The sequence below is a fragment of the Emys orbicularis genome, chromosome 4, assembly GCF_028017835.1.
Source record: "Emys orbicularis isolate rEmyOrb1 chromosome 4, rEmyOrb1.hap1, whole genome shotgun sequence".
Classification (NCBI taxonomy): domain Eukaryota; kingdom Metazoa; phylum Chordata; order Testudines; family Emydidae; genus Emys; species Emys orbicularis.
The window spans coordinates 125,632,868-125,703,065 of NC_088686.1; the positions used below are offsets into that span (position 1 = coordinate 125,632,868).

Genomic DNA, 70,198 nt, shown 5'->3' on the forward strand with positions numbered 1-70,198 from the left:
CCATCTGCAATGAGGATAATGATCCTGACCTTCTTTGTAAAGCGCTTTGTGATCTACGGACGAAAAGTACTATACAAGAGCTAGCTATTCGTTCAATCAGGGAAGAGCTTTCTCACTAGGAGGGTGGTGAAGCACTGGAATGGGTTACCTAGGGAGGTGGTGGAATCGCCTTCCTTAGAGATTTTTAAGGTCAGGCTTGACAAATCCCTGGCTGGGATGATTTAGTTGGGGACTGGTCCTGCTTTGAGCAGGGGGTTGGACTAGATGACCTCCTGAGGTCCCTTCCAACCCTGATATTCTATGATAAGAGACTTGGGGACTGGACTCCAGGTCTCCTTGCACCTTTGGGGTCCTGCCCAAGTGCGCCTGGGATCTTTCTGTCCAGGAGGAGTGTCCTCTGCAAATCTCCCTGGAGGCAGCAGTTGCCCAGGTCAGCACTGTGCCACCATCTCAACTGAGGGATCACTGGGATCTTTGCTCTTTTTTTTACTCAAGTGAGTGGGGCACTGGTGGAAGGTGCTGTCCTGAGGGCTTAGTAGCTCGAAGGTCACCTTCTGTGTCCATGGTGGGTACAGCACAGATGAGAACCAGGACAAGGGGTGCACTTCCCCGCCTGACCTACAGACACAACCTTTAAGGGAGAAAAGGCCTGGTGTGTCTCGGTGGCCCAGTGTTCAGTCACTCCTGCTCTGGTGCTTTCCAGGTGACCACGGCACGCCCAAGACGACATTCTACCAGCTCAGCCTGGACACCCTGGCTCTGTGCCTAGAAGGGGCCAATGTCAAAGAGGCAGCTCTAAGCCTGACCAAGGAGGCGCTGGCCAAGGACTTCTTTGTGGGTAAGAGCTGCAGCTAAGAGTGCCAGCCCCTCCCAGTACTGAGCCCGTGCCACTGGGGCTTGCTTCCCATCAGACACCCTGCTTTGCTCACCGACCTCACCCCTAACATACCTGCTGCTGAGCCTCCCCATCATTGCCCCCTGCTGCCTATCTGTACCCCCATTACCCTGCCGTCCTCCTCACTGCCCCTCCCTGCCAGCTGCATGGAGCCATGCTCTGGAGAATGTGCTGCTCTAACCACCCTTGCTGTCTCCTTCCACCCTCAATGGTCATGGTGACGATGGGGCGGGGGTGATCTGCAGACACCGGAGCCATGGCGACTCTGGCACTGACCTGCGTGCACAATGGGCTGGTGAAGGCTGAGCAGTACAGGATCCTGGAGCCCATCCACGAGGCGCTGGACAAGCTCAGAGAGCAGATTCTCAGGGCCGTGGAGACCAACACCGCCAATATATACAGCATCGGCTTGGCTCTTCAGGTACCCAATCCCCATCCCCTCTCTGCTGGGAGCACTGGCCTGGTGCAGAGCCCCCAACACACCTTGAGCCATGGTCTGGCTGTGTCATGACTGAGTCATGGTCCCAGCCTGGCCGGACACGACCAAACGGCCACGGGACCGCGAGCAGTAGGGCTGAGTGCACAGGGACACAGCCCCCTACTCTCCTCTCACCATGCCCTGCTCTGTTAGAGGCCTCTCCCTCCTCCTTTGACAGGCACTCAATGTCACTCCGGTGTCCTATCCCTCCGGGGACTGGAGCTGCTCACAGACGTTAGCCAAGGTGCTCACCGAGATCTCCCAGGGAGCCTTTGACAACCCCATGGCCGCTGCCCAGATCCTCCCTTCCCTCGTGGGCAAAACCTACCTTAATGTGATCAGACTCAGCTGCTTGACAGGTAAGGGTAAGGATCGCGCCGTAGTCCCTTCCCCCACCAGCCACTTCCCCAGCCCCTTGGAGCAATGCAACAATGGCCCCAGGGTCCAGAGATCTCTCACCTGTTGCTTTACCTTGGTAGAGGTCTGAGCTAACCAGCCCTGATCCTGGCCTCTGCTCCACTGGCCCCGAGAGAATAATCCCAGTGTTGGGGTTTTCCCTGGCTGGTATAAGGCTACTGGAATAGGTCTCCCTCATGCCCTGCGGCTGGCCCAGGACCACAACAAACGCTCTAACCACTAGGGTGACTAGGATGACCAGATGCTCCTATATCCTCTCTCTGCTCAGTCATGGTGGAATACACCATCATCAACCACCTCAGGGGGCCATACTTCAACCACACCATCCGCGTGAGTGTACCCAAAGGCTCTGTGCTGCTCTCCGTCCTGCAAGCGGCTCAGCAGAACAATCCACAGGACTTCAGGTGAGCGAGGCAGGCCACATGTGGCTACAGATTCGTCCTCCCTTTTGATCACTCTCTCCCTACTGGTGCATCAGTTTCCCTGTTTGCCTCTGTCTCTCTCCTGATCCATCCCCTCTACATCCCTATCCTTCCCTGAAGCCAACAGCTGTATCCTCCCCCATCGCCCCGGCTCCTCCTGACTCTTGCCTTCATTCCCCTTGCAGCTACGAAACAAAGCAGACATCCTGGGGCCTCATGGTGGTCTCCATCAACAGCCGTGCTGCCAACTCCAACGACAAGACCTACTGGCAGTTCTTCAACGGCACAAAGGCCCTGGAGCAAGGTGCGGAGTCTGGGGGGAAGGGAGCAGGCGGGACAGTTGTTGGCAACCACCTGGCAGGGGAACATGCTTGTCCTCGGAGTTGCATCAGTTCTGTCCAAGTGGAGCATTTCATAGGAGGGCGGCAACAGCAAGAGCGAGAGGGATTCAGTCTGAGCAGCACCGCTCCTGCCTTATCATCCTGTCCCATTTCCTCCAGGTGTCGACAGCTATGTACCAAGTAACAACGAGCATATCAAGGCCATCTTCAGCACATATTGAGCACGCAGGTGGCCCGAGGGAAGAAGGGGATGCAATCAAGAGCAGGAGAGACCTCTTCTGTCGCCCTTCAAGATCACAAGCCAGGCAAGACCCCTCTAGGCTGAAGAGATACATGCCCAGCCCATCACAGGGCTGTCAAGGGCAAATAAAAAGAGTTCTCTGGTTCTCATGGATCGCTGAATGTTTATTTCAATCTGGGGTGTAACACTGGGCTCTCAATAAAGCGCTCAGTTTCTGAAGGGCTCCCCAGTTTGGGATAGTCTCTATCAGCAATCTCTAGGGACAGATATGATTTCCTGCTTCTAAAGAGGGCCCAGATCAGCTCACAACACCTGGATTATAGCTGGCCGCCAAGTCTGCATTAGTTAAGATTGAGACCAACTTTCTGTTTAAAGCTTGATTCTTCCAAGTGCTTCTAAAATCCACATGGTTATTTGGATTTCCTTGAAAGTTGGTGTGCCTCACAAGGTGCTTGCAAGAGTTAGTGTTCCAAATGTAGGGGCATTTGACCAAGGGATCCCCAAGATACAGCTCCTGAAAAAACGTTTTCCCCCGTACAGTTTGCAAATTCGATCAGTGTATTTTGATAAAGCTCTTTCTGTCTAAAGAGGCTCCAGAATAGGCCATTCTCTCCCAGCTCTCACAGGGATACCATTAAATTTTCTCCCCATCTAAAGAGGTCCCTAGAACAGGACATTACTTCCTAACCAACACTAGGGGATTGATAAAGCTCTTCCCTTTTAACCGGCCCTCAGATTGGGTCATACTCTTCAGGATAACAACAGGGATCAATAAAGTGTCTGGCATTCCAGGGGAATGATAACATTCTAAAGTGGCCCCAAAATGGGACGATCCCTTTGGAAAAACAACAGGATACCATCAAGCAGTGGGTCTCAACCTTTTTCCATACTGTCATGGGGTTGATATACCGTGGAGCGGGGTGCTGGACGAAGAAAGCCAAAAAACAGGGGTTATAGCTCAAGTGGCAAGAGTTCCCCAGGCTGTCTCTTGTTCCTAGGGTAACAGGGCCCAGCCTCCGGGGTCAATACAACTGTCCCTGTCTTCAGGGCAGCACAGCCCAGCGACCAGAGTTTACGCAGCTGTCCTTGAGCAGTAGAGTGTGTTCCTTGGGGTGGTGACTGCCCCAGAGGTTGGTGCGGTGTGGGAGACCCAGGCCCACCTTACTCCACTGAGTCCCGACCCAGGGCCCTGAAAAACCAATTCTCCTGTGTTCAGACTTGGTCGCTCTCTGCATCCGTTCCAATCTCCTGGGTCGCTTCCTACTTTCACTTTCAGCATAATTTGTTTCCTGGTGTTAACAAACTCTTCTCCATATCCTTAGTGGTTGACTGGGTGTCCGCAGGGGCCTCAGCGTGCTTGGCCTCTGCAGCCTAGGGCTCCTGCAGCCTCTTAGCAGAAGCCTGCAACACAAATCCGCTCTTCTCCTCAGTCAGCCCAAACTGAGCTGAGCTGCTGCTTTTATATCTTGTCTCCGGTCCAAGAATGCCCAGCAAGGGGGAGGGGGCCTGGCTTCTTCAGCCCACAGAGTGTGGTTAACACTAGATGGGCCAGTGCGGGGTTGATAAAACCCGTCACATATACCATGCAGGGTATCGCCAACTCTTGTGATTAAATTGCAAGTCATGCAATAATTTGTATTTCTAACCCATTAGACCGCACTCCCCTCCCAGAGTTGGGGAGAGAACTCCCATCTCCCCCATCACCCCATTTCCAGTTCCCTGCATTGGAATGGCATCATCCAATGGAACTGTTGCCGGCACAGAGGGCCCGAGGCAAAGCAACAGCGGGGTTCGTTGCCCGGTGTGCTTTGCGCCAATAAACACACCACGGGGAGAAGCAAACAAAGTTTATTTGGGATCCCAAAGCGGTGCTAGGAGACAGGCACGTCTCAAATCAAGCACACTAACAGAAACAGTTTTTCTTCTTTTATACATTTTGCAGTTAAGCCTCACCCCCCCCCTTCCCCTCCCTTCCTCCCCCTCTTCCCCTACCTTCCCTGGTAACAGTTACTAAGCAAATAGCAAGTACATTTAAGCAGTTCAGTCATTCTTGGCAGCTATAAGTTTAGCTCGTTAGTAACTTCTTTAAACCGTTATCTTGTCCTTTTTCCCTTTGAACTGTTATTTTCCCTTTAGCCAGAAACATGCAGGCCTCATTATTACCGCTTGATACCAGTGTGAGCAGGGGGTTGCACACAGATAACTGGTTGCTTACATATTCCAATTGCACCTGGCTTTTGAGGTTGATTAGAGTTTAAACATGGAAGGATAGAGTTTGGTTCACTTAGGCCTAGTGCAGGAAGGCTTCATTGACACTTAGTGGCCTTCCACCCTCCCGAGTTACCTAGGGTGATGCCTAGTGACGTCAACAGAACAAATGTTGGTGTGACTGATGCCAAGGTTGGCAGCTGGATGTTGGGTGGCTGAGGACACTCGGCTGGAGGTGGTCTCCCACTGGGCAGGCAGCAGACAGTTTTTTCAATGAAAAACTGAGAAACATGACCTGAGAGCTCCCTAGAGGCTCAGAACCCAGAAGGCAAAGAAAATGAACTCTCTCTCTCTCTCTCTCTCTCTATATATATATATATAAATCTCATTATTTTCATGGAGATTTGGGGAGGGCCAACTCAGGGTATCAGAATGCTTGGGGTTGGTGATGTTTCATGTGACCCCACATTACAGCAGGAAGGAGTTGCAAGACCGCACACACATACAACCAGGCCATTCCTGCATGGTTCGCGCTGGGTACTAGTCCCCGCTGTGGGTTATAGGCTAGGGCAGGGGTCGGCAACCCTTCAGAAGTGGTGTGCCGAGTCTTCATTTATTCACGCTTAATTTAAGGTTTCGCGTGCCAGTAATACATGTTAACGTTTTTAGAAGGTTACTTTCTCTAAGTCTATAATATATAACTAAACTATTGTTGTATGTAAAGTAAATAAGGTATTTAAAATGTTTAAGAAGCTTCATTTAAAATTAAACTAAAATGCAGAGCCCCCCCGGGCCGGTGGCCAGGACCCGGGCAGTGTGAGTGCCACTGAAAATCAGCTCGCGTGCTGCCTTCGGCACACGTGCCATAGGTTGCCTACCCCTGGGCTAGGGGGATAATATGGGAGAGCCTCAGTGTCCAGCAGGGCTGGGGGTATAATGTGGGTGAAGGGCTCCCCCAGCATGAGGGGAAGAGCACATAGATCCCAGGAATCCTGGCTCCCAGCCTGCGTGCTGTAACCAGTAGGGTGACCATATTTTCCTAAAGTGAAAATGGGACACCCCATGGGGCCAGCCCTGTGTGAGGCCAGCCTGAGCCCTCCCTGTTTCCTGCCCCACGGGGCCACCCAAGACCCCCCCTCCCTCTACAGCGCACGAGGCCAGGCTGAGGCCACCCTCCTGTACATGGGGCCGGCCCAAGCTGCTCTCCGGAGTGGGTCTGGTGTGGCTGCTACCCACCTCCTCCACAGCCCGCACAGCATTGCACCCCATGTTTTTGGCAAAACTGTGTTTGTCCAGTTTGCTCTTGGGACAAATGCACCGTCTTGCAGAAAGTCGGGATGGTTGGGACAGGACTTAAAAGAGGGACTATCCCGGACAAAATGGGACATATGGTCACTCTAACTAGACCTCCTCCCTTCCCTGAGCTGGGATGGAACCCAGGAGTCCTGATTCCCAGGCCTGCAGCACCCCATCCCTCTTTGTGGCTGCAAAGACTCATGGGATGCCAGCCCGTGCTTTCTAGGGCGAGGCTGATGGGGGGAAGGGGAGGCAACAGCGCCCCCTGGGGACCTGGTCCGCTCCCGACTGCTTCGCTTCCGCCGGCCTTGCAGGCTGGAAACCCCTAGTCCCGGAACCAAATCTCCTGACTCTTGTTTCCCCCAGTGCCACACGCCTTCAAGATTACCGGAAGTAGTTCCTCCCGGGCGGATTAAAGAACACTACAAAGATGGCGGCGCCCTGTGGCCATTTCCCCCTCCCCTTCCGCTTTCTCCCTCAGTTAGGAGCTTCTCGGTACAGCTCCTGAGGCAGCCTCGTTTCCGGGGCGTCCCGGCGCGAGGACACCACCACCCTGCGGAGCGGCGCGCGACCATGTGGAGGCGACTCGCGCGTCCTCTCCGCGCGCTGCCAAAGGTCCCCGGAGGTCAGAAGGTCGCCAACCGGCCTTATGCGGGGGCGGATTTAAAGGGCGAGCGCCCTTTCCAGCCCCTATGAGCCGGGGATGGTCCCCCGTTGGGCGCTGCCGGGGTGTTGTCCGCCCAATGAGGGGCTCTCCTTGGCCTAGTGTCCCTCGCCGCCCACCGTCCAGCCTTGGCCTGAATCACGCCAACATCCGTTCCACTGGAAGGCACCGTTCGTGGGGGGGCTTGGAGCCGGGTCTCCTGGGTTCTATCCCAGCGGGGGGAATGGGGTCTAGTCGTTAGAGCGGGAGGGGGGTGGGCTGGGAGCCCGGACTCCTGGGTTCTATCCCAGTTCTGGGAGAGGGGACCAGTGGGTTAGAGTGGGGGTTCTATCCCAGTCTGCCATGCCTCCCTGTCCCCATTTGTAAATTGGGGGCATGCCACTTGGCCTCCTCTGAGAAGCGCTTTGAGTTCCTCTGTGAACGGCACACTGTTAATGCAGCATATTAGAGTTTCATTCTGTGCTGGGGCTCTAGGTCATGTTTCAGTGATGGCAGGTTATAGTCGGTGATAGTCTCGGCTCTGTGTCTCCTGCTAGTGTTTTATTAAGGGCCAAGGATCTGTGCAAGGTCTTTCTACATCTCCTCTCTTTTATTTTCCAGATCCTTTTTCTGCCAGAGTCCTCAGTGCTGGCCTGAAGAGCTATGTGCTTCCCCAGGATTATACCAGTGAGTGCTAGGCATGGAGAAATGCCAACACAGAAGGGCAACGGGTGTTTTGTAATGTTGGACACATTTGTCACCTTCCTTGGAAAAGTGTTGGGGGAAGGTGTTAAGTCCCTGTGGGGGGCTGGAGTGGTAGGTGAGGGGAGAGCATTATACAAAGCATATTACTAATTTTTTAAGTGCGATGGGGTATTGACTAAGTGCATCATCACCATCTCTTGGGGGAGCACGGGTTATCTAGGAGGCATGTTATTAATCTCGGTTTGGAGGGTGGAGGAAGCGTTTTGTAATCCTTGCTGTCAGGGAGCAGTGTATCAATTCTTATTTTTTTTAATAGCTTTGGAAAATATACCTAGTTGCATATCTCCCTTGTCAGGAGAACACACCATTTGCTCTAGGTTGTCCTATTTCTTTTGTAAACACCTGGGGAGAGGGGTCATGTACCATTTTCTAAAGGCTAATGCACTTGGGTTTTGGACCAGTGTGGGAAGTAGACAGAATCTAGGTGCTTTGAGCTAACAGGTCCCCTGCCTCTCCTCACCCTGTTGTCTAAATGCCTCCCACATATTTGTATTTCTCTCTTGACTCCAGGCAAGACTGAGTAGTAGTAATTTTTGCCAGCTGCTCTTCATCCAAGTGCTGATTTTGGCTTGATATTGAAATAAGAGGGAAGCTCTGCTGGTTATGTTTGATGTAAAGAAGCAGTAAAGCTGGTACTTAGGCCTGTCTACACCTAAAATTTAGGTTGACCTAGCTACATCACTTAGGGCTGTGAGAAATTTCCACACAGTTAGGTCAACCTAACCCACACTGTAGATGCAGAAAAGGAGAGAAGACAACAACCACCCATGGACCTTCAAGTGTGTCATCACCTCAACCTAGCTATCGTCTCTTGGAGGGGTAGACTATCTACATCCACAGAAGAACCCTTCTGTCGACGTAGGAAACGTCTACATTACTGTGCTATGGAAGCACAACTGCAGCACTATAACTGTGCTGCCGCTGTAATGTAGCCATACCCTTAGGTTGGTATTGGCTCACCAGCCTCTTCCACCACCATCATGTAGGTGTTAGATAAAATGGAGGAGAGGAATGGAGCTTTGTGGGACTGCTTAGATGAGGGCTTTGAGGTGGAGGAACAGTAATCCATAACCACCCTCAGGGTTTGGTATGAGAGGACAGACCTTTGCCATTTCAAGATGTCTCATTCATCCCTTCAGCTTCAAGGAGGTGGGATGGGAATAGTTGGGGATAAATAGCAGGAGGCCCTATCATTCTCAATCTGCCACCCTAAAAGGAAGCATTAGTGACTGAGAGAATTGGCAGTATTATTACTAGTGTCAAGAAGTAGTTTCTTAAGCAGGGGAGTAACCCAAGCTGCCTTCTTGCCTTTCCTTAGAGAAATCAGTGTTCTCGGCCCACAGGAGAGCCAATGTCTCCCCTTGCTTGATTTAACATAACTAGTTGTAAGATACATAGGCTTAGGTCCCTGGCCACAGAGTTTCAGAAGCTCAGTGAGGAAAACTGGCTGATGTTCCCCTACTGACAGTTCCATATTTGCACCCTGTAGCTACAGATCTGTGCCCACCAGACCAGCTACCCCAGTGAAAAAGTGGGGGTGTCTGTGAGGCATGCTGACACCTCTTTTTGTTCATCCTTCCAGACATCTCCATCCCTGACCGACCGAAACTGAAGTTCATGGACAAAGTTCCAAGTGTACCTAAAGTGAGGCGGGAATTCAAAAACCTACGTGACATCCGTGGCCCCTCCACTGAGGCTACTGAGTTCACCCAGGGACAGTATGGCATTTTGGTGAGTGGGAGAGGAGGGGAGATACAAATTGGGGTCACCTTTGGGTTGATTCAGCCAGAGCAAGGAAAACAGAACCCCAGGAGCTGATCTTTTCACCCAAGGCAGTTGAGACCATTAGGGCTTACTCCATCCAGGATGAAGACATAAGCCAAATGAGGCCAAGAGAGAGTATGGAAGTGGTATGAGTGAGAACAACTGTAAATGGGTGGCAGAAGAAGCCCCTTCACCTGTATTTGAGTCATAACTCCTCCTGTGCTTGCGCTCTCTCTCTCCCCTCTTGCAGGCATTGGGTGGTGGTTACCTTCATTGGGGTCACTTTGAAATGATGCGCCTAACCATCAATCGTCACCTGGATCCCAAGATCATGTTCGCCGTGTGGCGCATCCCAGCCCCTTACAAGCCCATCACCCGCAAGAGCCTAGGCCAGCGCATGGGCGGGGGCAAAGGTGCCATCGACCACTATGTGACAGCAGTGAAATGTGGCCGCCTCATTTTGGAAGTGGGTGGGCGCTGCGAGTTCGGGGAGGTGGAGCACTTCCTCACACAGGTGGCCAAGAAGCTGCCGTTCCCAGCCAAGGCAGTCAGCTGCCAGTCCCTGGAGGAGATGCGCCAGGCGGAAGAGGAAAGAAGATGCAAAAATCAGAACCCATGGACATTTGAGCGTATCATCACCTCCAACATGCTGGGGATCCGCAAGGTTCTGAGCCCCTACGATCTGACACAGAAGGGGCGCTACTGGGGCAAGTTCTTTCTGAAAGACAGAGTGTAATAACCAAGTGGGGGTAGGAGGGGAAAAAAATCTCAGGGACAGGTGCCTGGAAGGAACCTTGATCCTCCTTCCTCAGCAGCTGTGAGGTCCCTCCTGAGTGCAACCCATCTTGTAGTGGTAGGCTCTCCAGGGTGGGCATTGCTGTGGAGATCTGCCCCTCTGCTCCAAAGGTGGCTGAGTTGTGTGCAGTAAACATGGAGGTGCAAGGGGCAGGTTCGGGTAACCAATGATCATTTGGGATTAATAAAGCTTTCTTACAGTGGCATGGTCTTGTGCCTGTGCCTCCGTGTCCTGTGTACATTGGAGGCCAGAGGGGATGGGTAAGGGGCCATCCAAGGAGTCTCAGATCCTCTGTGGAGTATTAGATTAGAGCCTGTATTGCTGCACATCTGACCAAGTCAGGAAGATAGAACTTCAATAATGCAACATGAGAGGACTAAGGAAACTTGCCCCATCCAAGAACACTTCCTCCCAGCTGACCCACCCACCCCACTACATACTGAATACACTGTAGCAGTGGTCACTGAATTGAACTCTTTATTCAGAAAGAGGCTTCTGTATAGATGATTGTGCTTTTAGAACAGTAACTATACAGATAACAGCTGATATAAATTCAGGGTGGGGGCTGTCTTAAGCACTGAGTGAGGCAGAGAGTCCTCTGCTCCACTTACACCTGACCCTTGAGGGGAACATGTCATTTGCCCTCTGTGTAACTGGGAAGGGATCATTAGATTTCATGGAGGTCTCCCTCTTTCTGAAGAATCTCTCACTAGTGACTGGCTCATGTACAAGTAATGTAGGGGAAAGCAACCTTAGAGCTTTCCTCATGTGGATAGACAAGGACCCAAAGGAATAGAAGCATCAGGAGATGTATGGAGTGACAGCATCCTACTGCAGAAATGATTTATCCGAGGAGAGGGGGAAAACAAACAACAAATACGCTCAAGTTGACACGGTTTGGGGGTTCAAAATAAGTGAAACTTTCAGGTGAAAGATTTTTCTGTAGGATAAATGAGACTGTCCCACAGCTAAACAAGGGAATACAGTCTATTTTGTGACTTAAGGGCTGGTCTAGACTGGGGGGGGGGAATGACTGGAGAGGGGGAAATCGATCTAAGATACGCAACTTCAGCTACGACAATAGCGTAGCTGAAGGCGACATATCTTAGATAGACTTACCTCGCGTCCTCACGGCACGGGATCGATTGCCGCAGCTCCCCCATCGACTCTGCTTCCGCCTCTCGCCCTGGTGGAGTTCTGGAGTCGACGGGGAGCGCGTTGAGGGATCAATTTATCGTGTCTAGATGAGACGCGATAAATCAATCCCCGATAGATCGATTACTACCCACCGATCTGGCGGGTAGTGAAGATGTACCCTTAGATACCCTAGCTGAGTGAGTGAAGGGCCTAACTGCCTTCCAAGTATCAGTGATTCAGGTCAAGCATGTTCTGATTCCCACCCTCAGCAGCGGACTGGGAAAGAGCCAGAGAAATAGGGGTCACAAGAATCAGAGTGAAAACAGCTATGTTGCTCATCTGGGGAAAGATGTTCTGACAGTTCAGTGCCTGATCACGCTTTTGATGTACTGACAGTTACAATGTCAGATGTGGTCTTTAATCCCTGTCCACCAAGGAGGAGAACTGAGTCTCCCAGAGCAACAGAGGCAGGACTGTGCCATTCCCCACCCTTCAGTAAGTTTGTGCTGAGCATACACATTCCATTGAATAGATGTCCTCTGCTGGCTAGTCAGTCTCCACACACAAGTGGGCAGAAGGAGCCACTAGGACTAAGAACAGAGTTGAACTAAAAGATTGATATTTAGAAGCACTTTAAAACAGCCAATAAACGTGGAGTCTGAAAATGGTTACATTGGAAGATGAACTTCCCTTAGTGTCAGCTAGCATCATCCCCATGGTGTCTTGTTTGGTTTTGTCTTTGCGGCCCATCCTCCCTGTTCTATTCCGGCTTCCTCTGCCCCTCCAGCCAGGAACGCTCTGAGAATATCTGACAGATAGGGTCCACTGGCCAGACCTGTGACTTCTCCGTAAAGAGGAGGAGGTAGAGCTGGTGAGAAATCCAGATGGGAAAGAACATTTGACGGGTGGCACCAGGGTGCAGGGTGGAAGAACGGTGAAAGGCCATCTGCAAATCCATCTGAAAAATCAGAGCAAGAGAGACACCAAAGGAGAAAGGACAGATGGATCTTGCAATTCCATCTACCTCACAGTCCCCTTTTCTGTCAGTAACCTACCATCCCTTGTTCTTTTTGACATTGTCCCCTTGATCATCCCTTAGGCTTGGCAGTTATGTTCCTAAATGGCACTTCCTGCATGCTCCTCAACTTTCCTTTCCTTAGATGCTGAATACAGCAGCTAGACACCTAGCAGGCTGCCAGTCTAGACCCCTCTTTCCCCCCATCCAGAATAAGGGCATAAAGCAATCACAGTACAGGGAACACAACCCAGAAGTACAAATACTGACTGAACCAAACACCAGCTCCCACCCTGCTGACCCATCGCACCGCTACATCTGGCTCACCTGTGGTGGGGTAGGGCAGGAGATGGGCACTCAGGCGAAGATGCCCCCAATGGTGGAAGCCAGGATGATGGCCAGGATGATACAACAGATCATGATCATGATCTTCTTCTGCTCGGCGAGAGAGAGAAATGTAAATAACACACAGTACATGCAGCGGGCTTACAGTGAACTATAAATGGAAGTGAGAGGAGAGGGAAGGGTCACCCATCCTCCATGTGTCACAAAGAGCAGAGGAAGGGGGGCCATCACTTTGGGCTGGAAAAGAGGAAAGGGATCCATGGGTAGTAGGACGGAGATGTGGAGGGAGGGAGTAGGGCTTTTCTTTCACAGAGAACAGAAAAAGTTTTATCCTTGGTGCTGGTGGCTCTCGTGGGAAATGATCGCTTAGTGAGCTCATTTCCCTTCCCCTCAACTCACGTGCCATGCAGAAAAAGCAAACTCCAGCCATGTGCTCTGATGCCATCATTACAGGGGCCATATGAATAGCTAAATAGGAACTAGCCTGCCCTGCACATACAGCCATGCAGAATGTCATGCCCCCAAGGAAAAGACACAACACCCGTTATCTCATCTTACCAGAAGCACTGGATACTGCACAGCAGCGGAGGAGAAACCCCAGCCAAGTTTTCTGATCCACGTGGGTGAAGTGGAGAGGAGAGGCCCTTCTGGAGACTTGGAACAACAGGCCAGCCTGGGTGGGTGGGGGGGTTCTCTCACCCTTTCACCTCCCCAAGGTTCATCAGCGAAGCCAGGTGGCATGGAGATTATAAACAAAGCTCCTTCCTTTGCAGCCAAACCTGGTCACTGCTGCTATTCTGAAAGAGGAGCTGTCTCTTTAAATGTCAGTGAGTCAAGTGAAAGCAGTTCTCAGCCCAGCGCTGGAGGCTCAAAGTCCCAGTCTCATCCCCAAGGCAGTGCTGCTGTTGTGAGTCTATTTAATTCCAAACGGTGCTATCATTAACCCTTCGTTGGGCAGGTCACTGTATCTACTGCCTTTCCCCATCTGTTGCTTTACTCAGCCTTGACTCTTGCCGTGGGTTGGATAATTGGGGCAGGGCTGAGGCTGAGCAGAGCAACAGATTCCAGCCAGGAGCATTCTGAACTGGTGTATCCCAATGTTTGCATGGAGCAGTCTCTTCTAGGCCAGGACTTGGCCCCTGCGCGGTGCATTGGGCAGCACAGGCTGCATTACTCAGGCTGGGAGCTGGTGAGCCAGAGAGAACCACGGCATCTGTCCACGTCTGGCAGTCCTGCTAATAAAGTCTCCTTTACACTGGGAGGAGGGTGGCCTAGTGGCTAGAGCACTGGACTGGGACTCAGGAGCCCTAGGCTCTATTCCAGGCTCAGCCACTGGGCAAGTCACTTCCCCTATCTGTGCCTCAATTTCCCCATCTGTAAAATGTGGGTAGTGATACTGACCTCATTTTGAGACCTACTGTGGACCTGAGCTAGTTATGAATTATTACTGCCATTCATTCCAGCCAAGTCCTGTCTTTCTCTACCATGAGGGATGCAGGCCAAGGAGACAGCACCCCTGCCTCCCAGCCTCGAACCAGCCAAGAACAGCTAGGGTAGCTATAGCTGGATGTTGCATTTAGGCAGTGGCGGCTCATGCAGGGAACACAACGCAGGCGAGAGCTGTTCGTGATCAAATGTAAATTCATTTATTTACTTTTTTAAATTAAAAATAAATCAAAGTTAAAAAAGAAAAGAAAAAAGACACACATAAGCCAATACCCTCACTTGGTGAAACAATGACATTTCCCCTGTTTACAGAGCTCTGGGGAGTTTCAGGGGCATCTCAGGGCTGCAATGGCAACCCTGCCCAGGCAGCATGCTCCATACCCACTACCTAGAAAATCACAGACATCAAGACCTAGAGAAGGAGAAGACAAATGGGAACTTCCTCCCAGCTCTGTTCACCAAGGGGTAATGGCCAAGTGCAGTCCTACATCAGGAGAGTGGGTCATGGGGCATCAAGCTGGTGAGTGCTGAGTGGGTCTAAGAGATGTGCAGCCCCTAGCACATCAGGAAGGATGGTGGGGGTGGAAGTGTGCACCTGGACCAGCCAGATGCTGCTAGGGCAGGGAGTTTAGCTCCCTTCACGGACAAGAATCCCCCATCCTGACTAAGAAGGGCTGTCACCCCTTATCCTTCAACAAGGGGAGAGGACATTTGTCAAGTGAATTTAGTATAGCCCTTGGGCCCTGTTTATCCTCCAAGCAGGCACAACATGGGTAGGCTTCCCCCACCCCTCTGCCCTGGGAAGATCACCACTGATTCAGTTCTTAGCTTCTCTACTGAGGCTTCCAAGCAGGGAGCCCGATTGGTGTGATGGCATTTCTGCGATCCAGAGATCTGTCCACTGGGAATGGGGCCCAAGATCTTAATCCCCCTTTCCCACCAAGGCCACCAAACGGCTGTCATACAGCTGTTGGTCATGCCCAACTCGGGTGGATCACACCCAAACCCACATCACACCAGTAAAAACAGGCCACCCTGATTTCTGTGACAAATGCAGACATTCAGGGACTGGCTGGTAAGAATAATAAATACACACAAGGACTCCTGATCCAGGCACATTTAAAACAACATCCATGAAAACTCAACTAGCCCTGAGTAAACAGACCATTAAACATACATGCAGACACAGACACAGACACACACTAAAATTATATCCCCATCAGAGGTGGGCAGCTATACCCACTGGTCCCATAACCAAAGGAGAAGCCCCCAGCAAGGATCAGACAAGGTCAGTGCTAAGATTTGCGGCCCAGGAGTCACTGATCACTATTTAACAGAATATGTCACCCAACCTAAAGTTTCCAAGAGCCCCAGCCCTGCAAACCAACCACAGGGAGTATCAGAGCCTGGGCTTTGGGTTGGGTGCCAGAAGCCAATCGGATTATTTTTGTGCTTAGAACAAACAAGTAGGTGGAAACTCCAGTCGCAAAGGTTCACACTTCAAAGCAAACAGAGGTTTCGATTCCTCCCAGTTCTTAGCAAACAGGGATCACACGAGAAAGGGCTTGCAGGCAACTCCTTCCGTACACAGGCACCCGCCCCTCAGGAAGGGATTAACAAGAGAAGCGGCCCATGCTCCGCTGGGCTTTTACTCGGCACTGAGCTCAGAGTGCTCATGCGTCCCGGTGCTCTGCCACAGACCCACGTTTCAGTCCCAGCCCTGTTACCCGTCCCACCTAGTGCACTGAGGTCAGTGCCCGCATATCCTGCTCTGCTTTGCTTCCACATCCCGTCCCTAGTTCTGGGGTTGGCAAAGTTGAGGACGCTGCCAAGTCTGTTCCTGTTGGTTTGACCTACGTCCCTTGTTAATCCTGGTGTCAAAGCAGCTTGGGAGTGCTGCGGATTCCGGTGCCATAGGTTTAGTGCATTGCTACACAGGAGATTCAAGATCAGGCCCATCTGCTCACTCTCCTTGGGGTTGGCAGGTCCTGGGAGCACTGCAGAGTCCAGCCTCAGTTAGTGTCCAATATGCCACACGGCCGACCCAGGTGAGCTCCCGAGCCCTGATCTCTCACTCCCTGTCCTGGCTGGAGCAATTCAGAGGGGTAGTTCTTACATTCCCTGGCCTCCCTCAATAAAGATTTCAAACAATTAAAAAATTCCCCCTAAGAAAGATGAAAACAAGACAGGCCAGTGAGGTAGGAAACACAGTCCTGGACATTCCTTTAAGGCTCTGCTACCATTGGTGAGAATCCCGCCAGGAAACGAAATCTGACCGAAATGACATCAGGAGGAGGAACTGGGGTTGATGGTTGTGGATTCGGAGAGGAGGGGAGAAGAGGAAGGCTTGATGGCGGCTTCTCTCAAGTGCATCAGTGGTGCAGGAGACAGTTACCTCCTGGACATGGCGAAGCAAGCTCAGATCCTCCAGGAGGGATGCGTCAGCTAGCTGATGAATGGGCTGGCAGTTCTCCCAAGAAGTGCTATTGGGAAAAGCTCCACCCAAAAGGGAAATGATTCACAGCAGAGCCCAGAGGGCAGGCTGTGATTAGCAGGTCCAGGGAAGGCAGGGGGAGCGGGAGGTTGGCGTGTGGGACACGAGGAGGATCACGGGGGAAAAAGCTCACCACCAAGATCAGGAGTGTCTGGAGAAATTGAAGGAACAAGGGAGAAATCAATTCACATCTGAGGGCAGGCCAGCAGGGTAATATTAAACATAATCACTGACATCTAAACATTAACAGATCCTGGGCCCAGACAGCTAGAGAGGGGGAAACGATCTCTGCAGATGGGCCAATGACCCCGCTGTGGGGCTCAGAAACAGCCAGCATACGCACCCATATGCTGCATGATGGTGTCTCCAAAACCACTACCCTTGCTCCCCAGAGTCTCAGCTTTCATTTAAAATAAAAAGCAAGTCTCTGTTATGCTTGCAAAGGAAATTGCAAAACCGTGACTCAAGTGTAAGTGAGCAGAGGGAGCCTGGAACAACTCACAGAAGTGTGAACTGCCCCGCTCGTGAGGGTCAATTAAATGGCCGTTTTGTTAGCTGTGTGTGTCATGGCTCATCTGAGAACAGGGAGGGAGGGTCACAGATTGGCACAGTTCCCCAATGATTTTGGTGCCACAGGCGGGTGGTGTTTGGGAAATGCCACATTTCCCTCCCCTGCAATCAGCCCAAGCACTTTGGTCAAGCCCAGAGGGACAGTCAAACAACCCCAGCCCAGGAGGGGCCAAGCAACATCACACCCCTATTTTGATTATCTGCACAATCTGAGGGGGTCTGGTTTTGGTGACTCGGGGGCGGAGCTTGGAAGAGTTCCGCCTTCTTTTTCCCTCTTCCCCCTCCCTCCCCCCCAAGGTAAGGAATGGAGAGCAGACCACAATTAACCCTTCAGATCCCTTTGTGCACAACGGCCTACCCTGCACTCTTTGAGTCTGCAGAGATCCAGAGAGCTGTGAGTGAGCCCTGTAAAAACAGCACAGGTGCCTGCTTTGCAGCAGACTCCAGCAGCTGCCTTCACTGGGGCCACATCCACAGAACTATCCTCCCCACTCTAGAACCTTGAGAAATCATGCTCCCCTGCTTCCCAAGTCATGCTCCTTACACCGTCCCCTCTTCTGCAAACACCCTCTCGCCTGCCACATCCCCAGTGCCGAGGCAAGAGTTAAAAATGTAAGAGATTGAAGGCAAAGCTCAGCTGCAAAGCACAGAACCCAAAGCTAGAGCCAAGAATCTACAGCCCAAAGCACAGAGCCCAGAGGCTAGAATCCAAAGTACAGCACATAGTCTAGAACCCGAAGCCAGAACCAAAAGCACAGTAGCTAGTCTAGAACCCAAAACCATAACCAAGAGCTCACAGCACAGAACCCAAAGCCAGAACCCACATAGCCCAGAACACAAAGCACAGTGTCTAGAGTCTAGAACCCAAAGCCAGCAGCAAGAACCTAGAGCACAGAACCCAATGCATAGACAAGGTTGTGGATACAACACCCAGGATAGATCCAACTGACACTAGTGAGAATACATTTTATTTTTGGCCCAAGGCAGGGTTGGTCTCCAGGTATGAGGAGCAAAACCCCACCCGATATCCAAGGCACCCACCAATACATACCCAGCTCAGAGAGGTTCTGAACTCTCCTGGGCAAGCAAGCAACAATAAGTTCAAGTCACTCCACCACCTTTGCTTGACTGCCACCCCACCGAGCCAGCGCCCCAGGAAACCCCCACATTTCCCCACACTACTTACAGTTCGGAGCCAGCAACCCTGGGGGCTAGCTTTACTTGAGCCCTACGGAAAGTCCAATAATCAGAGCTACTATTGCGAGCAAGACAACCACTACCACAATGATAATTATCATTTTCTGGAGGAGGGGACAAAAAAACAAAAACAAAAAAAGGATAAAACTATAAACAGCAATGCAACAGCAAATGAGAAAACAGATATGGCTCCCCCTGCATGTGTCCCTTTAAGAGACAGCTATTTCAGAGCTGCAGAGCACTGATTTCAGCCACCCCTTTAAGGCAGCATAGCAATTTTTTAAACACCTCAAAAATATTCCCCACCAGAATCTTTCAGATTAAAAAAAAAAAAAAAAAAAAATCAGACCATATGCATTTCTAGGCTTCTTAATTTTTGTCCCCCTCTTAATTTAATCCAGTCCCAGCCTTCTCCAGCTAGGGATGCTGCAGGGAATGGCATAACGGCACTGGGAGCACACAGCTACTCCAATCCTAGCCTCCCTCAATTGGGGGTACTATTGGGAATGGTGAGCAGAGAGGTACTCCCAGCCTCTCCTAGCATGGGGTGCTGTAGATAGCCAGGCAGGACTGCTGGCTGTGGGGGGAGCTCCCTGCTACTCCAGTCCCAGCCTCTCCCAGCAGGGGGCACTGAAGGGGGAGCTCAAGTTACTCCAGCATTGACTCCTGTCAGCAGGGGGTGCTATAGGTAATGGTGTAGAGGTGTGGGCTGCGGGGAAGTTCCCAGCCTCCCCCCTCCCCTTGAAGGTACTTTAGGGAACAGTGCAGGAGCTCTGGGGACCGAGCCTGGCTCATAACCACATTTATCAAGACGTAAAGAGAAGAAGGAAGGGCCAGGGAGGAGCCCGGAGCTAGCAAAGTGAAGCAGGGAGACAGCCCAAGCAGTTACCTCGGAGAGGGATGCAGCATGGCACGTCGTACATGGAGGGGCTCAGTGTCCGGGCTGTGGGGGACAAGTGAGGGAGGAGGAGAAGGCTGTGAAAGAAGAGCACAGGAAGCTGGAGCAAGGGATGGGGAAATATTACTGAGAAACCAAGGGGTCACCGGGGCCCCTGGATTTGCTCTGGACCTTTGCCAGCTAGACCCATTGGCCCAGGTGCTCAAAAAAGTATTCAGGTGGCTTACTCCCCTGGAAATCATAATACCTTTGAGAGCCATTGGTCCTTTCCCAACAGGGAGGGGGCTGGAACAGGGATGGGGTGGAGGGATGGAGACCAGCAAGGTCAGAGAGGGGTGGGATGGAGGAGGATGACTGGAGGGGACTGAGAAGATTTTGGGAGGTGGGTGGGGAGGGTCTGAGGGGGTGGAATGGGAAAAGGACTTTGACTGGTGGGTGGGTGCTGGATGCAGTGAGGCTTTGGTTGATGGGATGGGTCATGGTTGGATGGGTGACAGAAGAGTGAGATGGGAACCTTTGATTGACATGCATGGGGACTGGACAGGGAGCTGTGATTGGTGGTGTCGAGGTGATGGGGTGGGGCTTTGGTTTATAGGATGCGTCATGATTGGATGGATCTGAGAAGGGTGAGATGGGGGCTTTGACTGGTGAGTGGAGGTTGGATGGGGGACTGTGATTGGTGGGATGGGAGACTAGATGGGGTGGGGTTTTGGTTGGTGGGATGATTCAAGATTGGATGGCATCTGAGAAGGGCGAGACGGGACCATTGATTGGCAGGAGGTGGAGACTGGATGGGGCTGTGATTGGTCGTTCTCACCCTTCTGGCCTCGCTCTGGTATTTCACAGCCTTTTTGGTGTCAGCCACGGCCCGTTCCACAAAGCCCACCGACTGGTCCATGTTGGTCTCTATGCGGTCGATCATGGCTCCCTTGCGGAGGAAGAGAGAGATGGCGGGAGCGGCAGAGAGCGGCGGAAGTGGCAGGGAGGCAGAAGAGAGCAAGAGAGCCAGCGAGGGGGCCTGGGCACAGATTGGGGCTTGGGGGACTCACCTTGTGTGCCTTTTTCTTGTATACCAGAGCCTTTTTGGTCTCATCGCGCGCTTTCTCTATGTGGTCTACCGCATGCATCATGTTCAGCTCTATGTTATCTAGGACCCCGCCCTGTCAGGGGAGCAGGAAGAGAGGAAACTCAGACATCTAAAACACCCACAGCACCTCCCACCATGCACATGCTCCTCCCATCACAAGATCCCAGCCAGGCCCTTGGAGGTCTCCCCCTCTGCTCAGGTGAGCAAGGCAGTCATTCCCACCGCCCCCGCCCTTCTGGGCACAGAGGGGTTGCCATTGGGTTGTAGGGCTTCAGGGTCAATCCACCGCCTCTCCCTGGGTCTGACGACAGGAAAGAGGCATACTCACCGTTCCCCGACTCACACGCCGCCTCCTCGGCATTGCATTGAGGGTAGAAAACAGAAAGGGGGCCTCAGAGATAGACACTGATGCCTAAGTTGCAGTGAGAGGTGGCTGCACTCCACAATGCAGGGGCCTCAGGAGACTGAAATGGGGGGCTTTCCCCCAGGGAGAGACAGAGCAGGGATTGGGCCCTGGCTGCAGGAGCTCTGTGGGGTCGAAGGAAAGCCAGGCACTGAGCACTGGGACAGGACGACAGACCTCTGGGTCTCCATGACATCAGCCATGTCACCAAGATCGCAAACTCACTCCCACCCAGCTCCCACATCCAAGGTACCACCAACAGAAAATCCCTGGCTGCTAGAAGGCACCGGTGTTCAGTTGCTTAGTTACCCATTCCAATTCCCAGTTTGGCTGCTCAGTCCCTCCATTTCCCCCATCCCTGCATTGCTTGGTTACATGGTTTTCACCCTGCCCAGTCTTGTACAATCCTTTTTTTTCCCTACTCCCAGGTTACATGGTCATCATGCTGTCTCCTCCCATGGTTACTCAGTTACCAAGGCTTACCCCACTTTCCCCTCCTGTTACACAGCTGTCACCTTCATCCCCGTTGCTGAGTTACCCAGTTCCCTGCCCCTGGTTGCTTGGTTACCCTGTCCTTATCCCTTGAGAGCCCCACCCTCTAGTTACTCGGTTACCCTGTTCCCTGCCCCAGGTTACATGGTTATTCTGTTCCCTGACTCTGGTTGCTAGGTTACCCCTTCCTGTCCTGGTTGCTAGGTTACCCCTTCCTGTCCTGGTTGCTCAGTCACTCAGTCCTTATCCCTCCAGAGCGCCCCACCCCCTCATTGGTTGTTCTGCCCAGTTACCTGGTTTTCCACCAGCATGGCGATGTCCACGAACATGTCGTGAAGCTCCTTGATGCTGCTCTCAAGCCGCACAATGTCCTTGTGCCGCCCCTCGATCTCGCTCAGTGCCTGCTTCGAGATCTGCGAATCCATGATCTGGAACAGAGCCAGACAGGGTCAGTTACCACCCCGCACAAACCCAGATAATGCGAAGGAGCTGTGAGCTAACACCCTGCCATTCCCACTGCTCAGAGTCACCCTGCTCCCCACCACCCATATCCTGACACCCACACTCGCTGCCCATCCCCCCAAATTCCCACTGCTCACCCCCCCCATCCCAGTGTCTCCCCCTAGATTTCCCATTCTATAAGTGCTTTGAGATCTACTGATGAAGGCGCTTTGTAAGAGCTAGGTACTATTATACCATCATATGCTCCAAGGTCCCTCCTCTTTATGCACCTCCATTCCCCCATCTCCTCCCAGTCCCCACTGCGTCCTCACCCCAGATGTGAATATTGAGGGGTTTCCACTCTCTAGCATCTCCTCCAGCTCCTCATCCGTCGTATTCTTCCCAGCTTTATCATGGGAGAAAGAGAGGAGAGATCAGACCAAATCGCTGGGCATGAATGGCGGAACCAGCAAGGCTTGTGGGGGGTGGGGGAAGAGAGGGGGGAGATTCACTTTGGCTGCTCTTGGGGACAGGTGTGTTTGTGTGAACCCCTCTGGCCTCCAAACTGAGACATGCCTTCCAAGCCCAGATTCTAAACCTCCCCCACATTCAGCAGAGACACAGCTGGGGGATAGGGAGGAATCCCACAACTGCCCAGCCCACACTTCCCAGCAGGGGGCACTGAGACACCCTGGGTGGGAGGGGATCATGGTTGGGGCTCTCCCAAATTCACAATCCATTTTTGTAAATTTCACGGTCACACCATTTTTTAAATCTTGAATTTCTCAGTGTCAGATATTTAAATCTTAAATTTCAGTGTTGTAACAAAACAAATATGTATTTAAAAACAGCAAAATATAAAGCCCATGACGACACCCCCTCCCAAAAAAAAGTGACACACCCCCCCCCCCCCCCGCACCCTCCACACACACCCTTACTTCTGCACTGCTGCAGTGCTGCCTTCAGAGCTGGTAGCCCAGCCGCCGCTCTCTGGCAGTCCAGCTCTGAAGGCAGCACAGAAGTAAGGGTGGCAATACTGTGACCGCCCCTACAACAGTCTTGCAACCCCCTTTTGGGTCAGAACCCCCAGTCTGAGAAACACTGTATAGTATAGGGAAAAGTACACAAAAGATCAGATTTCACAGGGGAGACCAGATTTCACGGTCCATGACGCGTTTTTCACAGCCATGAATTTGCTAGGGCCCTAATTATGTCTTTGCAGTAACTCAGGCTCACAAACTGGAGTGGGGTAGTTTCCATTCCTGTGGGCAATTAATCCAACCACCCCTTGGGCTGGGGAGGAGGGTCAGGCCCTGGCCATATGCTGCCTGTGGGCCATGTTCCCTGAGCGGGGAGGGTACATACTGATCTCGAGCTGCCGCTGGATCCGCCCTTTGCTACGTTCTCGGAAGTCGACCTGTGCCTCGTTGTACTTGGTCATCACATCGACAAACTTCCGGGAAAGGACAGAATGCTGGGGGGAGGGAAAGGGGGAGACGAGCAGTTCACTGTATGATCTATATTGTGGTAATGTGGGTTCACGGGCACTGCCTCTCCAGCTGGGATAGCCATCTGCCCCATCTGCTTGGGGAGCTATCTGACCACAGCACAGCCTACCTGCTCTCCATACCCTCTCTCCTCCTTATCCTCCCCTTTCCCCAAACACAGCCTGGATGGTTCTGACAGGAGCACCCACTGCAGCGTTGGGGAAATGCTGTCACTTGCCTGTGCCTCAGTTTACCCATTTGTATGAAAGGGAAAATAATGCTCTGGATAGTGCTTTTATAGCGCTTAAGGTCTGAAGGAATTATCTAGTTCAACCTGTATAACAGGCCAGAAAATTTCAGCCAATGAATCCTCCATGAAGCCCAGAACTTCTGGGTGAGCTAGAGCAGATTGTTTGGAAGAACATCTGGTCTTGACTTTGAACAACAGACTCCTAGAAGTGTAGGGCTGAAGAATTCACCTCAGCCCTAGATAAAGTCATTCTAATGGTTAATTACCTCCTAATACAGAATTTGCATCTTATTTCTGGTCTAAATTTGTGCAAAATCAACTTCCAGCCATTGGATCTAGTTCTGCCTTTGTCTGTTGGACTGAGGAGCCCACAACTCAGAGATCCTCAGATGAAGCCAAAGATCCATGTACTGCTCTTTTTGTTCTCTGTAACGTATCATCTCCCCACACAGGACTGAGGTACAGTCTGCCATCTCTGACGCTACCTTTGTCCCCTCCCCACCCGGGCTCTCTATGGGTGCAGCCCGCTCCCTCTGGGACCCATTCTGGCTAGGGGCAGGTCGATACAGGGATCGCAGTGTGGGAATGAGGGAGTGCTCTGCTCACCTGGGATTTCCGTATCCGCAGATCCGCTGACGACTGGACCTCATCCTGCTCAATGCTCCGCTCCATGCCTGGGGACACGGGCAAGTGGGGTGAAATAATGGGGGGGCTGGACCAGCTGCACAGTCTCACGTCTCAGCTTCCCTACCCCACGAACTTCGAGTTCTCCTCTTCCCTTAAGAAAGGGGCTCAATCCCTTACTGCCCCCCACACCTCCATAGCCAAGTCAGTGGGTTCGGCCTTCTGCACCCCCTTCCTATCCAGGCACTAGGAGGCACCAGATGCAGCCACGCCCACTCTGCATGGCACTCTGTCCCCGCTAGTGGTGTCTGAGCCACAGAGGTGGATGAGCCTGCTACAGGCTGGACTAACAGAGGTGGGTCTTTTAATGCAAGCAGTAGAGACCTGCGCATTAAGATCCAAAGGTCCCAGCATCCAGCCAGTGCCCCACTAGGGGGAGAAAAGCTCCTGGCAAGGAAGGGTCATTTCCAAGAAGCAGTCCCAGTGGGGTACAGGGAGGAAAGGGCAGTCCTGAGGAGGAGGAAAGAAGATGAGCAATGGATGGGCATTGACAGGGGATGGTCAGCCCTAGGAAGGGCTCTACAGTAAAGGAAGGCTCCAAATCAGCCAGCCCAGGGGGGAATCAGTCTCTTACTCTTAAGCTTGTTTCGGACGCTGTTGGCTATTTTTTTGATCTCTGCCGTGAGCTGCTCCAGGTCGTCTTTCGTCTCTGCAAAAGCACAAGTCAGCAGTAGTTGGGGACAGGAGAGCACCTGCTGCCCGCCCTCCCACCCCCCGGCAGAGATCCACCCTTCACCCCCCAGCTGGACTGACCCATCCCAGGCAGGTGACCTGTTCACTCTTGTTCAGGCCCAGGAGGAGGCTCAGACTTACTTTGCTCAGGGATGGGGGCGGACAGGATGATACTGTACAGTTTTTTCGCCCCCTCCACATTCTCTGCAATTTTCTCGATATTTTGTCGGGTTTCTTCAATCTAAACCGCAAGAGATCACTATTAGCTATATTACAGTAGCACTGAACTGTGATCAAGGCTGTAGGGTGCTAGGGGCTGTACAGACATTTAGAGACAGTCCCTGCCCCAAACATGTGTCAGTCTAAATAGGCAAGACAGACAAAGGGTGGGAGGGAAAACTGAGGCACAGAGAGGGGACAGGATTTGCCCAAGGTCACCAAGCCAGCCAGTGGCCAATCTGGGAGAAGCACTCGGATCTGTGCCCTATCCACTGAACCACAGTTCACTAAAGGAGAGGGGATCTCTAGTCCCAAGAGCTCCCCAGGAAAAGGAGATCTGCCAGCCCACCTTGCTCCCTCTCCCCAGAGAACGGACATGGACAATGTAAATGAGACTGAGGCCTGTCCCAGGGCCACGCCTCCTCCTCACCTCGGAGAAGAACTCGTCCATGAACCCCGTGTTCTCGATGGCAATCTCTACATCGTCAGCATCGTCATCCTGGTCCTGCTTCTGTAAGGGAGGGCAAGGCCAGTGAGAGGGTTAGGGGATCTTCCCAGAGCCGGCACGCCCACACTGGGCTTCCCGGCACAGAGGCGGAACCCCTCACAGCCTACCCCCTGGGTGGAAAAGGCCATCTCACCAGTGCCCCAATTTGCACTCCCTACACCCTGCAGCCTCCATGCCAGTGCAGCACCGTTGGGAAGCCAGGCATGCGACTCCGGGAGTCGCCCTCACTCAGAACAATGAGGAGGGTGGGTCCTGTCCTGGAAAAGACTGAGATCCACCAAACTAATCTAAAGTGGAGGATCATCCTTCCTGGAGATGCTTCTCTCTCTCTCTCTCTTCCTCCTGCAGCGGCCACTATAGGTACTCAAACATCAGGGGGCTTTTCAGTAACATCTGTAATGGGGCTGCATTCCAGACTGACCCCCTGGAGACAGCCATCTTCGGTTCCTCCCCACAACTGGCGCATCAGGAGTGGTGGCCCTGCAGACTTCCCCCGCACCATTCACCGCCAGCGTGCCTCAGCCCAGATCTAGAGGGACCTGTTAGGGGAAGTGGGGAGCTCAGCCTCCACGGCCTATCACTTCGTGGGATCTCTGCTGAGACCAATGACAAGGGGGCCAGCTAGTACCACAAGTTTGGTACTTTGTCCTCTAGGGACAAGACGGAGGAAAGACCAACTCATCTCATACGGGGCTACTAAAAATACCAGCCATCAGAAGGCGACTCAATGCCAGGCACATGGGGGTAATCTAGAGTAACTCCAGTGACTTCAGTGGAGTCGCTCCTGATTTACCCTGGTGGGACTGCGATTCGAATCCCAGCGCAGCAGCCCCAGCCACACTTGGGGACCCAGGAGTCCAGGGGCTTTGTGGAAACTGTTGCTGCTGCTAATGGGGACGTGGTGAAGAAGCACCAGGAATTTGGGGTGGGAAGGTAAAGAGAGAGTGGGGGAGGTAGGAGACGTATTGTGGGTAGCTAGTAAAAAGGCAGGGTTCATAGTGGAGGGGTCTGGCCCTTATTTTAAATTTCCCCTGGGGGGAAGTGGCCCTCACCACACACCCCTCCCAATCAGAGCAGAAATAGGATTCTTTTACAGTTAAGACACTGTTCGCTCCCAGCCCACAGCAATGACGCAGCAGCACTTCACATCACCACAGCTTCAGCTAAACCAGGGGTGGGCAAACTTTTTGGCCCGAGTGCAAAAAACTGTATGGAGGGCCGGGTAGGGAAGGCTGTGCCCCCCAAACAGCCTGGCCCCTGCCCCCTATCTGCCCCCTTCCACTTTCTGCCCCCTGACTGCCCCCCTCAGAACTCCCCGCCCATCCAACCCCCCTGCCCCGGCCCCCTTACCTAGGGTTACCATATTTCAGCAAGCAAAAAAGAGGACGGGAGGAGCCCCGCCCTAGCCCCGCCCCCGTCCTGCCCTAGCCCCGCCCCTGCCCCTCCCACTTCCCGCCCCCCTCAGAACCCCCAACCCTCCCCCCGCTCCTTGTCCCCTGACTGCCCCCTCCTGGGACCCCTGCCCCTAACTGCCCCCCAGGACTCCACCCCCTACCTAAGCCTCCCTGCCTCTTGTCCCCTGACTGCCCCCTCCTGAGACCCTCCCCCCATCCTAACTGGCCCCCTAGGATCCTACCCCCTACCTGTACCCTGACTGCCCCAACCCTTATCCACACCTCCACCCCCAGACAGACCCCTGGAACTCCCACGCCCCATCCAACCACTCCCCACCCCCTGACAGCCCCCCCCCAGAACTCCCGACCCATCTAAACCCCTCTGCTCCCTGTCCCGACTGCTCCGATCCCTCTCCCCACTCCTGCCCCCTGACAGCCCAGCCCCACCCCCAGAACTCCCAACCCCCCCCCTTGTCCCTTGACTGCCCCCTCCTGGGACCCCTGCTCCTAACTGCCCTCCAGAACCCCACCCCCTACCTAAGCCTCCCTGCTCCTTGTCCCCTAACTGCCCCCTCCTAAGACCCCCCCCCACCCTAACTGCCCCCCAGGATCCTACCCCCTACCTGTACCCTGACTGCCCAAAACCTTATCCACCCCCCCTCCCGACCCCCCGTCTCTTGACTGCCCCCTCCAAAACCTCCCTGCTCCTTCTCCAACCCCCTGGCCCCCTTGTTGTTGGCCTTCGCCTAACGTCTCTGTGAACTTGCTCAGGAACGGCCTGAGCTGTTGGTCCCAGCACGCTGGGCAGCAGTGGAGGAGGAGCGGGGGAGGAGCTCCACACTGCCGGAGGCGATCTGCGAATGCAGGGAGGGAGGGGAGGAGTGATCTCTGCTGCAGGGGAAGCGGAGGAGGGGCTCTCTCTGGCTGTCGGAGCCCCACGTAAGTGGCACCATCCGGCAGGCTGCCCTGTTAGCCGCACGCGCTCTGCATGGGGAGGGAAGTCCGGACATTTACAAATTCCCCCCGGACGCTATTTTTAGCTCAAAAAGCCGGACATGTCCGGGGGAATCCGGACGAATGGTAACCCTACCTTACCATGCCACTCAGAGCAGCATGTCTGGAGCCGCGCCTCCCGGCTGGAGCCAGACACGCTGCCGTGCTGCCCTGCATGAGTGCGCAGCCCCACCGCCCAAAGCGCTGCCCGCGCGGCGTGCTAAGACTGCGGGGGAGGGGCCAGGGGTAGCGTCCCTGGCCAGGAGCTATGTGGCCCGCGGGCCGTAGTTTGCCCACCTCTGAGCTAAACAACGTGCCCCTTCAGCCCCACCCGCTCTGTCGGCCCATCTCAGGAGTGAGCCCAGGTTACAAGCACACTGGCCTTATGATACTCTCTGAAGGTCAACAAACTCAGGCTGTTTTGGATAAGCAAATGTCCAGTGTCAAAAATCTTCTGCTGAAAGGGTTTGGTTTTCCCGTATCCTGCTGCTTCCATAGCCGGCCATGCTGCTTCCAATCACATTTCCACCAGGGAAAATCCAGGGTAACGCCAATGAAATCAATGCAGTTATTCCAAACTCACTCTGATGTTAGTGAGAACAGAATCCGGCTCTTCCACTCAGATCCATTGGCCTATTACACCCACTGTGCACTAGTGTAAATAGCTATGCAACATGCACCAATGACTGATGTGGGGCAAGGCATGATGGGATAACCCACCCCACCCCAGGACCTGCCTCAAGTACTCCTTACATGCATATCTAGGTACCATCAGCAGAAACAGCCCTCTGATCTCAGCTGCTGACAACGCATCAGCATCAGCAGAGGAGCTCTCTCACTCACCCAGGATCCACAGCATACAGGGTTAGAGATCAAAGTCAACCCCTTGAATTGCACCTGGAGGCAAGTCAAAAGCTAGCATCTTCTACACAGGGCAGGGGATACACCCTGTACCATCTGCATTGCTCACTAAATGAGCAGCTGCCTTCTGCCCTAGCTGAAGCTCACACATGGCCTCCAAAGACAGCCCCAGATTGTGCTCAGTGCAGTGATCAGACAGAGATTCCCAAGGCATCACTGACTGCAGGGAGCTCCACATCAGAGAGGACAGTTTGCAGAGTCCTAGACAAATTCGGAGGTTGAAGGTACTCCTGCCACCCGAGATTCCGTAGGGTGTGGATCTCACTTGCAGAACAGTGCAGTTCTCTAGATGGTTTCTTTCACCAGCAACCAGCATCACTTTCATCTTGCCCAGACTAAGTGTTAGCTGTCTCAGCCAGGCACCAGGAAGTTAGAGCCAACATGATTTGAGTCTGCTGAGACACAGAGGAGAGGGTCATCAGCACAACGACAGCACAGCAACCTAAGAAATGTAGCAGTCCTTCCTAGCAGCCTTCCCAATGTGTGGAGCAAGAGGAACCACACATGAGGGAGCCTTAGTATCACCCTCTGAGATCTCCCCAAGAGGAAGAAATAGAGCCATCAAAACAACTCCACCAATGCTGGCTGCGGTCTGTGGGGGAGGGAAGACCCCTTCGTGGTCAATGGCATCAAGGGAGCAGACAGCTCCACAGGGATCAACATGAAACTAGGGAAATACAACCTAGATGGAGCTACTATAAGGTGGGTGCATAACTGGTTGGAAAACCGTTCCCGGAGAGTAATTATCAGCGGTTCAGTCAAGCTGGAAGGGCATATCGAGTGGGGTCCTGCAGGGATAAGTTCTGGGTCTGGTTCTGTTCAATATTTTCATCAATGATTTAAATAATGGCAGAGAGAGTACACTCTATGCGGATGATACCAAGCTGGGAGGGGTTGCAAGTGCTTTGGAGGATAGGATTAAAATTCAAAATGATCTGGACAAACTGGAGAAATAGTCTGAAGTAAACAGGATGAAATTCAGTAAGGACAAATGCAAAGTACTCCACTTAGGAAGGAACAATCAGTTGCACACATATAAAATGGGAAATGACTGCCTAGGAAGGAGTACTGCGGAAAGGGATCTGGGGGTCATAGCGGATCACAAGCTAAATATGAGTCAACGATGTAACCCTGTTGCAAAAAAAGCAAACATCATTCTGGGATATATTAGCAGGAGTGTTGTAAGCAAAACACAAGAAGTAATCCTTCCGTTCTACTCCGTGCTAATAATACTCCAGCTGAGGTTGTGTCTCTAGTTCTGGGTGCCATGCTTCAGTAAAGTTGTGGACAAATTGGAGAAAGTCCAGAGAAGAGCAATAAAAACATTTAAAGGTCTAGAAAACATGACCTATGAGGACATAACAGTTTTCAAGTACCTAAAAGGTTGCTTCAAGGAGGAGGGAGAAAAATTGTTCTTGTTAATCTTCTGAGGATAGGACAAGAAGCAAAGGGCTTAAATTGCAGCAAGGGAGGTTTAGGTTGGACATTAGGAAAAACTTCCCAACTATCAGGGTGGTTAAGCACTGGGAAAAATTGCCTAGGGAGGTTGTAAAATCTCACTCATTGGAGATTTTTAAAAGACAGTTAGACAAACCCACCAGGGATGGTCTAGATAATACTTAGTCCTGCCATGAGTGCAGGGGACTGGACTAGATGACCTCTCGAGGTCCCTTCCAGTTCTATGAACGCCTCACCTCTGTCCATTGTCAAGGAACCAATCAGGGAAATCTGTGCTTGCCTCTGAGCGTCTCTAGGCCAACAAACCAGACCAAGAGCCCACAAAGCAATCTGAACCCTCCACCACACTAGCATAGCAATTCTGGCAATTCTTCTCAATAATCCCCTCTCCCCATACTCTCATAAAAAAAACCTAAGGACCAAATTGGTGTTTTACTAAACAACAGCCTTGCTCCCTGTTTATGGGAATATGGCTCCATGTCCTCTTCCACAGAGGCACAGATGATCTGTGCTATTAATGACCCCAGTAGATCCCCACTTGTTTTTGCTGCATGCAACAAAGACGGGTCCATCTCACAGGTCATAGGCTGCCGCTCTGCCAGAGCCTCAGGGAGGAAAACTGGCTGGAATTTAACCAAACGCTGCACTTGTCTCCGGATGCAGCTGTGCTTCCACAGATCTGTCCATTCTGAGCATTTCCTTGCACCAGAGGGCAGTTGCTGCTGTTGACCCCGGATCCAAGAGGAGGTGGCTCAGATTTACCTGCATTTCAACCACTGGCTGGGGCCTGGGGGATGGAGTGGGGTCAGAGAAGCTTTCTGAGCCTCCACCACAGCCAGAGCACAGGACTTGAGACTTCACAGTCCATCACAGTAGGACGACAACTCCCCTCCATCTGTCCCAGTCATCTGTATAACCAAGGTGACCTGCGAGGCTGGTGCAAAGAAGGGATCTTTAGCAGCCATCAGTCAGCGGTCAAGGATGTCTGACCAGGCCATCCACAGAAGGAGCCACAGTATTAATCCTTGAGAGCTGAGCAGTAGCAACCTAGCTCTATCGCTGTAGTATCTGAGCCTCGCACAACCCCCTTGTATCTTCACTTTTCAAATGTTCAGGGGGCTGGAGGTGTGGCGCGACAAAGGAAGATTGAGAGACGAATACGTACATGTTACATGCACTCACTCTGCTACAGCCTCGGCTAACAGAGGTGGGTCTTTTGGCTCAGACACCAGAGGCGCATGTGTGAAGATCCAAAGGACCCAGGTTCAATCCCCTCAGCTGATGCACCCCCACACACAAACAAGGGTGTGGTGTTACATACAGCTTGACTAGGAGATGTGCAAGGCACGGTGATGGGGGACAGGCTGTAAACATCTGAAGGATGTAAATGCCAGTGAGAGAGAGGAATCCCTACTCATGGGACCACAACTAGGTCTAAGGGGATGAAAGCAAGAAAAGGAACATTGGGGATGAATGTCAGAGAGCCTCCCTGATGGGGGGGCTGTGAAATTGATTCCCAAGGGGAACGATGGGAGCCCTGACTCTCGGGACATCTAAAATTAGACTGAGCCGAGTGCTAGGAAAGGTCGAGAAGGGCCCAGTGGACGCAGCCAGCTAAAATATGGCAGGAAGGGCATTTTCCAGCTGGAATGTCTCTGATTCTAGCAGTTTCTAGTCACTCTCGACCTGGGGCTAGATAGGAGCCAGTGACCTAGAAGTAAGAGGCTCCTTCTCTCTCCCATATCCTGGAGCCCCAGAGCTGTGCGCTCCCTGCAGCTGCCAAGAGGTTTCAAACAAACCCTGCTCGGTTGCTGCCAGGAAAGCATGAGATGCTGGGGCAAGGATGCTGCAGAGGGGGAAGGTTCCCGGCCCAGAGGAAGGGTCTTTGGAGGCTCAGCAGGCAAGGTCCCCGAGAGGGGTGTTCCGTTTAGCCATCTGCATTCCTGATTAGCAGCAGAGCTAATCTCACATCTGGTTCCAGACACACACAGCGAAGGTATTAACGGTTTGCTGGCAGGGAGAGGGGGGCTGCCTGCTCAGGCGCATGCACAAGCCGTCCCCCAACCATGTACCCCAACTGGCTTCGCCCGGGGCCCCTCAGCCGAGCTCTTCCTGCTTTAAAGGGACAGTGACTCCTCTAGGACAGGCTCACCCATGTGGGTGACCCTCCCACTGGATCTGAAGAGACAGCTGCTCCCCTAAGCCACACACAGAGATTCACCCCAGACCCATGCACACCCCATAGCCAACTGGTTTTGCCACTTCCCCCGTTTAATGGGCAAGAGACTTGATGCCACCCGCCAATGCCCCCGTACACCCATCACTGTCCCCAGCTCTTGGTTTAAGGGACAGATGACCATCCCCCTACTTCCCACAGGGCCTGACGAAAGCCAGGACCAGATGGCTGGATTCCCTGTTTAATTGCATTACACCCTCCCGAGGCGCTCTGCAGAGCCAGAGAAAGAAGAGGGGGCAGGGGGGCCCTCCAGCCTGACACCATCTTGAGGAACGGAGAGCAAAGGCAGGGGATATGCATGAGGGGTAAAAACCCAGCTGCTGGTTTGGGGCTGATCCTTGTGCGGAGTCACTCGGAACCAGGAAACAGCCACTCCTCAAACAACCCCCTAAGGAAGCAGGGCTGGGAGTCAGGATTCAGGGGCATCTGCAGAGCTGGGGTGGGGTGGAGGGAACAATGACTGAGCTAGCAAGGGGCTGCAGGCTGGGATTGAGGGGCACCAGCAGAGCTGTGTGAGGAGCCTGGGGCTAGGATAGCAGGGGGTTGGGACAGAGGGGCATTGACAGAGCTGTGTGTGGGGAGCCCACAGCTGGGATAGCAGGGTAACCAGCAAAGCAACACATAGGGAGCCCAGAACTGGGATAGCAGCGCCTGCTGCAGGGCAGAACTGAGGTGCACTTGCAACAGGTAACTGGGAATGCTGATAAATTCAGACAAGAGACAGCGGCTGCAGTGCAGGCCGTCTGTGTTGCACCTAGCCCTGCCAATACGAAGAGAGAGACAATGTGGGTGAGCTAATGTTTTATTGGGCCAACTTCTGTTGATGAGAGAGAAGTTTCCCAGCCACACAGAGCTCTTCGAAAGCTTGTCTCTCTCACCAACAGAAGTTGGCCCAATAAAAGCTATTACCTCACCCACCTTGTCTGTCCAATATTCTGGGTCCCACCCGGCTACAACAGCACTGCGTAATACGAAGCGAGACCATTTAAGCAACTGCCTGAAAACAAGAAATATCTGTAGCTGTGCGAGTCCTGCATGCTGCTAAGAAGAGAGGGGGGCAGTTTTAACAGGAAATACACCTGGAACCGCCATATCTCCCCAACCCCTTCCTGCAGCTGCTGTTCAAACAGCCAGTTTGAGGTGACATCCCTTGAGGAAAAAGGTTGGCACCGACCTAAACTGAGTCACCCCAGGAGCTTATAGTTGTAACCCTCCTCAGCCTATCTCCTTGCTAACCCCACTCTTCGGGTCACAATTACAGTTAGGCCCTGATCCCCACAAAGGACCCACATAGCTGACCTTAATCTAAGGGATTTACCTCTTTAACCTCCCAGCACCCCGTGAGGTTTGTTTCAGATGCAGAACTGTAGCACAGAGTCCAAATGACTTGCCCAAGGTCTGGGAAAGCAGAGAACTGACCGAGTCCCCCAGTTCCCACCCCAGACCATCCTTCCTCTCTACAGAGTCCTAGGCGCAGATCCTCAATGGTATTTAAGCACCTAACTCCCACTGAAATCAATGGGAATTGGGCACCTAAATACCTATGAGGATCTAGACCCCACCCCCCCCACCCCCCCGCCCCCAACTTGAGTTCTTCTTTCCTAGATCCTATTGCAGGGCCCGGAGTTTGATTTCAAATGCCTCATGGCCGTGACCATTTTTCTGTTTGTTCTGTAAAGAGCCCAGCAGAGTAATGTGATGGAGGGGATTCTGGGGGAACCTCCTGTTAAAATCCTACCCCCAGCAGAAGGGGAGGTTGAGATGACCTCGGTCTCTATGGCATCACTAGATCCTGCCCTCTACCTGTGTGTCCCCAGGGCTCACACAGACACTTGGGGAAAACACATTATTCTGCCTTTGGAACACACCAGATATCACCTTGTGCCAGCTATTTCCAGAACATTTTCTGGAGAAGGGTTGCTCCAAAGCCAGTACAAGGACTTCAGACCCTGAGCTATTCAGTTGAGACACTTGGGTTTCCCCCCACCACCACCCAAGGAACAAAGTAGAAACATTTCCAGAAAAACAAAAATATAGCTTTATCCTTCCCTAGGTTTGTGTTGAAATGGGAACATTCCCCACTCCTTCACCCCTTCCTTCTGTAAGCACACGCACCCTGGTATGAGAGTGTTAAAGACTAAGATGTGTTTTCCCCTTGATAATTAAAATGCCAGAATCCTATAACATTGGCTTTGTGAAACCACTGAGGGCAGGTCTTCACTACCCGCCGGATCGGCAGGTAGTGATCAATCTACCAGGGATTGATTAATCGCGTCTCGTCTAGACGCGGATAAATCGATCCCCAAACGCGCTCCCCGTCGACTCCGGAACTCCAGCTCGTGAGAGGCGGAAGCGGAGTCAACGGGGGAGCAGCAGCGGTCGACTCGCCGCTGTCCTCACGGCCAGGTAAGTCGACCTAAGATACGCCGACTTCAGCTACGCTATTCGCGGAGGAGAATATAGGTCATTGTCCGCCCCTAGTGGCTGTACCACATACGAAGTTAACACATCCACAACAAGTGCCAGCCAAGGGACTTACTCCTTCAGCTCTAGTGGTGGAGGAGGTTCATGCTTCTACCACTCAGAGTCCCGGGTTCGATGCCTGTTCTTGGCTCAAAGCAGGGTGGCCTACACCAGCACGCTTCTGGGTACCATAAAACCAAAAGAATAATGTTTGGTGCAGGAGGGGAGGGAAGAATTCAAGAGTAGATTTTAAAATGAAAAAACCCAGTCGATAGAGATGAGCGAGAAAGACATCTGGAGCTGGTTCCCGCCATAGAGTGGATCATGAAAACCTCAGGAGTGGCATCCAGGATGTATATTGTTGTCATCGACAGGGAGTGGGAGGAGCTTAGTCACGTGTTACATTGTGAAGGAAGAAAAATTGCAGCCATACGTTGGGAGCTGAGTGGAGGATCTGAGATGGGACAGAGTCCCCAGCACCAAGGACTAGCTCCACCTGCCAGCAAGGATACCCAGCCGAAGGTTGGACCATTCATTGGCCACTTTGCAACCGCCCTTTGGTGGCACCGTGGAGACCACTGGTGAAGAAAAGGATGGAGTGAGGGGATTATCCTGAGATCATGAAGTACTAAAACCCAATTGGTTTCCATGGGAGTTAGGCACCTAAATACCTTTAAGGATCTGTCCCGAAGTTCTTATTGTCCCCCACCAGTGCACAGGCACTGGCCTCAGTTCCTACACTGTGCCCACCACAACAACAGCTACTCACAGCTAGTGTATCACCACCAGTGCTCTACCGAGGTCCACGTTCATCCCAGGGTGTTACCGTGAGGATGAGCTTAGCCCCCAAAGGCTGCCCCAGGAGTCCCTGCTCTGGGTTTCTCTCCGGTTATCCAACAGTCAGTGGGTCTCGATGGCTGATCCTGTAGCCATTACAGAGACCCAAGGCCCAACAGGAGGATGAAAAGCCTTCACTCCTCACTCTTCTCCTGGACTTTGCCAAGAGCTGCCAGGCAGGGGGGCGTTGTCTCCTCGTGCTGTTCTCTCCTTGCCTTCACCCGACACGCCAACTGCCACAATCTCCAGCGATCCTTCTTCGTTTAGAATTAACACATGACTCAAACCGCTCCATGTCTAGTTGGCAGCAAGTTTCGAGCGGAGTGCCCCAGGGGTCAGTCCTGGGGCCGGTTTTGTTTAATGTCTTTATTAATGAGGATGGTGTGGACTGCACTCTCAGCAAGTTTGCAGATGACACTAAACTGGGAGGCGTGGTAGATACACATGACTTATGAGGAAAGGCTGAGGGAACTGGGATTGTTTAGTCTCCAGAAGAGAAGAATGAGGGGGGATTTGATAGCTGCTTTCAACTACCTGGGGGGGGGGGTTTCCAAAGAGGATGGAGCTTGGCTGTTCTCAGTGGTGGCAGATGACAGAACAAGGAGCAATGGTCTCAAGTTGCAGTGGGGGAGGTCTAGGTTGGATATTAGGAAACACTATTTCACTAGGAGGGTGGTGAAGCACTGGAATGCGTTACCTAGGGAGGTGGTGGAATCTCCTTCCTTAGAGGTTTTTAAGGCCCGGCTTGACAAAGCCCTGGCTGGGATGATTTAGTTGGGAATTGGTCCTGCTTTGAGCAGGGGGTTGGACTAGATGACCTCCTGAGGTCCCTTCCAACCCTGATATTCTATGATTCAAACAGACGCTGTCTCCACAGGTAACAAACAGCACAGACCGCCAGCTGCTGCCCTCCCGCCTTGTCCCACTCCCCTGGTCTGTTTAACATTTTCCTCTCGCCTCAATTTTCTGGCCCTCCAGCCATCAAACCAGCAAGGACCTGACCCCATCTGTTGTAGGCATCACCCAAAACATTCTGCTTCCTTCTTGAATCTCCACAGCAGAAGGCAGGAAAGTGTCCTACTGTACTTGTTATGCTGAGGACCTCGCTTAGCCAATGGAGGGGGGGGGGGGGAGGAGGGAAGCTCGCTCACAGCTGTAAGCAAATATCTCTGTCACAATCTATAGTATTGTCTGAACAGATAGAGAAAGCGAGTAAATGTGCACCACTGCTCTCTAGTGGATGGGATCAGAGCCGCTCACTGGTGTGCCATTGGCCTTACACTGCTGCCAGTTAATGGAGATTTTCCTTGCAATTAAGTGACTTTTGGAGTCTGAGGCTCTGGCCTCCCTTTGCTATGGAGTTCCAAGTGTTATGGAAAGGCTATATTAAAAAGAGCTACAGATGTATATGCAGATTGCCAACAGAAAGAGCCCACCTCCTTGCACATAGGAATATACAGTATTGTTGTACAAAGATCATTTTACTAGCCCGTCGCTGATCTCCTCTCTTTGCATCCCTCCTCTGGCTCCCCCTTCTCTATCGCATCAAACTTAAGCGGCTTGTCTTCACTTCCAAGGCCCTTTGCGGTCAATCCCCACCCGACCTCTCATCCCTCATTCGCTATCAAGCTGTTGATGCTCACCTGCAATTGGCCCCTCGGGCCAGCTTCCACCGCCCACGTGTTATATTTTCAAACAGGCACCTCTGTGCTTTCTCCCAGACTGCCCCTTGTGCTTGGGAGACGCTCCTCATAAAACATCTCCAGCTCCGCCTCATCATCCCCAGTCAGATCCCGCTTCAAAACTCTCCTTTGCTGCAATGCCTATGAAAACCTGACAACGCTCAGACCGTTGATGTGCACAGACCACTGCCCATCACGCTGACCAATACTGTCTCGTTGCCCATCTGTACTTGTACAGCACCTAGCACAATGGGTCCTGCTCCATGAGCAGGTCTCCCAAGGACCACGGAAATACAGATAAGTAATACTAATAATAGCAGGTTCAATAAAGCTGGTGGGATGCACTGCAAGCAGCTTCCCAATTATGCAGCTCTTAGCTCCAAGTGGACACACTGTGCAGCATTGCAACCGATGGTTGGTTTTTTTAGTAGTGTTTTATTTGTCAAGTGACTTGGATCCATTTGATTCTCCGCTAGCAGCAGAGCTGTTCTCTCCAGTATTTGACCAGAGCCCATCTAAACTCTACCCACCACCAAGAGATCCCTGCTTGCTGCAGAACCGAGTGCTCACCAAGTGTCCTCAATGTCATGGGCATCAATTTCATCCAAAACTATTAACCAAGGTGGGGAGAAAAGGAAGCTTCCCACAGGATGCTCTGTTGCCCAGGAGCGTGGCCTAGCGTCTCTCCCAGTACCATCCCTCTCTCAGAGTCTGTCCCCCTGCCCACAGGGCTGATCCCCTCCCACGGCTGGAATACAATCCAGGAACGGAGTCCTCAAAGTTACATTAGGTTTGGTTGGTGCCACTGTACTGAATGAGTGACTGGCTTAGCGAATCGTTTCAGGCCATCAGAAATAAGACCAGACACATCCTGGTAAAATTGTGCTCATCAGGATGTTAATTCTAGAGTGTCAACTCCCTAAGGGCTTCTCTACATGGGAAATACCACAGATAAAATAATCATCATCAGTCCTAGCTTTTATCCAACGCTTTTCACCTGTAGGTCACAAAGCACTTTGCAAAGAGGGCAGGATCATTATCCCCATTTTACAGCTTGGGGAAGTGATTTGCCCAAGGTCACCCAGCTGGCCAGTGGCCAAGCTGGGACTAGAAACCAGGCCTCCTGAGACGCAGTGCTCTGCTCACTAGGTACAGTCACTCCCTATGTGAGCACTCTATTCAGGAACAGAATAGAGGGGAGCTATTCTGCAATAGCTATCGTGGTTGATTTCCCCAGAGGGCTGCAAAGTCATTGGAGGAAGGTATTGAGGCTACTATTCCTGCATTAGCCCCAGGCCACTGCCAGATTGGCCCCCGTTTGACGGCTGGCACCATGGCATCGTAACCTCCAGCCTGGGACATGCTCTACTCTCCACAGGACCTTTGGGGGCGGGGGCAGTAACACAGCTCTGCTCAGATCTTTACTGCTATGCTCATCCACCTAGGAGGCTGAACTTTGCCCCAGCTAAACCAGTGAACCTCCAGCCTGTTCCCTCTGGAGGAGGAAGGCAGCCAACGGGTTGGTTGGTGATTAAACCAGGCCTTATGGGGCCTGTCTGTGCTCCGATCCACAGAGAGACCGACCCAAAGTCCCTGCTCAGACCCCCAAGTGGGGAACCCCTGGAACAGGGATCTCCTGTTTAGACATCAGCTGCAGCTCTGGATTTCCCAGCCTCAGCAAATGGCCCAAGGAGACCAGGCCCATCCCCCTGCCAACACAATGCCTCTCAGATGGAGCTCAACTTCTCAAGATGGCATCTACCAAGGAGAGACATCACGTGGCACAAACAATGGGGGAGCGACTATGGGAAATACGCTAGTTGCCCCACTGCCCTCCCAAGCTACAAAGAGCAGGTCATGAGAATGCCCCAGTGACCCGCCTGCTCCTTGTGCCCCATCAGTCACACCCTGACAAGGTCCCCATGCCAGGACAGATCTGGGATTGTATCCAAGGGGTGGGGAACTGTCCCTATGTGCCATATCCCACTCAGACCCTGGTAACCCCCCTCCCTCCCCCAGGACGGGACAGGATTGTTTCCCAAGAGGGTGGACGGACCTGCTACCCATCCAGATCCCCTCCCTTTGCCTGCCCTCCCACTCTCACTGCCGGTTCGGGACTCCAGCCCTCTGAGGAATAAAAATAAAATTAATCCCCTTCTCTCTCTCCCCTCCAAGCGTTTTATCTCCTCTTCCCCTAGCTGATGGCTTTCTAATCCCAGCTAAATCCCTGTCACTCTCCCCCACCCCCTTCTCTCCCAGCCACCAACAGGGATACCAAATGAATCAACACTGCCATGTAACCCCTGGACCGGCAGAAAGAGGAGAGCTCAAAGGACGCCTGTTCCGCTCCTGTACCACAGAGATCAACCCCCCAAAGCAGACACTCCAGGATAGCCCACCTGTGACGCAGGAGTCGCAAGTTCAAGGCCTCTCTCCCCCTGATTCAGGGCAGGATCTTGAACCCGGATCTCTTACATCCCACATGAGTGCCCAAACCACCAGGCTATTGTGGGGACACAGATGCGCTCTGTCTCTCAAGGTCTCTTTTTCATTCCCATGCAGAAAATAAATCTCCAATCCTCTCCCTTTTTTACAGAAAGGAATTTCTGTTTTCCAGCCGGTCCTAATAGTCACTGGGGTGATGGCGAAAGGGAGAGTTTAACCCCTGGTGTTCTGGAGGGACACATCCAGACCAGGAGAGGCCTTTGTTCCCCCCAGAGGAGGCCAGGCAAAAAAGTTTAACCCTTTTGGCTCTGAGTTGATTGGGAGAGGCCTCTCCATTCTGGGTAGGCCAAGACATTTTGGGGGGGAAGCTGTTAATTCGACAAGCCTGATGTGATCCTTAAGGTGAGCAATTACACAGGAGATGCTGGTTTCTTTCAGGGGGTCTGTTTTCTGGCATAGGCTGCTATTCCCCAATGAGAAGAGTCATCTTTAGTGACGGTTTGGATCTCCCCCCAGGGTCTCCCATAGTGGGTGCAGTTCAAACAAGGCATCCCACAGGGCCCGCAGGCTGGGGCAGCATCGCCCTGGGATGCCCCGGATAGAGGGGGTTGGGTTGTCTCTCATGCTTCCCCCTCAGAGCCCTGCAGATTCCTGCCCATCCTTTGCCACTTCCTCATGCCCCACAGCAGCCTCCTTTTTCTGATGAGGGCAAGGGAAGGAGATGACTCTCTTTAGAGAGTAACAGCGCTGCTCATTAAGCTTCAGGGAGGGGCGCTGCCAAGCACTCCCCCTGCCTCCAGCCCCAGGGGCTGAGGTTGCTGCTCCCCCAGGCTCCCACCAGAAGAAGAGACCCTACTTCTCTTTTGTAGTAAACGGCAGAAAGTACATGGCCTTTCCACAGCCCACCATCATTAGCCCTATTTCACGGATGGGGAAACTGAGCATGGGGAGGTGAGGGGGAGTGACTCAGCCAAAGTCACACAGTGAGTCAGCAGCAGAGATCCAGATGTCTAGGCCCATGCTCTGACCCCTCATCCACACTCCCTCTAATCCCCACATCCCAGCCTGATAGAGTGGGATATCACCAGGCCTTCAGGAGAATATGGGCACCGGATGTTGCTGCCCCAGGTGATGGGATCAGAACAGGGATGGTTTGGTCTCCGAATACCTGCTCCCTTAAAGGTCCAGGGTGGGAGCTAGACCCACTTCCCACAGCATTATAGATTTCTCTGACACCTCTGACCAAAAACCCCCAGAGCCCCCCTGAAGCAAAGAAGCTGCAGACAGGATACTACAGTCATGCTACTCCCACCCGGCTCTGCTTAGCTGCTGCCCATGCACTACCAGGCAGGGCAGATCCTGCATTACAGCTGGGTTGGGACAAAACAGGCTGGGGAGAATGAGGGCGTAGTGGGACCGGCTAACCCAGGAGCCTCACAGACACCAGGCCTCCCATTTGTTTCGGCCTTTTATTCTCTGCATTCAGCCCTTTGTCTGATACATGTTTAACCAGCGCTTCCTGGCAATGAAAGCTGTGAGAGTCTGATCCCGTGCCAACGGGCGGCCTTGCCCTGGGTGACCTGCCTTCTGACACCAGTGACACCACCAAGGGAACATACACAGCTCTCACGGGTGACCCTACAATAACAAGGCAGCGCGCACACAGCTCTCACGGGTGACCCTACAATAACAAGGCAGCACGCGCGTGCGTCTCCCTTGGGTGACCCTACCATCACGAGGCAGCCTGCACAGTCCCTGGGAGTTCGCACAAGTTCATATAACAGAAAGGTGGGTGCATAGCCCCAGGGGGGTGGTTGCAAGCACCCTACAGGAATAACGCAGCATGTGCAGCTCACAAGCGACCCTACAATAGCAGCACATTGTGCATAGCCCCTGGTGCTCACAAGCAACCCCACACATTAAAGAAACTAGCACCAGAGCCAGTGCGCCCAAGCAACCCTCCTGAGAATAGCCCCAGGCTTTAGCGCTCACCACCCCGTGATCAGCCAGCAAGGTGCCTGTGTGATGCAGGGGAAGGAAGCTCAGACAGTCACAGAGCAAAGTGCCAGGGTAATAATGGGTGTAACCCTGTGGGTACTGTTATCGCCAGTTAACGGACAAGCTGAGCAATGGGTGGGCAAGGCCGTTAACGGACAGGCTGAGCAATGGGTGGAAAAAACCGTCCCCAAGAGGAAAAGAAAAGGAGGAAGTTGCCAGCTCGACTCATCCAAATACAAGTGGGGGGGATGGGGGGATTGAAATGGCCTCCATCCCCCAGATCTCTTCAGCCCACCTCCCCCTTCCTCAGCTGACCCTTGTGGGGCCCCCCTGATAGAAGAACAAGGGCCCCTGGCCAGCAGGGCCCCTCTGAACCCTGGACCCCCCCCCCCCGTCCCCTGCTCTCAGGGCACAAAAGAACCTCAACCTCAGCAACAACCTGCTCAGCCCTCAGGACACCTCATGCAGACACTCTCCTCCTTCCCCTCCCCTCCTGGGGGCATCAAACACCTATTATCACTGGGGGGGGGCTGCCCTGGGTTTGCCCCCCCCCCAATTTGCAACATACAGCCATCACTCCAGCCCCCCCAACCTCTCTCACTGTGGGGAGAGAGACAAACAATCACTCTGCAAATGGAGCTTGATTATTCCCCCTGCCCTCAGCTTTACATAGGAGAGACCAGGGAGATGGGGAGGGGGGTTACTAGAGAGACCAGGGAGTTGTGGGGAAGGGCTGACTGTAGAGCTGGGGAGGTGCGGGGGGAAGAGATACCAGAGAGACCAGAGATAGGAGGCTGATTGTGGGGCTGGGGTGGGGATACTGGAGAGATTAGGGAGATGGGGGGGTGGGGGTGGAAGGAGCTGATTGTGGGGATACCAAGTATCAGAAGGGTAGCCGTGTTAGTCTGTATCCACAAAAACAACAAGGAGTCTGGTGGCACCTTAAAGATAACAGATTTATTTGGGCATAAGCTTTCAAGGGTAAAAAACCCACTTCTTCAGATACATGGTAAAATACCCACTTCTCCATGCATCTGAAGAAGTGAGCTTTTTACCCACCAAAGCTTATGCCCAAATAAATCTGTTGGTCTTTAAGGTGCCACTGGACTCCTCTTTGTTTTTGTGGGGATATTGGAGAGAACAGGGAGATGAGAGGGGGTGGAGGAGCTGATTGTGGGGGTGAGTTGGGGATACTGGAGAGACTAGGGAGCTGGTGGGGGGCAGGGTGATTGTGGAGCTGGGTGGGGATACTGGAGAGACTAGGGAGCTGGCGGGGTTGGGGCCTGGAGAGACCAGAGATGGGAAGGGGTGATTGTGGAGCTGGGTGAGGATACTGGAGAGACCAGGGAGCTGGGGGGGGCGGGAGAGAGCGATACTAGAGAAACCGGAGATGGGAGGGGGCTGAGTGTGGAGAGATACTCGGGAGACCAGGGAGCTGGGAGTGGGGGGGGGGCTGAGTGTGGAGAAGGGGAAATACAGGAGAGACCAGGGAGCTGGGGGTGTAGCGGGGGGGGGGGAGATACTCAAGAGCGCAGGAAGCGGGGGGAAACCACAAGTGCCAGCGAATGCCCCCTTCCCCCGGCACTTCCCACTCTCAGTATCATCATAGCATCGAGCCCCCACAAGCGCTACAGAAGAGCTGGGTCTTATTATTAGCATCAGCCCCGGGGCACAGGGATCGAGCCCCCCCCTCCAGTGACTCACGGCTTTGAGCTGCTCCAGCCGATCCTTCATGGTGCCCCGGCGCCCCGCAGCTCCTCCCAGCAGGTGAAGGCTCCCAGCGGCTCTTCCCAGACGCCCGGCGTCGCTCCAGGAAGTCCTAGCGCCCGCAGAGGCCCGGGGGACGGTTCTTCGCCTTCTTCCCGCCCAGGCTAGAAAGGGGGTGGGAGGCTCATTAGACCAGAAAAAAATAACTCAAGGTCCGTCCCCTCCTCGTTTATTTTTGGTCTCTGCCTCTGCGTGCGGCTGTGCGCAGCGGATTGCGAGGCGCTGCCGAGCTGGCCTGGCCCCAGCTGCTAATCCCCAATGACATACAGAGGAAGGGAGGAGGCAGGAGGGAGGAAAGACACAGAGAGGGGGAGGGGGAAGATGGGAGCCTCCCACTTTACCTGTGCAAGAATCTGCTGCCCCACAATCTCTTAAAGAGCCAGGAGAGAGACAAGGTGGGTGAGGTAGGGTGAGCTGGTCTCTGTGGCCGGCAGAAGTTGGGCCAGTCAAAGCTATTACAGTACTTCCCTCACCCTGTCTCTCTAATGTCCTGGGATCCACCCAGCTTCAACAATTAAAGAGACAGGGGGTTGGACTAGATGACCTCCTGAGGTCGCTTCCAACCCTGATCTTCTATGATTCTATGACACAGTCAGGCCAAACTGGGCCCCAGGCTCGGCCCTGATCAGAAACCAAAGAGCTCAGAGAAACCTCTCCTGCCATTTTTTCAGCTTGTAATCGGATGGGAATTGTTCAGAGAGCCAGCCTTTGCAACCAAGCGCTTGAGAAACTGAGGCTGAAACTGACCAGGGATCGCCTTGTCTGCTTTCACAGAGGGAAAGGCCCAGAACAAACATGCCATCAGAAAGCTGTTAAAATTCCTTCTGGTTTAATCATTTCAGAGGCCAGTTGCTAAGGCAGGGAAGGAAATTGGGATCCCAGGCATGCAATTGGAACCCTGCGCCCCCACAGATTCCCTGGATCTGCCTGCACGGGGCTCATTGCAGGATCAGGACCTTGGCATTTGGAGTTGTGTTTGTTTGTTTCCAATCCAAAGTGTATGAGTGGGTCCCTTTACAGGTCCAGCTGACAGCCTGATTCTGGGAGGGACTGATCCCCAGCTCTTATGAAAGCCACAGGATTTCAGCACCTTTCAGGTTTGGATCCTTAGGGTATGTCTACACTACGGGATTAATCCGAATTTATATAATTCGAATTTGGGAAACAGATTGTATAAAGTCGAATGTATGCGGCCACACTAAGCACATTAATTCGGCGGTGTGTGTCCATGTACCGGGGCTAGCGTCGATTTCTGGAGCGTTGCACTGTGGGTAGCTATCCCATAGCTATCCCATAGTTCCCGCAGTCTCCCCCGCCCATTGGAATTCTGGGTTGAGATCCCAGTGCCTGATGGGGCAAAAAACATTGTCGCAGGTGGTTCTGGGTACAGCCTCATCCCTCCCTCCATGAAAGCAACGGACGGCAGACAACCATTTCGCGCCTTTTTTCCTGGGTGAACACTGCAGACTCCATACCACGGCAAGCATGGAGCCCACTCAGCTCAAGACAGCAGTCATGAACATTGTAAACACCTCACGCGTTCTCGTGCAGTTTATGCTGAGCCAGGACCAGAAAAACGAGGCGAGGAGGTGGCGGCGACGGCAGCGCAGCGACAAGCATGATGAGGACATGGACATGGACACAGAATTCTCTCAAACCGCAGGCCCCGGTGCTTTGGAGATCATGTTGTTAATGGGGCAGGTTCTATCCATGGAACGCCGATTCTGGGCACGGGAAACAAGCACAGACTGGTGGGACCGCATAGTGTTGCAGGTGTGGGACGATTCCCAGTGGCTGCGAAACTTTCGCATGCGTAAGGGCACTTTCATGAAACTTTGTGACTTGCTGTCCTCTGCCCTGAAACACCAGAATACCAAGATGAGAGCAGCCCTCACAGTTGAGAAGCGAGTGGCGATAGCCCTGTGGAAGCTTGCAACGCCAGACAGCTACCGGTCAGTCGGGAATCAATTTGGAGTGGGCAAATCTACTGTGGGGGCTGCTGTGATCCAAGTAGCCAAAGCAATCACTGAGCTGCTGCTACGAAAGGAAGTGACTCTGGGAAATGTGCAGGCCATACTGGATGGCTTTGCTGCAATGGGATTCCCTAACTGTGGTGGGCGATAGATGGAACCCATATCCCTATCTTGGCACCGGAGCACCAGGGTACCCAGTACATAAACCGCAAAGGGTACTTTTCAGTGGTGCTGCAAGCACTTGTGGATCACAAGGGACGTTTCACCAACATCAACGTGGGCTGGCCGGGAAGGGTTCATGACGCTCGCGTCTTCAGGAACACTACTCTGTTTAAACGGCTGCAGCAAGGGACTTACTTCCCGGACCAGAAAATAACCGTTGGGGATGTTGAAATGCCAATAGTTATTCTTGGGGACCCAGCCTACCCCTTAATGCCATGGCTCATGAAGCCATACACAGGCAGCCTGGACAGGAGTCAGGAGCTGTTCAACTACAGGCTGAGCAAGTGCAGAATGGTGGTAGAATGTGCATTTGGCCGTTTAAAAGGTCGCTGGCGATCATTACTGACTCGCTCAGACCTCAGCCAAACCAATATCCCCATTGTTATTTCTGCTTGCTGTGTGCTCCACAATCTCTGTGAAAGTAAGGGGGAGACCTTTATGGCGGGGTGGGAGGCTGAGGCAAATCGCCTGGCTGCTGATTACGCGCAGCCAGACACCAGGGCGATTAGAAGAGCACACCAGGAAGCGCTGTGCATCAGAGAAGCTTTGAAAACCAGTTTCATGACTGGCCAGGCTACAGTGTGAAATTTCTGTTTGTTTCTCCTTCATGAAAACCCGCCCCCTTTATTGACTCATTCTCTGTAAGGAACCCACCCTCCCCCTGCCCCCAGCTTGCTTTCAAACCAAATAAAGTCACTGTCGTTTAAAAATCATTTATTCTTTATTAATAGATTATAAAAAGAGGGAGAGAACCCGGGTGGGGTTTGGGAGGAGGATCAGCGGGAAGGAAAAGGCCACTAAAAAAAGGTTAAAAAAATGACAGCCTTTTCCTTGGGCTGTCCACTGGGGTGGAATGGGAAGGTGTACGGAGCCTCCCCCCCCTCCCCCGCATTCTTACACGTCTGGGTGAGGAGGCTATGGAACATGGTGAGGGGGGAGGGGGGTTATATAGGGGCTGTAGCGGCACTCTGTTATCCTGCTGCCGTTCCTGAAGCTCCACCAGACGCCGGAGCATGTCTGTTTGCTCACGCAGCAGCCCCAGCGTTGCATCCTGCCTCCTCTGATCTTCCTGCCGCCACCTCTCATCTCGAGCGTCTCTTCTCTCCTCACGTTGGTCCCTCATGTCCTCACGTTGGTCCCTCCTGTCCTCACATTCACTGGCTTCTTTCCTATACTTTGAAACCGTGTCCTTCCACTCATTCAGATGAGCTCTTTCACTGCGGGTGGATTCCATGATTTCTGCGAACATATCGTCTCGCGTCTTCTTTTTCCGACGCCTTATCTGAAATAGCCTTCGGGACGGAGGAGGGAGGCTTGAAGAATTTGCAGCTGCTGGAGGGAGGGAAAAAAGGAGAGAATTTTTTTAAAAGATACATTTTGCAGAACAATGCTTATACTCTTTCACGGTGACCAACACTATTCACATTACATAGCACATGTGATTTCTGTGCAAGGTCGCATTTTGCCTCTTAATATTGAGTGCCTGTGGCTTTGCTGCTAGAGATCACAGATGCAGGTCCGGGCAACAGAATTCGGCTTGCATGCGGCCATGGTAAGTCATTGTCTTTCGGCTTCTGCGCCCTCCTTTCCCACATACCAAGCAAAGCCCGTTGACTGCTGCGGTTTTCCTGTTAACCTTCAGCAGCAGAAAACAAACTAACCCCCCCCCCCCATCCAATTCTCTGGATGATCGCTTTATCCCTCCCCCCACCGCGTGGCTGGTATCAGGGAAGATCCCTGCTAGCCAAACGCGAAAAGCTCTGGGCCAATTCCCCCCCCTCCCCCCGCGCTTGGCTAACTGCAGGGAAGGATTTCTTTTCAGCCACATGCAAACAGCCCAGTAGGAACAGCCACCTCTGTCCCCTTAATTAAATTCCCATATTTCAACCAGGTTACCATGAGCGATATCACTCTCCTGAGGATTACACAGCGAGATAAAGAATGGATGTTGCTTGAATGCCAGCAAACACCGGGACCATACGCTGCCAGGCTTTGTCATGCAATGATACCAGATTACTTGCTGCAAGCATGGCGCGGTCAAGTGTCCTACCATGGAGGACGGAATAAGGCTGCACTGCCCAGAAACCTTGTGGCAAGGCTTTTGGAGTACCTCCAGGAATGCTTCATGGAGATGTCCCTGGAGGATTTCCGCTCCATCCCCAGACACGTTAACAGACTTTTCTAGTAGCTGTACTGGCCGCGAATGCATCCCAAGTCCTCAGGGCAAAGTAATCATTAAAAAACGCTTGCTTTTAAAACAAGTTTTATATTTTAAAAGGTAAATTCACCTGAGGTCCCTTCCATGGGGTCGTGGTCTTGGATACTGGGTTGGGAGGGTTGGGAAGGTACTTCAGTCAGGCTGAGAAAAAGATCCTGGCTGTTGGGGAGAACGGAGTGCTGGGTGCTCTCCGCAAGCTCGTCCTCCTCCTCTTCCTCCTCTTCCCCGTCCGCAGAATCCTCAGGTGTAGCTGATGAGATATCCCCGCCTCGGAATCCACGGTCAGAGGTGGGGTAGTGGTGGCAGCCCCCCCTAGAACTGCATGCAGCTCGGCGTAGAAGCGGCATGTCCGCGGCTCTGACCCGGAGCGACCGTTTGCCTCCTTTGTTTTTTGATAGGCTTGTCTGAGCTCCTTGACTTTCACGTGGCACTGATCTGAGTCCCTATTGTGGCCTCTCTCCATCATGCCCTTGGAGATTTTTTCAAAAGTTTTGGCATTTCGTCTTTTCGAACGAAGTTCTGCTAGCACTGAATCCTCTCCCCATATAGCGATCAGATCCAGTACCTCCCGTACGGTCCATGCTGGTGCTCTTTTTCGATTATTGGCCTGCATGGTTACCTGTGCTGATGAGCTATCTGTGGTCACCTGTGCTCTCCACGCTGGGCAAACAGGAAATGAAATTCAAATGTTTGCGGGGCTTTTCCTGTCTACCTGGCCAGTGCATCTGAGTTCAGATTGCTGTCCAGAGCGGTCACAATGGTGCACTGTGGGATAGCTCCCGGAGGCCAATACCATCGAATTGCGGCCACACTAACCCTAATTCGAAATGACAAAATCGATTTTGGCGCTACTCCGCTCGTCGGGGTGGAGTACAGAAATCGATTTTAAGAGCCCTTTATTTAGAAATAAATGGCTTCATTGTGTGGACGGGTGCAGGGTTAATTCGATTTAACGCTGCTAAATCCGAATTAAAGTCATAGTGTAGACCAGGCCTTAGTGGTGAACTGCAGGGAAAAAATAAATTGAGCGTGACTTTCTTTACTTCTCTGTAATGTATAAAAAAAGTGGAAAGGAGAAAAAGGGAGGAGGAGAGCGGGGCTAATGTGAAAACTGATTGAGACAGGGAATTATTTTGATTCAAGATGCTTAAGACTGTGGGAGGGACTGCACGGCCCAGCCCAGGAGAGAGGAAGCAAAGATGACTTTAAATCATTTTTGTGCCCCTCTTGGTTCTGGGCCGGTCAGGAGCCAGAACAGCCCCTAGCATAATTTAGGCACCCCAGGGTTATGGCAGCCCTGTGACCCAGAGTGGCCATAGAGGTGTGCACTGAGGCTGGGCAGGTTGGCCCCGTGGTTAGGGTGTTATCTGGAGACCCACAGTGAATTCTCTGCTCTGCCACAGACTGCTTGTGTGACCTTGGGCAAGTCATTCAGTCGCTTTGTGCCTCACTTTCCCCATCCATACACTGGGGATAATAGCACTGCCCTACCTCATAGGGGTGTGTGAGAATCAATACATTAAAGTCTGTGAGGTGTTCAGATACTAGGGTGGTAGGGGCCATATAAGTATATTAAATATGAAATATGCTCCTGCCCTGCCCTCCTTCTGCCCCCAGGGCTTGTAAGAAAGCCTGTGTAGGGCTTGCCCTATGCAATGCCTGCCCCCAGAGAAATTCTTCTTCCTAGGGACTAAGGGGTTTTTACTAGGCGGTTGTATGTGTTGTTGCTTGTGTCAGCTGAGCTTATTACACCCCACGGGCTCCTTGCATCCCTCCACTCTCCCCAACAGCTCCCTGGATGCCACCCTCCCATCCCCCTCTATTGCAGGGATTCCCTGAACACCCCAGCTAAGGTCTCTGTGTGCCCCCATACTCCCGTCCTCCCACACCAGAATCCCCCATTTTTCCCCATGCTAGTGGCTTTGCATGAACACCCAGTCCAACATCCTCCATGCCCCATTGTCTGAATGGCAGGGGCTCTGTGTGCCCCCTTCCTCCCTCTTCCATTCTATTGTCCCCCTTCTCCCCCTCCATGGCAGGGGCTCTGTGTGCACCCTCTTACCCACTTCTTCCCCATTCCAGGAGCTCTGTCTGCTCCCCATTTCCCATCTTACTAAGGCCTTTGACTCTGTAAATTGAGATGGCCTGTCTGTGGACACTCCTCCACAAGTTCGGTTGCCTCGGTAAGTTTGTCAACTTTATTAAATCTTTCCATGCAGAAATGCAGGTTCGTGTCCTTCACCAAGGCTGCTTTCTCAGCTCCCTTTGTTGTCACCAATGGAGTAAAACATGGCTGTGTTCTTGCTCCAACACTATTTGGCATCATGTTTGCAGTTGTTATAACAGATGCGTTCAGAGACATTGATTGTGGCATTTATGTGCAGATGGAGGTATCTTGAATATGCATTGCCTGCCTGTGAAGACAAAAGTTATGAAGACAATTATTCATGAACTACTGTTCACTGATTATTGTGCTTTATTGGCCCCTAACCTCAGGAACATTCAGTTGCTCACTAACTGCTTTGCGTTTGCCACAAAATGTTTTGGCTTAACTATCAGCCAAAAGAAGACTGAAGTCATGGTCCAGACTTGACTAGGATGTACTGCAACTACTCCACTTGTGTCCATCAATGATGTATCACTCGAGGTTGTTAACAAATTTTGCTACCCAGGCAATGTCATTTCATGAGATGCAATGACTGACGACAGCATTACCAAGCGAGAGAGTCCAGCAGAGGGCAACGAAAATGATTAGGGGGCTGGGGCACATGACTTATGAGGAGAGGCTGAGGGAACTGGCGTTATTTAGTCTGCAGTAGAGAAGAGTGAGGGGGGATTTGATAGCAGTCTTCAATTACCTGAAGGGGGGTTCCAAAGAGGATGGAGCTAGGCTGTTCTCAGTGGTGGCAGATGACAGAACAAGAAGTAATGGTCTCAAGTTGCAGTGGGGGAGGTCTAGATTAGATATTAGGAAACACTATTTCACTAGGACAGTGGAATGGATTACCTAGGGAGGTGGTGGAATCTCCATCCTTAGAGGTTTTTAAGGCTTGGCTTGACAAAGCCCTGGCTGGGATGATTTAGATGGTGTTGGTCCTGCTTTGAGCAAGGGGTTGGACTAGATGACCTCTTCCAACCCTAATATTCTATGATTCTAAACACATTGGTGCAGCAGCGATGCCTTCAGAAATCTTTGTTGTTGTCTCTGAACAAACAGTATCAAACTGTAAACACAAATGGATGTTTACTGTGTTGTTGTCATCACCACACTCCTCTACCGCTGCGATACGTGGACTGCTTATCAACGCCATCTAAAATACTTGGACCAATTCCACCTATGATGTCTACGGTGTATAATGGGAATAAAATGGTAAGATTTGGTTCCAAATGTTGTCAGAAGTCACCGGTGTGGTGCTCCGCTCTGTTCAATATTGATAACAGTCGGCTGCGTGTGTGTGTTCCCTCTGTGTGCTGCCCCAGCTCTGCAGATCACTGGCACAGCAGACCCTGAGAGAACCCCCAATGACCACAGACTTTGATAAATTATGAAGGCACCTGGCCAGGTTTATTGCCAATTGAAACACAGTCTCTAGCTCCCCGGATCAGATGTCTACAGTTCTGCTAGTACATATGCACTCCCTGACAATGACACAGCTCAGTCAGTGGCGGGATTTACCACTGCCCCCTAGGCCAGACAAAGACACCGACTCAGGGATGTATTCTTATACACAGGTACAAACAAGTTACATATCACTCCTGACGCATAGAGGTGCAACCCCTCTACGTGTGAGGGTGCCGCCTCTCACACAACAACTCTACCATATTACCTTCTTGCCCCTGTCTTTAGGATAGGTCAGACTGTTCCTGTTATCTGTGGGGAATGTGCTAGTACCGGAGTGTTCTGGTACCATCCTGGCACGTGTTTCCATAACTAGTGCCCAGTACCTTTTAGGGATGTGTATTTTTGCAACATCAGCCCTCTTCTTGCCAGCTTCTGTGAGCAGGGCCTGCCTCTGGCTCACTGCTTAACTTTGCTTTATGTTAGCAAAGTTTTGACCATTACTTTAGTTCAGGCCTTAGGCTTCATACCAGACCTCTGATGCAAGAGTTTATGTTTCAGGGCCTCATCTTACTACACCAAACATTGAGGTTCTTGAGTGCTGCAACATCACAGTCATTGAAGCTTTTATCATAAGAGCACAGCTGGGATGGTGTGGTCATGTGGTCCATATGTCTGCCAGTAGAATACCGAAGGCCGTCTTTTACAGAGAACTGTAGACTGGAACTTGTGTTGGGGCAGACCAAGAAAATGTTACAAAGACACTTTCAAGGTCAACCCCCGATCTTGCAATGTTGACCTCAACACTGGGAGCTCTTAGCTCACGACAAGATCCAATGGTGGCAGTTCTGCCACTTTGAGAGCTCATGGATTGCTGCAATCAAGGAGAGACGTGTGAGGTGTAAAGCTAAAAGCAGCACACATATATTTACATTTGTCTTCACTTGTGGCACCCGCGGACAGGATTGCAGGTTCCACAACTGGTCTTTGATCTACAATAAGTGACATACAGGACCTACAATAAGTCACTGCAGCTCATCCGTCGGACTTGATGGGAAATTCCATCATAACTATGCCAGCCCAGCTCCCGAGTGTAGGTGCAGCCTGTATTGATAGGAGTTTTTCTGTTAGTGTAGGAAAACCACCTCCCGAATCGTGTTAGTAACATTGATGGAAGTGCTCTTCCATCGACATAGCTGCCTCTACACTGGGGCTTCTGTCAGCGTAGCTATGTGAGTCAAGAGTGTGTTTTTTTCACATCACTGATCATTGTAAATATGCTGATATAACTTTTCATTGTAGGCCAACTCTAAGTAAAAGGCTAAGGCCTGGTCTATATTTTAAAAATTCACACCCTTAAGTGCCATAGCTATGCTGACTTAACCCTTGGTGTAGATGCCGGTTGGTCGACGGCAGAATGCTTCCATCAATCTAGCTACTGCCGCTCAGGGAGGTGGATTACCTACATCAACAGAAAAACCCCTCCCATTGCTGGAGGAAGTGTCTACACTATGGTGCCATAGCCGTGCCGTTGTAGTGCCCATAGTGTAGACACGCCCTGAGAAAACTCCCAATCCACATTTCTGAGTCTTCCAAGGAGTCCTCCTGCAAAACCAGGGAAGACGCAACTTTTACATTGCGGATATTTCCAAGGTAAGAAACAAGCACACACTCCTGCAGTTCATTCAGAATGGTTGGAAGAATTGTCAAAAACACAGCTTTGATGGAAAAGTAACTTGCCACCAGCAATAAAATGGGGAGAAAGACACTCAACTTTGGTGTCACATGGGTGCAGTTACAATTATGCAAGAATGTGCCTGTAGATTGTTTCATTATTGAAACATTTTTCAGATGACAGATAAGATTTTCAAAAGCAAGTAGTGATTCGGGGAAGGGCTGGTCAGGAGTTTTTCTATGAAATGAGTTTTCATTGGAAAATCTCAACTCATTGAAAACAAATTTTTCTATGGGAAACAGGGCTGGCTCCAGGCACCAGCGCAGCAGCAAGCAGGTGCTTGGGGCGGCCAACGGTAAGGGGCGGCACATCCGGCTCTTCAGCAGCAATTCGGCGGCGGGTCCCTCAGTCCCTCTCGGAGGGAAGGACCTGCCGCTGAAGTATGAAGCGGCGGTAGAGCTGCTGCCAAAGTGCCGCCGATTGCGGGGGGGGGGGGGGGGGGGTTGTTGTTTTTTTCCCTCCGCTTGGGGCGGCAAAAACGCTGGAGCCAGCCCTGATGGGAAAGGGTCAATTTCGAGTCATCTTTCATTGGGAAGGATTCTCAAGTCCAGGATGGAATTTCTAGTCAAAACCAGAGAGAGAAAGACCCACCCCCAGAATAGGCAATCACCTGGAACGGCACTGTCAGAGGGGAGCTGACAGGGTCAGGGGCTCAGCCTACCTCCAATGCTCTGTTCACTTGGGATTAGTTAACTCATTGAGTTACTGGACGGCAGTTAATTAGCCAGGGAAGCACCTGGGCAAGATAAAAAGGAAGCTACACTGCAGTGGGGCTAGAGGAAAACAGCAGTCTCCAGAGTGCAGAAAGAGAAAGCTCCTATGGAGAAGGCTTCTCAAGGGGAAGATGGTGACGGGGGCTCAGCAGCAAAGGAAACCCAGGGGGAGATTGCTCCTGAGTGGGAGAGTTTCCAGAAGGAAGGGACTACAAATGCTAAGTCTCAGAAGAGCCTGGCTCCCATGGACGATTCCAGCAAGCAACAGGAGAAGCCCTGTAAAATAGGAATTATGTGAAAAGCAACAAAGAGTCCTGTGGCACCTTATAGACAAACAGATGTATTAGAGCATAAGCTTTCGTGGGTGAATACCCACTTCGTCAGAAGCATGTAATGGAAATTTCCAGAGGCAGGTATAAATATGCAGGCAAGAATCAGTCTAGAGATAACGAGGTTAGTTCAATCAGGGAGGAATTATGTGCTGTCCTGAGGAAGGGTCCTTGCGCTTCGGCCTCCACTGGGGACCTTAACCCAAGAGAAGAGACCCTTCTCCAGCTACTGCCAAGAGGCCCCTGATACCAGAAGAGGGTTGTGGGTGATAAAGGCCTCTCTGATAAGGGACATTGGGCATAACTGGGGTTAACAGACTAAGGTTGACTCAGTCCTTTCCCCCTCTTCCACACACACACCCCAACCACAGCTAGAGACTCAAGCAGGACACCTATTCGTGTTTCATGTGGTGTTGTGCCATGGGGGGGTTGAATAAACTAGACCCCTGGAAGGGGCACTGTTCAATATACAAATCTCACTGGATTTATTAAAAACCTCATTTTGGAGAAACTGAGGTAGGGATGCAATGGAGACACTGTCCTGGGCCACCAGGGTGTCCTGCAGTGTGAGGGGAGGACCCCCATTACAGGCACTCACTTGAGATTCGGGAGACCTAGGTTCAAAGCCCTGCTGAACTACCTGGGTCTTCCACACCCCACGGGAGCTTCCTAACGAGCAGGCTACTGTGGGGTGGGGGGAACACTTACTCTTTTTTTTTTTTTTTTTTGGTGACAAGTTTCACAAGGTCTCATTTTTTGTCCCGATGCAGAATGAAAAAAAATTTAGAAATGTTCATGAGATGTGAAAACCATTTCCCATCTTGCTCTATTTTTGGGTCCCCGCATTTTGGGTGCCCAATTTGGGGTGCTCTACCTGGCCCTGGTTTTCAGGAAGTACTGAGCACCTTCCTTCTGAAAGCCAGATCTCTTCAAGGCGTTTCAAGTTGACTGTCAAGAAATCAGGGCATCCAAAATCACTAGTCACGTTTGAAAATTGTGGCCATGTACATTGAGTTTACGGTTTCTCACTGGCCTGTTCCTGTGCCAAAGTTTTATTAAAAGAAAGCATGCAGAAGCTAAAACCATTAAGCAATTGACCCGTATGGCTGCATTCCATTATTCTGCTGTCAGGGATAATGATTTAAATACTTCCCTATATGTCTTGCTCACGGCATTTTTTTCAATTCTATGTCTTGAAAAATTAATATTTTTTTTGTAAAAAACGGGGCGGCAGCAATTGTATGTATAGATTATTTGGGGGAGTAGAGGTAATTTGGGGGGTTTGTTTATCATAAAGAAGCAAAAAATAGCATCATTCCATTTTATTTCCCTTTGCAATTCACCTCTGACATTTTGGTTGCCTTGATGTAATGGCATTTAGCAGAATTGCCTTCTAAGTAGTTAATATGTGTTCCCATAGGAACTAGGGGTGCTGGGGATGCTGCCGCACTCCCTGGCTTGAAGTGGTTTCCATCATATACAGGGTTTACAGTTAGGTTCAATGGCTCTCAGCACCCCCACTACATACATTGTTCCAGCACCCCTGTGTGTTCCATGTGGGCTAGCAAAGGGATTATGATGCCTACCCTACCACATCCCTGGGGGAGTGTAAGGATCTGTGGGTCTAGAACAGGAGTGGGCAAACTACGGCCTGCGGACCGGATCCGGCCCATCAGGGCTTTGGATCCAGCCCACAGGATTGCACCCCATGGTGCCGCAGCCCCCGTGCCGCTCTCAGAAGCGGCCGGCTCCACATCCCTGCGGCCCAGGTGGGGGGCTCCGTGCGTTGCCATTGCCTCCAGGCACCGCCCCCCGCAGCTCCCATTGGCCGGGAACAGGGAACCGCGGCCAATGGGAGCTTCGGGGGAGGGGCCTGGAAGCATGGCAAGGGCAGCGCGTGGAGCCCTATCTCCCCTCTCCCCCAGGGGTTGCACAGGGACGTGGTTCCAGCCGTTTCCCAGAGCGGCGCTGCGTGGGGCCAGAGCAGGCATGCAGGGAGCCTGCTCTGGCCCCGGTGTGCGCTGCTGCCACCCCAGAGCCGCTTTAGGTAAGCGGCGCCGGGCCGGAGCCCGAACCCCTCCTGCACCCCGCACCCCGCACCCCAACCCCCTTCCCTGAGCCCCTTCCTGCACCCCAACCACCTTCCCTGAGCCCCCTGCTGCACCCTGCACCCCTCTTCTGTCCCAATCCCTTGCCCTGAGCCCGATCCTGCACACCACACCCCCTCCCACATCCCGCACTCCCTCCCGCACCCCAACCCCCTGCCCCGGCCCCGGCCCTGCATACAATTTCCCCACCCAGATGTGGCGCTCGGCCCAAAAAGTTTGCCCACCCCTGGGCTAGAACATGGGTCTAGAGATTCCCCAGGTGGTGCTCTGATAGTGGCAACACTCCGCAGATCATGAGCCTCAGGGACCCGCATACCACAGGATGTGCTGCCTCTAGAGGACCTGACTGACCCGACATTCCTGACTCTTGATTGGCCTGGGCATACTATTTAAGCTTGGGGAGGATCACTGAAGTTTGTCTGTGCAGCTAGATGGAACCTCTGCTAGCTGCTGCTACAGACCCTGTTTCCTCACACTGCTTCTGAAGTCTGATTCCTGACTCTGGCGCCGATACTCGTCTTTGTCTCCTGCTGCTGGTTCCTGAACCTGGATCGACCAAAGACTCCCATTCCTGATGTCTGACTCTAGCCACTAGGCTGGCTGTCCGTGACCAGGCCCTAACAAGGAAAACCTGGAATCTCTGGATCTTAAAGCATGGGCCTCCACTGCCTGAGCTAAAAAACTAATCTGTTAGCTATGGCTGTAGCAGGCGCTCTCTGTGTCCCAGCCATGACTAGAGGTGGACAGAGCACCACACAGAGTGGGCATAGGGTACACTGAGCACTTGAGAATCTGGGCCATAAGGGATTACCATCTCCCTCAGGGCAACTGTGCTTGAATCCCACTAAAAACCATGGGCAACAGTGGCCATCTTTACTAGGGGCAGCCCCGCTTTCACCTTGAAAGGCTGTAGGGACATGGCAGCCATCTTGACAAAGGGCTGCCTGTGGCTTCGATCCCACCGGCAATAATTGGAGAGGGCAGCCATTTGGGATAAGAGCAAGACTTGGTGAACTTGAAGCCAATGTGAGAGAGAACATGAAATACCTTAAAATAAGTGAGCCCTCTGAGAAAAATCCTCCTGATAAACTCATGAGCTGGCAACCCTGCCTATTACTCCAATTCCCGAGGGCCTTGGTGATCTGCACCCACCCGCACCGCTCTCTCTAGACTGGGAGTCTGCATAGTAGCTCAGAAAGTCTGGAGTCCCCTGCCATAGGCCTTCACTATGGGCGTGAAAACACACTGACAGCCCACTAACATAAAGCTGGGGGAGAGGTGGCTGGGGAGCTAGGCAGTGAGGCCCAGACCATCCAAGTTATTTGTGTGCTTAACTCCCAATTTTAGGTACCTAAATACCTTTGAAGATCTGGGTCTGTGTGTCTTGGGCAGGGCTGGTGTAACCACTAGGCAAACTAGGCAGCCGCCTAGGGCACCAAGATTTGGGGGCACCAAAAAGCGGTGCCCCAAAATAGGACCAGATAGCAATCAAGACTCTGGCTGCAGATCGCAGACTGTAAGGAGGATGTATATGATAAGAACCACGCTCCCAATGAATTGCTCTTCTGCCATTTAGAAAGCCAGCGAAGTCCTTTGATTGTGACTTGATAATTGTACAGATTGCTGTGTTGGTAGGTACATTACAATAATAGCTCCTCTGTCTTGTAGATTGCACAGCAGCCAGAAGGAGAGTGGAGCAGCTTTCGGCAGGAAGTGTAAGACCCCCCACTGGGGCTGAGCTGTGCTATCAGTGCGGTGCAGGCCGGGGCCGGCTTGCACATGGCATGCTCGGAGAGCGGGCTGCAGGATTTCCAGGCAGAGGCTCTGCTCCCTGGGGAGAGAAAGGAGGGACGCCATGGCTGGCAGCTCTGCGGGCTCTCTCGGGTGGAGGGGCTAAGCCGCTTTAACCCACCGCCACCTCCCTGCGCCCCAGCTTTCTACCCTCCTGACCCTGCTTTGGCGTGAGGGCCACGCACTCTCTGCCTCACAGTCCTGCCTGCCCCACGCGCTCCCCTCTCCCGGAGCAAGAGCCCAGCATTCAACTCCCCAGACCGGGCGCAGGACAGACTCGTGAAGGCAAAGCAGGCGACATGCTCCCATTGCCCTGTTGCAATTTCACTTGGCCCGCTGCTGCATGCCAGGGACTGGAGAGGAGAGTGCCCATTTCACCTTGCGGCTCTTTGAATCCTACCCCGCCTGCCGCCCCCCGGCCAAACCCAGATTGCGCCCTCTCCCCCCTTGACACCCGAACCCGGCCTGCTCCCCTTTCCCTCCCCATCAAACACGATCCCCTCTCTGATCGAACCCAGTCTGCTTCCCTTCCCCACCTAACCTGATACCCCACTGACTCAACCCGGTCTGCTTCCCTTCCGCTCCCCAGCCAAACCCAATCCCTCACTGACCCAAACCCATTCTGCTTCCTTCTCCTCCCCAGCCAAACCCGATCCTCCCAGTGACCGAACCCGGTCTGCTCCCCTTCCCCACCAAACCCGATCCCCCAGTATGATGGAGTATCCGCCATTCTAATTTTATAAATTTTATTAATAACAATAATTGGATATTATAAAGAATAAAATGTAGTAGATTTTGATATGAAAGAATGAATGAAGGAAATATACGTGACTAAAAAGCGTGTATTTCCGATTACAATCAACATTGCTTAATTTTAAGGAAAAGTCATCTTGATCTCTTAATCAATGTTTACGTCAAACAATTGATGGAATTCAAAGAGTGACTCATAGTTAGCAAGTGACATGTACCCTCTATCCTTTATTTTTAATAGTGAACAAGAAAAAGAACTGATAGGAATAAAATTTAATTTTTTGTTTTGTTTTCAGTTGATGCGGCCTCATGGCAGATAGAGAAAAATTGTCTGGGGCACAATTTCGTAAGCGGAAGGCTGATAAGCAAAAAGAAGAAAGAAAGCAAGAAGGTTCATTTCTGAAGTATCTACGTCCACTGGCCAGAGATGAAGGTAGTCCAATGCCAAAGGATCAAGCAGAGATGGAGGTGGGGATGACAGTTTCACAAGTTAAAGAAGAGTTTGAAGAACATAATCTGAATGTTGAAGACGAATCAAATAAGACACGCGAGGATCAAAACTTGGAAGAATGTGAAAGCGAAAAATGTTTGAATTTGAGCTTTAGTGATCCTGCTACTTGAGCCAAATGTGATGATCAAGTCCAACAAATTTTGGTGGAACAAGTTCAGCAGTTCGATTTTCCCAAAAATAGTAAGCAAAGAAAATTCTCTACAATTCATTACAAAGGTAGGCTTGTTAATGGAGAAGAAATGCACTGTCAGTGGCTGCTGTATTCCACATCAAATGATTCTGTCTTTTGCTTCTGATGCAAGTTGTTTGCCAGTAGTACTACTGGCGCATCATCTCTTTCTGAAAAAGGCTCAAGGGATTGGAAAAACATGTCTGCAATTCTTTCAGGGCACGAGAAAAGCAGTCAACATTTGAGGAATGTTCAAACATGGAAGGAACTTGAACAGTGATTGAAATACAAGAGAACAATTGATGAAGAACATTTGCGCTTCATTAAGCAAGAAGTATTGACAGCAAATACTAAAATGTCTGATTGCTTTGGTCAGAGTTCTTGGTATGCAAAACCTGGCCTTTCGGGGAACACAAGAAAAACTGCACACTTCTGGTAATAGGAACTTCCTCAAATTTGTCAAATATCTAGCTTTGTTTGACCCACTTATGGATGCATCTTCGCAAGATTAAGGACAAGGAGATGCATGTACATTACCTAGGGAAAGACATACAGAATGAGTTTATTCAGCTTCTATCCAATGCCATCAAACAAAAAATCCTAGCATCTGCTCATGCTGCAAAATACTTTTCGATTATTCTAGATTGTACACCAGATGCAGGCCATGTTGAACAAATGACCATGATCATTCAGTTTGTGGATAGGCCTACTTCAGAGACAGAGAATGAGACTGAATCAGTATGCATAAAGGAACACTTCTTGGGATTTGTGTTGCTTACGGAGACAACTGTAGCTGGTATAACAGAAACTATTCTTCACCAGTTAGACGAGATGTCACTGCCTATAGAAAACTTGCGCGGTCAAGTCTACAACAATGGGAGCAATATGAAAGGGAAAGAAAATGGTGTCCAGCGAAGAATTTTGGATATTAATCCACGAGCCTTTTTCGTTCCTTGCAGTGCACATTCATTGAATTTGGTTGTTAATGATGCTGCAAAGTGTTGCTTGGAGGTAACCGCCTTCTTTGATTTAGTTCAACATGTTTATGTGTATTTCTCAGCTTCTACATGTCACTGGGAAGTTCTAACACACCACGTATCTAATCTCACAGTTAAACCATTGAGTGAAACAAGATGGGAAAGTCGAATTGATGCCTTGAAACCTCTTCACTATCAGCTTGGTGACATCTATGATGCTCTGATACAGATCTATGATGACACTACTCTAACAGGATCATCTGGCAATACGTCACGAGTTGATACAAAGGATCTTGCAAAAGCCATTTCTAGTTTCAAGTTTCTTGTTTCTCTTGTTGTGTGGTATGACATATTGTTTGAGATCAACATGACTAGCAAACAACTTCAGGCGAAAGAATTTGACATACGTGACGCCATTAATCAACTTGGAGAAACCAAGTTCTTGAAGTGACGCAGACTTTGAGAAAACATTGGTAGATACAGGTGAACTTGCGGAGGAGTTGGATGTACCGCACTTTTTGAACCAGATCCAATCCGTATTAGAAAAAAGAGGAAGCAGTTCACATATGAAGCAGATGATGAACCTATTTATAATCCGAAAGAAAAATTCAAAGTGAACTTTTACTTTGCAGTCATCGACACAGCAATACATTCGGTTGAAGAAAGATTCACATTGATGCAGCAAATTAGTTCAGTATTTGGCTTCCTATACAATGTTTACAGTTTGCAAAATACAACACCAAAGCAAATTATGGAACATTGCTTGAATCTGGAGTAAGCTTTGCAACATGGTGAATCCAAAGATATTGATGCCTTTGACTTGTGCAATGAATTGCAAGCTATTGCAAAAGAGTGCATCACCACAAGTTGTATTGAACTTCATATGGAAAAATAAGCTGACAGATAGTGTCCCCAACACAGTTATTGCTCTTCGCATCCTCTTGACTCTCCCAGTTTCTGAGGCCAGAAACTTCTTGAAGCTCAAGTTGATAAAAACATACATGTGAACATCAATGTTGCAACAAAGACTTGTTGGGCTATCTACCTTGTCAATAGAACATGACATTGCTCGCAGCATTGACTTGGAGGAACTTGTTTCTAAATTTGCTAAACTGAAAGCGTGGAAAAATAAATTCTAAATTATAACGTGTTATTCTGTGACAGTGTATTGTGTATAATGTATGTTATTTATTTTAAGATCCATGCTATGTTGTGCAAAGTGAAAACAATAACAATGTCAACACTGTCAAGTTATTCATTTATTTTTATTAAATATGTAGACTAAATAATGAAATTAATAAATTTTCAAGCCGAACGTGTATTAATTCTAATGAACAATGCCACATTATGCAGTATTCATTTTTGAAAGTTTATAATAAGTGATGCTCTGGGGGGAGGGGAGGGAGTGGGGGGGCACAAGGTGGAAGTTTCACCTAGGGCACAAAATATCTTTACACCGGCCCTAGTCTTGGGGTGGGTGACTTGAAGGTGATGCTGGCTAGTGAGGGCTCTATAATCTGAGGTTGCAAGAACAGCCCTTAGGTTCAAGCTCCTATTGCCAACCCCAAATGTTCAAGACAGCAGGAGTCAAGCACCCCCTCCCATCCCAAACATCATGAGATGGGCTTAAAAATCATGAAACTAAAATACACATTGGGTTCTTTTCATTGGCCTTGTGGATTTTGACTTTTCAGGGGTCACATTTTCAAGCTTTTCTCCACAACTGCATGAAAAAGAAACACACTTTTTAAAAAAAGAAAAAAATTAAGCTGAGATTCTACTGTAATTCCATGGCTCCAGGGTTTGGTGCTTTAAGGAAAACACCAAATCTCATGAGGCTCTCGATGAAATCATGAGAGTTGGCCACACTCAGTCCATGAAGCCCTTGTGAGCCAAACATTGACGTACATGGACTGTACTAACTGTGTGAGCCTGTTCTCTTCCTTCATGGTGCAGGGAAGTTTCAGAGAAATATAACCCCTTCATCTTCAGGGGACACAGAGCTGCCTGCCTCATTCAATCTCCTTGGGGTCTTTCACACTCCGGATTCAGAGCCCAGGAGAGCAGAGCTGGCTGGAAAACTGGCTTTTTTTCCCCTGCAGAAATATTTTACTTTTCTACTAAATAATTGCAAACTGCAATGTTTCAATTAGGCAGTGCTGCCATGGTGCCTCGTGGGCGCTGTAGTTCAGGTGTCTCACACTTCCATTCTCCTCCATAGGCCAGGTTCCCTGGTCAGATGACATCTCCCACGATGCACCATGGTTTTCTCTCAAGGTAAGGCTAGGCAGCTGCTGTCAGGTCCCATACATGATTGATCTGACCTAATGGTCAGAGCCAAGGGTAGAGTCAGGGTTGTGGTCAAGAGTCACACCCAGGGTCAAAGCCAGACTCAGAGTTGTGCCAAGGGTCAAGCCAGAGTCACTAACTGGAGTTAGGGCAAGAGATGAGGAACCAGATGTGAGAACAGGAGGACGGTGCAGGAACCAGGTGAGGGGGCAGGAGTTTGGTCTCAGCATCTAGTCAACAACAGGCCCAGCAGCTAGTTGCTCAGACAAGGGGTGTGGGAGGAACAAGAAGCTTTATGCTAAGAGGTCACTAATCAGCAGCTGGCTGCTGGTGAGCTAATCATGCTGAGTCAGCAGATGTTACCCCTGTTTGTGGTGTATCAGCTCAGCTGCAGTTCTGCTGACTGGGTTTGCAGCCCGGTAGTGCAGATGGTAACATTCTTACTTAGCAACCCCACAGGCCTGGGTTCCAGACTCCCTGTTGCCTGACAGTTGTATCACTATGCATAGCTAAGGCGCCCCTTAGGAGATAGAGCCTGGCCTATAGAGGAGAATGGGGACATGAGGCACTGACCCAGAGACCCCTTGGTGCTAACTGGCAGAGGGCATAAGGGGTATAGTGGGCTTTATAGGGATCCCCTGGGTCTAATGTCTACATAATAGTGCAGCAAAGGGTGGCATGTGAGGCCTCTACCAACAGCCAGTAATGTAGTGGTTGCCCTAAACATGGTGAGATGTGTGGATGTCTCTCTACTGAAAATTATGTTATTAAGGTATATAAGTTATGAAGGTAAGGTTGCCAACTCTGACTGAAGCTATTCCGGGAGATTTTTTCCCCCCAACATAACATAATGTCATTTTCTTAAAATATCCTATTAAAATCTCCTTGTTTGCTTTCAATAGTCACCAGGAGATTGGTGCCAACCCGGAGAGTTGGCAACCCTATATGAAGGTGATAAACAGGTTCTGTTCAGGGAGGGGATGGGACACCCTTATCTCCCTGGCTGACCATTGTGTGTCTCACAACATGAGTCTGTTTGCATAGGGAGCCACTAGATAATCAAGAGTGAGTCTGTTTGCATACGGAGCCACTAGATAATCAAGATTGCAAAGTCGAAGTCGACAACAGATCAGAAAATCTACAGGAAGGAACACCCAGCAGGGGGTGTCCTGTTTGTGACAAAGTTCGAAGAATTAGTCTGGTCTATGAGGAGAATGCAGAGAGACACCCAGGGCTGAAGCTCTGCATTGGCCCAGCGGTGCTGCTGTAGGGTGTCTGGTGAAGATGCTCTATGCCAACAGGAGAGCACTCTCCCGTCGGCGTAATTACTCCACCTCTATGAGAGGCGGTAGCTATGTTGGCAGGAGAGCGTCTCCCTCCGACAAAGCGCTGGTGTGGACATCGCTTAGGTCTCTGTAACTTGCGTTGCTCAGAGGGGGGCTTTTTCACACCCCTGACGTAAGTTAGATCGACTTAAGCGGTAGTGTAGACCTTCACCTAGGGGACAAGCTACCAGCGTGCTTGACTTCTGTACGGAGAGTCACAGCCGGCCTGGTTGTTAATGGCTGGGAGGACTAAGCTTCGTTAGGCCAGGAAAGTGTCTTGTTAGTTGAGTCTGGTCTCTAAAAAGCATGTTATAGTTTTATTTTACATGTAGCCAACTATGTCCAATACCTGACCCTATTCACTATTTCTTCAATCTCTGCTCTTTGTTAAATAAATTTATCCTTGTTTTCCCTATAAATGTATCGACGTGCTGGGAGCTGAGCTGAGCAGTGATCTGAGATGTAACTGGGAAGCTGAGGGGTACCCTTCCTTTGGGAACAGCGGATCTGTGAATTCTGCGAGTGTCCAGGGGAGCAGAGGCTGGCATTTCAGGGGGCCACTCCGGGTGGAGGCTGGAGCATGCCTATTGCTAATCTGTAGGGGGAGTGGAGCCTGCGAGGACCAGAAGGGAGTCCTTGTGTAGCCGGGTCTGGTGGAGTCAGGGAGCTGACGCCTGGCAGGCACAGACAAGCTTTCCTCATGCTAAGGGCAGCACCTGAACTACAATTCCTATGAGATGCCTACGGCAGGCTGGACAAGTCCAAATATTTCTGTTTTCTGGAGTTTCATGTTTTTGATGAAAACCCAAAATGTTTAGAGAAAAGTGCTAGCTAAGAGTTGAGGTAATATTATATTATTAATTATTATATAATTAAAATGAATGGCTTCAATAGTAAAAATAGCAAACTCACAAACCTGGAAAAATATCATCAATGTAACATTAAGAGCCTGCTTGATAGCCCATTGAAGGAAATGGGTGTCTTTCCATTGGCTTTAATGGAGTTTGGATCAGAACCCAAGTGCACACGATTTGTCAAAGCAGAGCACCCAGCCATAAAACCCACTTTAGGCAACTTTCAAAGAAATGTGCTGCAGCGTTTGTCATGTTGGAGTGAACTTTCCAAAAGACCTCTTAGCATCTAGCAGTTACACAGCAACCCCAAAAATATTGCAGGAGCACACTGATCTGACAAAGCACTTGTGTGTAAATCCAATACATGGATGACTGAAAAAAAATATCTTCAAATGATATAGCTGTACTCAGGAATCCTTGAAGTTACATTTGAAAGTTAATTGTCATCAGAAATATCTACATTTCCTTCCACCAACTTCTCTCATTTTTTGTAATGATTATGATGATTTATTATTAATTATTATGCAGTAAGTGCTCTCCACACATGCAAGGATATTCTGTGCTCCAAGCAGCTCATAATCTGAAGCCTCAATTTAGTAAAAGTAGAACCTGCTTAAGTCTCATTGACTTCAAGTTAAAGTTTATCTTAAAGTTAAATACGGGCTTATTTGTTTTGCTGAATAGGGATGCTTTCCTGAATCAGGGCCTAAGGAGAGACAGACAAGGAGAGGTAGCCTGCAGAAGAGGAACAACAATAGGCAACAAGGAACAAACCTGGGACCCAAATGCATGAGCCTCTGCTGTCTGAGCTAAAAGAGCCAGCTGTGGTAGCCAGGGCTTTGGCATAGAATGTTACGCCATGATTTAACTTGCTTGTACTAAGAATGGTAGAAGTGGGTGTGTGGGAATGATTTAAATGTGGATGGTGTAGGGACCTCATGGCTGAGCTCGTGGATGTCCTGCCATGCTCAAGAGGGCTGGGGGGCGGGGGGGCAGGTGAAAAATGAGCCAACTCTAAAGTTTAGTGACAGTAAAATTTTAGCAGCATCACATTTGTAAAAAATTATATATACTTCCCCCAAAAAACATCAGCACAAAGTCTGTCTGGGAATAATGCAGGCACTATGATACCAAATCAGACATTTCTTCCCACAAACCTGAGATGCCTGGGAAACATCAGGAGACCTCTAGATCTTTTAAAATCTTGGTGCTTTGGATTACCTTTGCATTGTAAAATTACAGACATACTCCAAGAACATACAGATATCTAGCCCTTTGTAAATTTTTCTGTAACTCTCTAATATTCTTTTCCAAGAGCTCACTTTTAAGAAAAATGTTAATTTATCATGTATTATTACAGTATTGCCTAACTGCCCCAACAAAAATTAGAGCCCCATTGCGCTGCCGTAGAAACACAGTGAGAGGTAGTCCCTGCCCTGTAGAGCTAACAATCTAGGGCCTGGTCTACACTACAAAGTTAGGGCGACATAAGCCGCGTTCGGTTGATTTAATAATGTGTCTACATTACCGAGTCCTTTCCACCAACCTAAGTGGCATGTAAAGTCGACTTCTGTACTCCACCTCCGTGAGAGGTGTAGCGCTTGATTCAACATCTATGGGTTGACATGGGGATAGTGTAGACACTGCATTGCGTAATTCGAATGAATTGGCCTCCAGGAGGTGTCCCACAGTGCTCCGCTGTGACCGCTCTGGAAAGTACATTCAACTCCACTGCACGTCAGCCAGGTACTCAAGAAACAGCTGCCCCCCTGTTAAAGCCCCGGGAACTTTTGAATTTTCATTGCCTGTTTGATCAGCATGGAGAGCTCGTTAGCACAGCTGATCATGGTGACTCAAGGCCGCAAATGCGCTCCAGCATGGAGTACACAAGAGGTGCTGGCTCTTATTGCTATGTGGGGGGGAAGAGTTTGTGCAGGCAGAGCTCCAATCCAGCAGAAGAAACGCTGACATCTATGCCAAAATTGCATGGGGCATGGGGGAGAAGCGCTACACCAGGGACACACAGCAGTGCCACGTGAAAATAAAAGAGCTTCAGCAAGAGTACCAGAAGACAAGGGAGACGAACAGTCATCCTGGTTCTGCCCCACAGACATGCCACTTCTATGAGGAGTTCATACGATTCTTGGCGGAGACCCCACCACTACCCCAAAACGCTCCGTGGATACCTCCCAGGGGCCCCAGGCAACCTCCAGCAACAACGAGGAGGACATTGTTGATGAGGAAGAGGAGGAGGAGGAGAGTGCGAGACAGGCAAGTGCGGGATCCCATCTCCCCGATAGCCAAGAACTGTTTTTAACCCTGGAGCCTATCCCTTCACAGGACCAGTTGGCAGCAGAGTGTGATGCCGGGAAAGGCACCTCTGGGGAGTACACATTTCCAGTCGAACTGTAGGGGTTACATACTATTGTTTTTAATGTTTAATGTGAACAAAAAAGTAGCTGTAGTGGGTATCGGTGGCCATTCCAGCTATGCCGAAGGTGCTCTCTGAAAAAGGCTGTTTATGTGCACTGGGATGGCCCTGAAATCCTTCATGGAGATCTCTAGGAAGCTTTCATGAAGGTACTTTGCAATCCTGTGCAGAAGGTTTCTGGGAAGGGCTGCTTTATTTCGTCCACCACAGTAGGACACTTTCCCGCACCACTCCAGTATTAGCTCTGCTGGCATCATTGTGACACACAGCATTGCAGCATAAGGACCAGGTCTGTACCCAGACGCTTGCAGCATCTGTTCCCTTTCCGAGTGATATCGCATAGGGTCATCTAGGGGAAACGGGGGAAGTTTTAAATGTTAGCCCTTAAACCGCAAGCAATTCGACAAGTAATCCGCCCCTGTTTGGTGAATTCTGGGTTACACAACCACGCTTTCCCGAGCGTGCCCTGGTTGTGGTTGGAAGGGATCACCGTGTATTGCAACCAGCATTTTAAAAAGTGGGGGGCAGCTTCCTGTTTGTCTCCCTTCTCCCCCAACCCAGTGCCGCTTTTGTAAAAAATCAAACTATTTGGGAGGCTTTACACTGGTGCCTGTCCTCAAGCACCAGCCAGGTTGCTAGGGGAAAGAGGGCTTTTCTCAAGTTGGAACCATTGATCCTAAGGGTGTCTTCACAAAAGCTGCAGCACAAGACCTCTCACCCATGCCTGGTGGCCTTATTCACCATGGCTGGAGCAGCAAACCGACTCTTGCAATAGCCAGTGGTTGTGATTACGTTGTGGCTTGCAGGAAAGTGTATTGAGGGGTGTTTCTTTTATAAAAAGAATTAACCTTGCACCAGAAACAATGTATGCACCTGTCAATGCTACCCTTGTGCTTTGTTTTCTTTGCAGCTGAAACCTTGTCCGTCAGCGCATCCTCCACACCAGGAAAGAGACTTTCCCAGATTAGAAGATGAAAAAAGAAGACTTGGGAGGACATGTTCAATGAGTTAATGCGCGCCTCTGAGAGTGACAAGGTGGAGCTCAGCACATGGAGGATTACACTGTCCGACAACCTGCACAAGGACAGGGAGGACAGGCGAGGATGCAGGGAACACGAGCATGCCACATAGGAAGAGATGCTGCAGATTATGAGGGAGCAATCAGACATGTTGAGGTTCAGGAAAGGCAGCTGGATGCTAGAGTCCTGCTGCAGCCTATGCTGAACCTGCTGCCATCGTAGCCAAGTTCCTCCTCGCCCAGACGTCCTAGGATGTGGGCAGGGCCGATGCAAGGAAGTTTCGCGCCCTAGGCGAAACTTCCACCTTGCACTCCCCTCCCAGCCCTGCGGCAGCTACCCGCCCCCCCTGCCCTGAGGCGCCCCCCCCTCCCGCGGCAGCTTCCCCCCCCCACATCCTGAGGCGCCCCCCCCCCGCGGCAGCTCCCCAACCCCGGGAGCCGTGCGGCAGCTCCCCATCCCAGCTCACCTCTGCTCCGCCTCCTCCCCGAGCATGCCGCCCTCGCTCTAATTCTCCTCCCCTCCCAGGCTTGCGGCGCCAAACAGCTGATTGGCACTGCAAGCCTGGGAGGCGGGAGAAGTGGAGTGGCGACTGCGCGCTCGGGGAGGGAGCGTAGGAGCGATGTAAAAAAATATTGGGGGCACCGCTTTTTGGCGCCCCCAAATCTTGGCGCCCTAGGCAACCGCCCCTTTGCCTAAATGGTAGCACCGGCCCTGGATGTGGGTCGGGTGGAAGTCCGGTATCCCTTGCACTCAACTCCAGGGGAGGGTACAAGGACCAGAAGGTGCCCATTCCCACACTTTTGATTGTTACTGCAGTGCAATTGTAAGCAAGCTGTCCTTGTTTCTTCTCCCCCTCCACCCCCCAGTGTTATCAGCCTCTTTGCCCCAGGTTATATTACTTTTCTTTGCTGTCTCTTGTGTTTGTGAGTATCATAAAACTTAACGGATTGAGGAGAAAAGGCTCTTTATTCATTCAGCACTCTGTGGTTAGTGGGGGTGGAGTTCACAGGGGAGTACATGAAATGAAGGGGACAGCTTGGTAAGGAACAACATCTAAGTGTCACATTACTGTGGGTCATTGCTGAAACTGGTTTTCAAAACCTCACAGAGATGCAGAGCCCCTCAATGTGCTCTCCTTATTGCCCTGGTGTCTGACTGCTCAAAACTGGCTGCCAGGTGATCTGCCTTAACGCCCGACCCCGCCAGAAACCTTTCTCCCTTCGTTTCACAGATATTATGGAGCACACAGCAGGCAGCAATAACAATGGGGATATTGCGTTCAAAGGCACATTCCACCACCGTTCTGCACTTGCTCAGCCTATGGCTCCTTACTGTTGTCCAGGCTGCCTGCGTACGGCTTAATGAACCATGGGAGCAAGGGGTAGGTTGAGTCTCCCAGGATCACAACGGGCATTTCAAC

General features: G+C 51.3%; 3 protein-coding genes across 3 annotated transcripts in view; 2 read left to right on the top strand and 1 right to left on the bottom strand.

The window, feature by feature from the left end:
* LOC135878772 (cobalamin binding intrinsic factor-like) overlaps positions 1–2,774 on the top strand; it is a 9,023-nt gene extending 6,249 nt beyond the window's left edge. Inside the window, exons 4-9 of the mRNA XM_065404519.1 lie at positions 704–838; positions 1,141–1,316; positions 1,552–1,732; positions 2,059–2,194; positions 2,398–2,516; positions 2,713–2,774. Coding sequence (XP_065260591.1) covers positions 704–838; positions 1,141–1,316; positions 1,552–1,732; positions 2,059–2,194; positions 2,398–2,516; positions 2,713–2,774 — 809 coding nt within the window. The remainder of the gene's footprint in view (positions 1–703; positions 839–1,140; positions 1,317–1,551; positions 1,733–2,058; positions 2,195–2,397; positions 2,517–2,712) is intronic.
* Positions 2,775–6,757: 3,983 nt separating this feature from the next.
* MRPL16 (mitochondrial ribosomal protein L16) lies at positions 6,758–10,471 on the top strand. Its single transcript, XM_065403111.1, has 4 exons — positions 6,758–6,923; positions 7,563–7,628; positions 9,289–9,437; positions 9,721–10,471. The coding sequence occupies exons 1-4, from the start codon at positions 6,872–6,874 to the stop codon at positions 10,204–10,206; spliced, it is 753 nt and encodes a 250-aa protein (XP_065259183.1). The 5' UTR covers positions 6,758–6,871; the 3' UTR covers positions 10,207–10,471.
* A 6,155-nt stretch (positions 10,472–16,626) lies between these two features.
* STX3 (syntaxin 3) lies at positions 16,627–43,843 on the bottom strand. The gene is made up of 11 exons (XM_065402560.1): positions 43,743–43,843; positions 25,534–25,614; positions 25,026–25,125; positions 24,787–24,861; positions 24,135–24,202; positions 23,157–23,265; positions 22,124–22,197; positions 21,644–21,778; positions 20,418–20,528; positions 18,460–18,574; positions 16,627–16,854 (listed from the first exon to the last, which is right to left on the bottom strand). Exons 1-10 carry the CDS (start codon positions 43,770–43,772, stop codon positions 18,491–18,493), a joined length of 867 nt encoding a protein of 288 aa, XP_065258632.1. The 5' UTR covers positions 43,773–43,843; the 3' UTR covers positions 16,627–16,854; positions 18,460–18,490.
* Between the last annotated feature and the right edge of the window lie 26,355 nt (positions 43,844–70,198).

What these genes read in the sequence shown, in the direction of transcription:
- STX3 (XM_065402560.1), bottom strand. Translation starts at nt 43,772, where the DNA reads ATGAAGGATCGGCTGGAGCAGCTCAAAGCC. An exon ending in GGCTGGAGCAGCTCAAAGCC is followed by an intron (nt 25,615 to 43,742) that starts GTGAGTCACTGG and finishes CCTCCCTTACAG; the next exon opens with AAGCAGGACCAGGATGACGA. An exon ending in CCATGCTGGTGGAAAACCAG is followed by an intron (nt 20,529 to 21,643) that starts GTAACTGGGCAG and finishes CTCCCCTGACAG; the next exon opens with GGCGGGGTCCTAGATAACAT.
- MRPL16 (XM_065403111.1), top strand. Translation starts at nt 6,872, where the DNA reads ATGTGGAGGCGACTCGCGCGTCCTCTCCGCGCGCTGCCAAAGGTCCCC. An exon ending in GCTGCCAAAGGTCCCCGGAG is followed by an intron (nt 6,924 to 7,562) that starts GTCAGAAGGTCG and finishes TTTATTTTCCAG; the next exon opens with ATCCTTTTTCTGCCAGAGTC. An exon ending in AGGGACAGTATGGCATTTTG is followed by an intron (nt 9,438 to 9,720) that starts GTGAGTGGGAGA and finishes CCCCTCTTGCAG; the next exon opens with GCATTGGGTGGTGGTTACCT.